Source organism: Heterocephalus glaber, unplaced genomic scaffold, assembly GCF_053883595.1.
Source record: "Heterocephalus glaber isolate CG9 unplaced genomic scaffold, H.glaber_assembly_v1.0 deba00001481, whole genome shotgun sequence".
Taxonomy (NCBI): Eukaryota; Metazoa; Chordata; class Mammalia; order Rodentia; family Bathyergidae; genus Heterocephalus; species Heterocephalus glaber.
This window is the reverse complement of record NW_028258317.1, coordinates 17,818,787-17,890,636: the sequence shown is the minus strand read 5'-3', so window position 1 is coordinate 17,890,636 and position 71,850 is coordinate 17,818,787. Positions and strand designations below refer to the sequence as shown.

At 41.4% G+C, this 71,850-nt stretch overlaps 2 protein-coding genes and 1 long non-coding RNA gene across 3 annotated transcripts; all 3 read right to left on the bottom strand.

Annotated features, from left to right (window-relative positions):
• Window positions 1–13,371: 13,371 nt before the first annotated feature.
• On the bottom strand, window positions 13,372–14,506 carry Ccl21 (C-C motif chemokine ligand 21). Its single transcript, XM_004838445.4, has 4 exons — window positions 14,352–14,506; window positions 14,131–14,251; window positions 13,866–14,033; window positions 13,372–13,787 (listed from the first exon to the last, which is right to left on the bottom strand). The coding sequence occupies exons 1-4, from the start codon at window positions 14,416–14,418 to the stop codon at window positions 13,754–13,756; spliced, it is 390 nt and encodes a 129-aa protein (XP_004838502.2). The 5' UTR covers window positions 14,419–14,506; the 3' UTR covers window positions 13,372–13,753.
• Window positions 14,507–19,494: 4,988 nt separating this feature from the next.
• Window positions 19,495–31,579, bottom strand: LOC147825845 (uncharacterized). The gene is made up of 4 exons (XR_015440018.1): window positions 31,439–31,579; window positions 23,188–23,317; window positions 20,602–20,671; window positions 19,495–19,632 (listed from the first exon to the last, which is right to left on the bottom strand). It is a non-coding gene; the product is annotated as an uncharacterized LOC147825845 (long non-coding RNA).
• Window positions 31,580–32,783: 1,204 nt separating this feature from the next.
• Window positions 32,784–38,990, bottom strand: Spata31f1 (SPATA31 subfamily F member 1). Its single transcript, XM_021253007.2, is given in 6 exon segments — window positions 32,784–33,097; window positions 33,100–35,962; window positions 35,964–36,600; window positions 37,396–37,456; window positions 38,084–38,129; window positions 38,773–38,990. Coding segments are annotated over 6 exon segments (4,002 nt in total). The 5' UTR covers window positions 38,917–38,990; the 3' UTR covers window positions 32,784–32,846.
• Window positions 38,991–71,850: the final 32,860 nt, after the last annotated feature.

Genomic DNA, 71,850 nt, shown 5'->3' with positions numbered 1-71,850 from the left:
TTACCCTGCTGATAGAGTCCTCTCTGGGACTTCTCCCCTGCTCTTTTGCAGTGTATCATAAACTTTTTGTTTGTTCGTTTGTTTGAGACAGGATCTTGCTATGTAGTTCAGGCTGGCCTTGAACTCACTGTATATCCCAGACTGGCCTTGAACTAGTGATCCTCCTTCCTCAGCCTCCTGAGAGCTGGGATTCCAGGCATGTGCCACCATGCCCAGCCCCCCCCTCCTTCTTTCTTTTTTTTTTGAGTCAGGGTCTCACTTTGTGTTCAGGCTGGCCCTGAACTCACTTTGTAGCCCAGGCTGGCCTCGATCTCCTGGTGATCCTCCTGCCTCTGCCCCCTGAGTGCTGGGATTACAGGCGTGCGCCACCACGCCTGGCCCTGTTCCCCCTTTTTTTTCTTATCTACATTCCTTGGCTATTGGTAAATTTTTTTTTTTTGGTACCAGGGATCAAGCTTGGGTCCTAGTGCTTGCACAGCAGGTGGCGAAACCACTGAGCTAAATCCCCAGCCCCTATTGGTAAATTATTTTACCACTCACAGCCCTGGCCTCTCACACACTGTGCATCACATGACATTCATTTTTATCTTTTGTAATATCCTTTATAATAAATAGTAAATATGAATGTTTCTGTGAGTCCTGGGAGCTGCTCTAGCAAATTAATCATACCCAAGAAGCAGATCATGGGAAATCCTGTGTGTTGTTTATTGGTCAGAAATACAGGCCACAATCTGTGCTTGTGCCTGGCATCTGAAGTAGAGGGCAGTCTTGTGGGACTGAGCCCTCAACCTGTGGGATCTGACTCTGTCTCCAGGTAGGTAGTGTCAGCACTGAATTGAGTTAGAAGCTACTGTCTGATGTCTGATGAAGAGCCATCCATCAAATAATTGCTGCATAGGAGAAGGCCCACATACTTCTTGGTGACTAGAGGTCATTGAAGTATTGAGTAATGAGTAGACAGCAAGAAAGTGTTTGGCTATTTTTTTTAAGGGTAGGAAGAATTTATTGAGGGAAAGCTAATTTCTGTCTAAGAGAGACAGAATGAGTCCCGGAAAGTGGGTTGGCCATTGGCATTTCTTATATACTCACAACATGCCATTTGTTTCCTGCTATCTTTAGTGAATGGTACCAGGAGAGATCTTAGGTAACAGATTTTCAAAATGAAACCCTATGCTTGGCTTGCTCATATTATTTGATGGATAATCTCCATGTGTCCATTGCTTGGTCACAAGCAATCTGTGGGAGAGTAGAATCATCAAAATTATTTAGAATATGACAAACGAGACATAGGATGGGATGTTGGAAGCCAGGATATCAGGAGATAAAGTACCTAGATACTTAGTTGCTATGGCCACAAATGATGACTGCAAATGGTGATTACATATATTGTTGGGTGAGTTACCTGTTTCTTTTTTGTTTTGGTTTTCTTTCTTTCTTTCTTTTTTTTTTGTACTGGGTATTGAACTCAGGACCTTGTACTTGTGAGGCAGGTATGGTGCCACTGAGCTAAATCCCTGGCCCAAGTTAACAATTTCTGATTGTTCTAGCAAGATTACATTAAGAAAGATTGGGATTTAGCTCAGTGGTTTCGCTGCCTGCTGCACAAGCACAAGGACCAGAGTTCGATCCCTGGTACCAAAAAAAAAAAAAAAATCAAAATGGATCAAAGATCTAAATATTTGGTAATACATTAAAAAAGATAAAATTAAGACCATCAACTTCTAACTCAAGGCTTGAGTAGAGATCCAGATTACTTCTATTAAAAACATTTTTTTGTGTGTTTTGAGACAGGGTCTCATTTTGTAATTCAGCCTGGCCTTGAACTGACTATGTAGCTCAGGTTGCTCTCAAACTTGCTTCAATCCTTCTGCCTCAGCCTCCCAAGTGTACATCTGTGAAAATCTTAAGGAATCATTATTTTATGTGGCCACATGGCAGATATGGCTGAGAACCAAACCCGGCACCTGACTGTATAAACTGCAGAGTTGTAACACTAGATACAGGCACAAATCTATTGTATTTCTTATGCTAGAATAAAGGCATTGTTGGGGAGGAGAAGTATTCTGAGACTTGGGATGGGGACTTTGGGGCAGACATGAACAAAGCTGAGAATTTTTGACCTCAAAATCTACTCAAAGTTTCCTTGTTGGCAGAACATTTCCTCTTCTCCTGCAAACTATGAAGGACCCAGCCTTCTCTTCCATTCAAACATATTTTTAATAACTCCTTGGAAAAGGCCATGCCTTTTCTCTTCAGGACCCACTATAGTGTCCAGGCCTATAGTGAGAGTCTGATCCTAACATTACCTGGACAGGGAAATACAAACTGTCTCTAAGGGCAAGAGCATATATATGCCAAGCAGTTGCAGGAATTTACAACTGATGTTGGGAGAATCCTGGGTACCAGTGAGGACAAATTTATTAATTTGATGCATTCACCCAGGATTTGGGCATTATTATTAGCTGACCCCCTGGGAGTGGTATGAGTATTCTATTGGATTGGATTCAACAATGGCCTGTGACCATTATCAGGTTGAGCTGAATGCAGTGACACATGGCTGTAAACCCAGCTACATGGCAGGCTGAGGCAGGAGGGTTACAAGTTCAAACCCAGTGTGGGTAACTAGTGAGACCCTGTCTCAAAATAAAAAAATTAAAAGAGCTAGGATGTAGCCTAGTGGTAGAGCACCCCTGGGTTTGATCCCCAGGATCAAGGAAGAAAGAAAGAAAGAGATAAAGAAAGAAAGACTAGAACCTTGCTTGGGTCACTGTAGAGCATCATTCGTATTCTGATGGTATATTGTAGAACATTCTTCCTCAAACTTTAATGTGTGTATGATTCATTCACCCAGTGGTGGAGTTTTATTAAATTTTAGATTCCGTTCAGAAGGGCTGGAGTGAAACCTAAAGTGTCCCATGTTTAAGAAACTTTTAAGTGATGGCGATGCTGCTGGTCCTTGTATGTAAAAGCTAGAGAGATAGGAATGTTGCAGTGCATGAATTATGAACACCTATGAATGGCCCAGAAAGATACTTTCTTTTTTTTTTTTTTCTTTTTATTTTTTAAATTAAAAATTTTTTTTTATTTTTTTGGTACCAGGGATTGAACTTGGGTCCTTGTGCCTGCTCAGCAGGCGGCAAAACCACTGAGCTAAATCCCCGGCCCCCAACTTTTTATTTTTTTAAGATACTTTCTTCTTCAAGACAATAAGAAAGCACTGATGAAGGGGAGATGAGCTTCTTTGAAAAGCACTGTGTGGCTTCCTTAACAGACTAGAGATGAAAAGAGGACAGGAGATGTTCTTTTGGGATTGAGCAACTTTATTTCAAGGGAAATAATAGAATAATTGAAAGGTAGAGGTGTAGGCACCTAAGTATGAGGATAAGCTGAATGAAGTTACTATGTAGTAATAATCTGCTGGGATCATTAGTAATCAATATGCTTGGCCCATGGAGACATGTGGTAGCAGTGAATTGATTATGGTGTCCTTATTAATGAAATAGATGAACAGCTTACTGATATGCTATTTGACACATATAAGTGGAAAAATTCTAGATCTGATGGGTAGAAACTTTATTCAGGTTACATTGGGAATGGACAGACTTTTATCCAGATATTTAAGTCAGTTTCTCAGACTTGAAACCCTCTGATGGGATGGGAAGTGGGAAGTCTTGGTGTCTTTCATGAGTGGATTCCATTCCATTCCATTCCATTCCATTCCATTCCATTCCATCCCATCCTATCTCATCCCATCAATTCCATTCTTTCTTTTTTCCAATTAGTGTTTCTCAAAGTGTGATGGAATTTCTAGGCTATTGGGAGTGGAGGTGAGCTGACAAACACTGGTCTGAGGCATGTTGCACCCTCACCATGAAGAAAGAGGCACGATGTCAAATGGCAGTTTGGGTTTTAGAAGCAACATATATCATATTCATATTTACTACTGAAAAATATTTACTGGATATTTTGCATAAAGCTGACAGTTTTGAATGAAGTTCAGAGGAAATAAGGGCTCAGCAGCAGGCCCAGGTTCCAGGGAATTTGCCTTGCTGCTTGGGCCTAGTGATTCATAAATCCAGAACTTTAGGTTGTTTGTGGCAGATAAAGATGCTGTAGGAAACCCCGATAGATTTACAGCAAAGACCTTTAGAGTATGGGATTAAGATATATATATGCTCATGCTAGGCAAGTGCTCTACTACTGAGCCACATTCCCAACACTATTTTGTTTATTTATTTATTTATTTTTGGTACCGGGGATCGAACTCGGGACCTTGTGCTTGCGAGGCAGGCGGTGGAACCACTGAGCTAAATCCCCGGCCCTCCAACCCTTTTTTGTATTTGAAAAGCAATTCATGATTTGCCACTGGCTTTTGGTCTAAAACTCAAACTCTATTTGAGTCTTGTCTATAGTACATTATTTAGCTGTATGTGCACAGCAGCATTATTATTTTTTTTTTGAGATAGGTTCTCACTATTAGTCCAGGCTGGCCTTAAACTCACTATATAACCCAGGTTGGCCTCAGACTTGCAATCCTGCCTCAACCTCCAAAGTACTGGAATTATAGGCATGTGTCAATATATCTAGTTCTCGCAGCATTTGTTTTTTGGGGGGAGGGGTTGAGACACAATTTTTTTTTTTTTTGAGACAGGGTCTTACTGTGTAGTTCAGGCTGGTCTTGAACTCACTATGTAGCCCCGGCTGATCTTGAACCAGCGGGGTTCCTCCTGTATCAGCCTCCTGAGTGCTGAGATTACAGGTGTGCACCACCGTGCCTGGCTTGCAGCATTAATTTTTAAATGGACCTTATATATAGGATAGGACCTTAGAATTTTCAGAAGATGGGAGTAAAAGCATGAGAAGGTGTCTTAGACTCCTACTCATGTTATTTTCTGCTTCCTCCTCTGATCACACTTATGGATTCAGAGAGATTTCTTTAAAGTTAACAGAGAGAGAAAAATGGTTTTGGTTTTTAGATAGATCTGTAAGGTATGCTGGTACCAGTGAGAAATAGACAGCCCCATCCAGGGGGAGCCCTGAAAGACAATAGTGAAGGGAAGTCCTCTCGGTGGGCAGAATTTCAGGTGGTACATTTAGCATACACTTTGTGTAGAAGAGATGGCCTGAGGTTTGGAGCCTTACTAATTCATATGCCAGTGGCTGCCTACAACTCTGCCCCTGACCTCAGTAAATGGCCCTCCACCAAATTCTTTTCCATTAAGGCTTTCTGAGTAGATATGTGTTTTCTGCCAAGATCCTAAATGGCACAATAGTACAGTGCAAAGCTGGAATGGAGGTTTCAATTAAATTGCAATACCATCTGCCTGGAGTGCCTGTTGGGAAAGATCCTGAGAATTCGCAGAAAAGAATGAAATAATGTAACATTAATAAACAAGGCATTCATATCACATTCACTCAGTGAATATGTATTGAGGGCGTCCTGTGTGCCAGGCACTGTTCTTGGCACTTGGATAGCAGTAAACAAGACAGATATACACTCCTGCTCTTGCAGAACTTTTATTTTCATGAAAGAGACAGACAATAAGCAAACAAGAAAAATCTATAGTATGTCAGATAGCAGTAAGTGCTGTGAAGAAAACTAGGGAGTATAGGGGAGGGTGTTATTTAAAATAAGGCAGTTAGGGAAGCCTTTAGTGGATAACATATAAATAGAACTTACCTGAAGAAAGTGAGATCTGGGGGAGATGCTCTAGGTGGAGAACACAGCTGATGAAAAGGTCATAAGGCAAGTATGTACTTGAGAAAGAGTCAGGAGGCCAGAAGTGGTAGGGCTAGACAGATGATAATAGGGGACAGTTAATGTAGACCTTTGTCAGCCATTGTCAGGTCTATATTTTACTGAGATGGAATGACAGCATTTGAAGAATTGGGCAGATGTGTGACCTGATTTTTAAAACTCCTTTAGCTGCTGGATGTAGAATAGAGCTAAGTAGCAGAAGAATGGAAGCTGGGAGGCAGAGTGGGAGTTGGGAATAGGGGGTGACAGCAATAATTCAGGGGGCAGATGATGGTGCTTGGAGTTAATGAGAATGTTTCCAGTTCTGGAAACAAGGCAGAGCCAATGGACTTTGCTGAGGGGCCCAGCATAGGCTAAGAGAGAAAGAAGAGGCAAGAATATTGCAAAGGTTTTTTTTTTTTGGCTTGAACAATTTAATGCATGGAATTTTATTTACCAAGATCTGGAAGATTGCAGGCAGGTGGATCTGTGGGGAGATGAGGAGCTTGGTTTTGACTTGTCAAGTCGAAGCAAGTTGCATGTTGGACATATAAATGGAAATGTTAAGTAGGTGTTGGCATGAGTCTGGAGTTCAGGGGAAAAATTCTAGCTGAAGATCAAATTTGAGGACATATGGGTGTTATTTAAAACGATAAGCCAATGAGATCACCAAGACTGTAGACAGAAAAGGCCCACAGTCCAAGTTCTGAGGACTGTCAGCGTTACAGTTTAGGGAGGGGAAGAGAAGTCAGGGTGGAAAGGGCAATTGGAGTGTTACAAAGGTACTAAACTCACTTTCATGGCACAAAAGGAAAGGACGCAGAACCCATGGGTGGAATGTTTAAGACACAACTCCCAGAAAGTACTTTACCACTCAGCCACATCCCCAGCCCCGTTTTGCACTTGAAAACAATTTTTCATTTGCCACTGGGCTGTGTTTTAAAACTCAAACTATAGTTCACTCTTAAGGGTGTTATTTAGACATCACCTAAGGGTCATGTTTTAGACCATCCATTGTGGGTGGGGGTGAATGGGGCCCCGGAGGTTAGGAAGTAGGTATGAAACAGTTTCTGACCACGTGCACAGAACCCATGGCGCCACAAGCTTCGCTTGGTTCATCCTCAACCCAGCCAAGTTGCTTTCGTGGACTCCTGGTTAAGTGTGAACCCTGGGAAAGTCTTTTCAAGCCCAGGGCTGCTCAGCCCGAGGCAGCTCAGCCTAGCGTCCTCCCAAGAGCCAGCAGCACAGTCGTCGTGCGCCCTAATCTGAGAATTTGGAGGAGGAACTGCCCCGGCCCTGGGAAGTCAAACAAGTTCGAGTTGGATGTAGGAGTGCAGGGAAGTGAATGATTGTAGGGAGAGGATCCCAAACTAGATGCTTAGTGTTTGTTGTGTGGATGAATGTAGGTATTCCGAGCTGTATCCGTGGGGCTGTGGGCGACAGGTGCGTGTGTGCGCGCACTTGTGTGTGCGCGCGCGGCGTGTAGGTGGTTGTGTGTCTATTTGTGTGACTACCCTGCCTCCGCTCGCAGGCCTGCAGGGGGCGCCCCGAGCCTGAGAAAGGGGGCTCTTGGAGCTGGGCTCGGCTCACAAGGGGTGGGCGGGAGTAGGCGACACCGAGTGTTCTTCAGCTAGGCTGGGAGGGGAGCTGGCGTCCAAAGTGCCCCGGCCTCTAACTGCCTCTCCTCTCCCTGCCTCCTTTCTTCTCTGGCCTCGGGGCCTCGGGCCCGCCGGGGGTTCCTGCGTGCTGGCCAGGGCGCATGGTGTGTGTGGGGTGACCGTGGGTGGTGCCCGCACCTCGGGGGATCTGGGCCAGCGTGGGCTCCTGTTCCCGCCGAGGACACCCGCCCTCCTTCCAGATCCCCGCTTCTCAGGTCCTCAAGAACTGCGGGCGCCCAGCAGGATCGGCGCGAAGGCCAAGTCTGTGGGAGAACAGGACGCGTTTGTGTCCGCTGTCCGCAGCCAAACAGCCAAGCGGACCCGAATTCAAGGCGCCAAATTTTGAAGACATGAATTAGTGTTTGGCTTAAAGGCTGAAGGAAATTCACATCACCTTTGTAGCATAAATAACCCGCACCTGACTGATTCCTAAACCATTTAATTACTGTGCCAACTCTAAACAAAGATTTCTCATTTCCCGCAGATTTATTGAGAGCCTACACTGTGTCCGTTCCGTGCCTGAGGATGAAGGGCTTGAATCTGGTAAGCGGAAAAGGAGTTGTCATGCTCACAAATGACAGGAAAACGCCAGATCTCTGGCCTAGCATGAGATATCTGAGACTGGGGGAAAAAAGTCCCAGGAGGATGAAGGAAAGGAGAACAGAAAATTCAACCCATTGCCCGCTGTTTGCCCTGAAGAGGACGGAGGACCACGGACCGCGGTGATGGTGCCCCCTGGTGGCAGAGAGGGCAATGAGGCTCTTGCAGCCCTTAGCCTTCCACCTGGTGCAGGAGGTGTTCACAACAGAAACAGGAGCAGGCAGCTGAGGTGTTCATAAGTGGTGTCCAGTTATCTTTTTAATGTTGGATTGAAATTTATTATTACCACATCCGTGGCTGTAAATCAAAAGTCTAAAATAACATGTCAAGTTGCTCTGAGGTGTTGTAGTTTGCCACCAATAGAGAAACCAGTGTCTTGACGGAAACATAGTTTTGTTTTTGTGTGTTTTTTTTGGTACTGGGGATCGAACTCAGGCCCTTGCACTTGCGCAGCAGGCGGCGAAACCACTGAGCTAAATCCCCGGCCCTGGAAACATAGTTTTCAGCTAATAATCTCTTGGAGAATTGTAGACACCACTAGAAGCATTACAGATACATGCGTTAGAAAGAGTGGCTTCACAATTTCAGCATTCATTAAAATAGCAATGCATTGGTCAAGACTCATGGTAAAGAATAGAAGCACTGATGATTTTAAGAAAAGAGCACCATTTTGTCACAAAATACAAGAAGTAACAGCAGCTGGATGTAGAAATGAAAGAACTTCACAAACAAGGTTACACTGGAGACATGTTTCACAGGTAAATGATTAAAGCTAGGAAACAAGTTATTTTGACCTTTTATAGATAATAAAATAGACTTCCATCCTCCTGCCCCTCATTGGGGCAAGGTGGAAGCTGCTATGTGTGTCATGTATGTTGTGCTGGGAGCCCCGTACTGCCCCATTTTTAATTTTTAAATGATATCAAAGGAAAGAACATGTCTTTGGTGATCATATTCCTCTGAAGGGTTGGATTGATGAGTACAGAAATTGTGGTTAGCCAAAGCTTGATCCACATATCATGGGGAAAGGGATCGTTAAAACCTGTTTTTCTTAACCTCGGAATTTGGTTTCAGGTTCATATGACTGAGATTGTAAAGTTATTTCTATTAGTTCTAAACAATGAGGCCCTGAAAAAATTGACAGGGAAGGAATGAACAAGGGGAAGCAGAAAGCTTCAGATTCTGTGACAACACCGACAAGGAGCCAGCTGCATAATTTCATTAATTGGTGCACATGTGTGATATCATTTCATGGGAGAGATAGTGGTGAGATAATTTAGATGCATGGTGTTGTTATTTAAATAACTGAGGATAACAGTGTTAGAAGGTAGTAATACCTCAGTTTTAAAGCAATGAAATGCTTTAGTGCTTCAGGGTTAAAGGATAATTTAAGATTCCAGGGCTCACAATATTTTCATGTTCAGACGATGATGATTTTGTAAATTTTGGAGGTAATTTTTTAATTTTTACATTTCTAGTAGAAGCCATTAGCTGTTTTCTGGTTGACTACTGGCATACTAATATTCAGTAAAATATGTATTTTTAATGTGTACAGCAACAAGACATTGGAAATCCTTCAAATTTAAAATTTTGGTCTATGCTTTGTACACATTTTTACTGAAATACTTGTCTATCTTGCAGTCTTTTGGAGAGTTATTTTCATCTCCTTTTCTATTTGGGTCCTATGTATTTATGCCTTACACACACAAACATGCAGGTACACACACACGCACGCATGTACACACACCCCAAAATCATAACCTTATTATAGTTTCAGTAGGGGCTCAGGAATGAGTGAAAATAAAGGCATATGCTTAGCTCCCATTTGTTTTTGAATTTCATGGTATTGATCTTTCCCATTATGATTTGATTTTATGTCTTATTTAAAAAGTTATTTTCAAAAAAAAAGTTATTTTCTACATCATGGTTATAAACACATTAATCTAGTTTTTCTTATATTACATGTATTAAAATATTAGGTCTTTTATTTACCTCATATGATGAAGCATTTGAAGGTGACAATAATGTCAAGATGGATATATTTTTTATTTTCTGGTACTGGGGATTGAACTCAGGACCTTGCGCTTTTGAGGCAGGCGGTGGAACCACTGAGCTAAATCCCTGGCCCAAGATGAGTATTTTTTTTTTACAGGGAAGAGCCATTAGAATCTGTAAGAAAAGCAAAAAGCTGGGTAACAAAGGAGAAGTGAGCATAGTAATTACTTGGTTCTGCAGTGGACAGTATTTATGTAGTCAAAATAATGTAAACTGATCATGGTTTAAATTTAGTGCTCATGGTAGTTGTGTTTAGAGGATGGAGTGACAGGAGAGAGCAGTTAGTAAAACAGCTGAATCTTCACTCTGTGTGTATTTGTGACAGGGTCTCACTGTTTAGCTCAGGCTTCCCCCAAACTCACAATCCTCTTGCTTCAGCCTCCTGAGTGCTGGAATTGCAGGTGTGGGCTACCACTCCCAGCTAAATCTTTACTTTTTACAGTAAGAAATCAGTTGGTAACATTTAAAAGAAAGACATATGTATGCCTTTGGATGCACTGCACCAACTCTGGAAGAAATAATTTAGGAGTTAAAATTGATAGGAAATGGTGTTCAGAATAAGATTTTGGTACTTTGTGATTTTTAATTTATTTTTTATGTTATTTTATCTTTTATTTTTATTTTTATTTTTTTGGTACTGGGGATTGAACTCAGGTCCTTGTGCTTGCACAGCAGGAGGTGAAACCACTGAGCTAAATCCCTGGCCCCTTTTGTGATTTTTTTAAAGCCATGAGTATGTATATTTGACCTTTTTGCATTATGTATTGTACAGAAAGAAGTAAAAACAGGACATTGTCAAAGATGAAGGCAGACAAGAAACATGACCACCATTCTTTGGCTAAAAAATAATATATTGTGTGCCTACTCAGATCAGGGCTTGAGGCAAACACCAGGCATACAAGTGTGGTGGGATAATTTAGTGAAGTATGAAGCTTTGTTTGTTTTGCCTGTTTTTCCTCTTGTTTTAGAGCAGGCAAAGGTTTTGGCAGGGCTGAGAGTACAAGCATCCAGATGGCAAAGGTCCTTCTGCCTTTTGTAAAGTCTCAGTAAACCTAGGAAGAGATTATGTCCTGAAGGGGCTGGGAAGAGGGAGAGAATTCTTCAAGACTTCGCAGGTTGCTTCCCTGACCAACTTCCAGATGGAGTGGGCACTAGACTCTAAAGGCTAGCAGTGATGGAACAAGTAACAGGACTCTGAGTAGATGGTTTTGAGGGGTATGGTGGAGAGGCCAGGTCCAAGCCCAGCGGTACTCAAACCTGAATTCCCAAGTCTCCAATTTTCACAGGTCCAAAGAGACATACCCACGGGACCGCACTCCCTGGTGATGTCCAATGATGGCATGATATCGGGGGGGGGGGGCTGGTTCTTGGTGCTTCCATGACCTTTACATATCTATTATGGTTTGTGTTTAGATGTCCCCCCAAAGCCTCATGTGGATGAGGTGGGACTTTCTTTTTCAGAGGTAGTTGAATCTGGAATGTGTGATGCTGGGGTTAAGGGCGTGTGATTACTAAACCACTACATGTGAGTGATTAGTTTGGCACTGCCCTAATCCCCATGGTCTGAATAACAGTAGAAAGATGCTGTTAAACTCCTCTTGTTGCCTTTGGTACCTTCTGCGTGCCATGTTATTCCTCCTCTGCAATGTCTGTTTGCCATCCCTGCCTTGGAGCCAGCCGACTATGGACTGAAACCTCTATAAACTGTAAGCCAAATAATCTCCTTCCCCTCTAACTTTGGATGTCAGGTATTCTCTCAGCAACAAGAGAAAGGTAACTAACACAATATCCTTTGGAAGATGGGATTTCCTGAGAGTGCCAAATATCAAAATTTTCACCACCCCTCCAGTGCAGGGGCTTGGAGTAAGAATTAAGTTCACTTAAAGAACATTTTAAAATTCTGTATGTAGGGGCCAGGAATTTAGCTCATTGGTTCCACTACCTGCCGCACAAGATCCTGAGTTCAATCCCTGGTACAAAAAAGAAAAAAAAAGCTGTATAAACCGGGAGTAGTGGCGCATACCTGCAATCCCAGCACTCTGGAGGCTGAGGCAGGAGGGCTACTGCAAGTTTAAAGCCAACCTGGGCTACATAGTGAGTTCAAGGCCAGCCTTGAACTCATAGCAAGACCCTGTCTCACCACCGCCTAAATGTTGTATTTCTTGCACATCTGAGTTTTTAGGCTAAGAGCACATCTTATGCACAAGGATAGGTATGGAGGTGCCCCCTTTTCACAAGTCCCAAGAGAGACTTGTGTAACAATTTTGCTTAAGTAGTAAATGCTGTGGTGTGCTTAGGGCTCTTGATGGGGGCAGCCACCTCTAAGCTCTTAGGCCCCTGACTCCTTGCCTTTCTCCATCTGTCCCCACTCTCCCACATTGCCTGGTCCCATCCAGTGGCTTTTTGTCTCCTTGCTTGGGGTTGAGGGAAGGAAAGGAGGATCTCTGTTGAGGAAAAAGAAGTGGAGGAGAACCCAGCTGGGGTCTTCTTGAAGAGGAGACTAATTTATGTCTGAATTCTGGGCTTCACAAAGACTTGCCCCTGGGAGACTTGTTCCTTGGCTTCAAGAGGTTAAAGACACTCAAGTACCTTGGGTCTCAGCCAGGGGAGAAAGGAGAAAGAAAGGGAAGGGGTTTCCCAACTGAAAGGAAGCTGAAGAACTCAAGGAGCCCAAATAGGAAGAGCAAGAGATCACAAGAGCTCCACTAAATAATGGGACAGGTGAGGGGGCTAAGCTGCCTTGAACAGGGCAGAAGGGAGTCCTCTCATGTTTGTTGGAGGGGATGAGAGCTTCCACTACCAGGGCTGGAACTGTGCCTTAGGTAGCTCTCAGTGGAACTTGTGTTTGCCTGTGCTGCCAATGAACCCAGACCACAGTATCACTCCTGGGGACTCTTCTGGGGGAACTGGGAAGTTATAGTTCAGTAGGTCCCAAGGAAAGGGGAGGCAGACTCTGGATCTGGGAAAAGACATGGACGTCACTCATGGAGTAAAAGAACACTGAGAAGAATCAGGGAAGAGAAACCTGAAGAGCCATGGTGTGTGTGTGCGTGCGTGTGTGTGTGCGTGCGTGCGTGCGTGCACACATGTGTCCTTTCCAGGCCCACCAGCAAAGATTCCTCAGAGACCACGGCCCACCCTACCCATCAACCTCCCTTCAACTTTCCAGAGATCTGGACTCCTGGGAGGGAGGAAAACTGATGGGGTAGAGGGGAACATAGTAATTGCCATCTAGAGTTCTTAGCTTGGACCTTAGAGTGTGTGACCCCACCCTGCAGTGACACTGGCTTCCCTGTAGACACAAACACACAGGACCAGGTATTTGGGTGGGAAGCTGGAACAGCTTTTTATTCAGTTAGGTATGAATCACATTTATAAGGAAGAGGTGGGTGCAGTGAGGAGTAGGGTCAAGACTTGGGTCCTGGGTGATGGACCAGAGGGGACAGTCCTGCTGTCTCCTCACACACCCTGGGAGACTCTTTCCTCTGCCTCTCAGGGCCTGGCTCTGTGTGGGCAGCTCAGGCATGCAAGGTAGGGAAGGGAATGAATGTGGGATGGTGGCAGCAGAAGAAGGGGTATGACAAGGCCAACATAGGGTGGCTGCTCTGGGGCCCCTGAACCTTTCCTCTCTTCTGACCTTCTTCTTGCCCCTTGGGTTGAGGCTCCACGCTCTGGCGGGCTGGGCTCCAGGTTGGTCACTGAGCTATGGCCCTTGTCGGGTCTGTGTTTGCTCAGTCCTGGGACAGCAGAATAGGTGTGTGAGAGGATGATTGAGGTTCCCTTTTATCCACCTCCCCTTCCTTCAGCTTCCTCACCTCTTGCACCCTTTGGAGCCCTTTCTCTTCTTTCCAGACTTGGGGTTCCCTCTCTCCTTCCCACAGCTCTTGACTGGTGGATTGTCCAGACGCTTCATTAGCTGCTGCACCCAGGCTTCCTTAGGGTCTGCACATAGCTCTGCCTGAGAGCGCTTCCGTGGCAAGAACCTGGGGGTTGGAAGTTAATAAGCTAATCAGTTAGTAAGCCTTCTTAGTTTTGCCCACTCAGCCACCAGCCTGTACCCAGCTCCTCATGCCCACTCACAGGATAGCCGGGATGGGGCAGCCTAAGCTTGGTTCCTGCTCCCGGTAGCTGCGGACAAGTTTGTAGGGAATCTTCCTTTGGCTGTACTTGAGGCAGCAGTCCTGGCCCCCACCATCGCTACCTGTAGGGTGAAGTTTGCAGGGAGCCAGGGGCTGCTGATAAGCTCTTACCCAGGTCTCTCCAGCCCCTTTCCCCAGCTAAGGCTCCTCCCTCCTTCCTACCTTGTATCTGGGTGATGCAGAGGGCCAGGACCAGGATAAGGAGCCTCAGAGCGAGCATCTGAGTCATGGCTGTGATTGAGGATGAGGATGAGCCTAGAGCTGTGGTTGAAATGGACAGCTGCAAGTTGGGGGTCTGTGTGTGGGCTGGGACTGGGCTGCTGCCTATTTATGTAGTTGGACACTTTCACTTCCCTCACTCCCCCCTCCCCTTTTCCTTCCTGAGAGCTGGGCCCTGTCCTGGCGTTCAGCCTCATGAGAACTGAAAACACAAAATCAATCAATTCCCAAGCTGCCCGATTCTATCTCCTCAGTATCAGTTGAATCTGTGAGTCCTTTCCTATTTTCAGCCAGTCTTGGTATAAGCCTTGCTGTTTGTCTCCAGGAACACTATGACTGCTTCCTCATCCTGCTCCAGGTTCTAAGCACTCCCTCTCCTTCCAGAAAGTCTGATTTTTGTTGTTTTTTTTGAGACAGGGTCTTGCTATGCAGTTCAGGCTGGCCTTGAACTCACAGTGATCCTCTTGCCTCAGCCTCCAGAATGCTGAGATTACAGGCGTCCACCACCACACCTGGGGAGAAGTCTGATTGTTGAATTGTAAAAGTTCTTTATACATCCTCAATAAAAGATCCTTTCTAGTTATATGATTTATCAATATTTCCTCCCATTTTATAGTTGTTTTTTTGGCCTGTTGGTAGTGTCCTTTGATGCACAAAATTTTAAAATTTTGATGAAGTCTAGTTTACCCCATTACTTGTACTGTTTTTTTCTCCATTACCTGTACTGTTGGTGTCATATTTAAGAAATCATTGCCAAAACCAAGTCCACGAAAGTTTCCCCTGTGTTTATTTCGAGGGTTTAATAGCTTTAGCTCTTACATTTAGGCCTTTGATGCATATCAAGATAAGGGTCCAATTTCTTTTGCATGAAGATGTCTAGTTTTCCCAGCACCATTTGTGGAAAAGCCATTAAATGGCTTTGGTGCCATGTTTGAAAATAACTGACCATCTGCATGAGGGTTTATTCCTGGGTTCTCTATCCTATTGCACTGGTCTACTTTTCTGTTCTTATGCCAGCACTAGACTTTTGATTATTGTAGTTTTAGTAGGCTTTGGTATTCTTCTTTCTAAGATTATTTTGGCTATTTGTGGTTCCTTGAATTTTCATTTGAATTTTACGATGGGTTTTACTGGTTCAGAAAAAAAAATACTATTGGGATTTCAATAGACATTGTACCGAATTTGTGGGCCACTTTGAATAGTATTATCATCATATTAGGTCTTCCAATCCATGAGGAGAGGATATCTTTCCATTTATTTAGGTCTTCTTTAATTTCTACCAGCAATGTTTCGTCATTTTCAGTATACAAATCTTATACCTATTTGGTTAAATTTATTCTTTTTGATGCTATCATAAATGGAATTGTTTTCTTAATTTCCTTTTAGGATTGTTCATTGCTAGTATATAAGTATTCAACCGATTTCTGTGTTTTGTTTTGTTTTTTTCTGGTACCAGGGATCAAACTCAGGACCTTGTTCTTTTGAGGCAGGTGGTGGAAACACTGAGCTAAATCCCTGGCCCTCTGAGTTGGTTTGTATGCTGAAAATTGTTGAATTCATTTATTAGTTCTTTTTTTTCTTTTTCTTTTTTGAGACAGGATCTCACTATCTAGTTCAGGCTGGCCTTGAACTCACTATGTAGCCCAGGCTGGCCTTGAACTTGCAGTGATCCTCTTGTCTCAGCCTCCCAAATGCTGGGATTACTTGTGTGCTGTCACACCTGGGTCTCATTTATTAATTCTAACAGGTGTGTGTGTGTGTGTGTGTGTGTGTGTGTGTGCCTGTGTGTGGTTTGTTTAGTGTTTTCTACATAGAAGATCATGTCATATATGAATAGAGACAAATTTACTTCTTTCCAATTTGGATGCCTTTGTTTATTATTATTATTTTTCCCCCTAATTCCTCTGGCAAGAACTGCAGTACTATACTGAAGAGAAAGAAGTGGTGAAAGTTGACATCTTTGTCTTTTTCCTGATCTTAAGGGGAAAGCTTTCAGTCTTCAGTCTTTCCCCACTGAGTATAATGTTAGCTATGGGTTTTTCTTATATGGCCTTCTATTCCTGGTTTGTTAACTCTTTTTTATTTTTTAAATTTTTATTTATTTATTTATTTTGGTACCAGGGATTGAACTCGGGTCCTTGTGCTTGCGCAGCAGGCGGCGAAACCACTAAGCTAAATTCCCGGCCCAACTCTTTTTTAAAGTCATGAAATGTTGTTGGATTTTGTCACATGCTTTTTCTGTGTCAAGTGAGATGATCATAATTTCCCCCTTTATTCTATTAATAAGGTGTGTTAAACTGATTGATATTTGTATGCTGAACCATTCTTACATTCTGGGAATAAATTCTATTTGGTCATAGTGTTCGATCAATTTAATATGCTGCTGAATTTGGCTTCCTAATATTTGTTGAAGATTTTTGTAGCTATATTTGTAAGGGATATTGGTCTGTACTTTTCTTGTGGTGTCTGTCTAGTTTTATTAGGTAATGCTGTCCTCATAGGATGAGTTAGGAAATGTTAGGTCCTTTTTCATTTTTTGGAAGAGTTTGAGATTGATGTTAATTCTTCTTTAAATGTTTTATAGAATTTACCAGTGAAGCATTTGGTCCTGAACTTTTCTTTTTTGGGATTTTTAACTACTGATTCAATCTCTTGTTATAGATGTATTCAGACTTTCTGTTTCTTTAGACAGTGTTTCTCTTTTCCTTTTGGAACCTGGGATTGAACTTGGGACCTTGCGCTTGCAAGGCAAGCAGCGGCACCACTGAGCTAAATCCCTGGCACTCTTTAGTCCGTTTTGATATTTTGTGTGTTTTGGAATTTGTCCATCTCATCTAGGTTATTTAATTTGTTTTAATACAGTTGCTCATAGTATTCTCCTATACTCCTTTTTATTTTTGTCAAGTTTGATAGTGATGTCCCCACTTTCATTTCTGGTTTTTTGGATGTTTTCTTTTTTTAATTTGTTAATCTAGCTAAAGGTTGGTCAGTTTTGTTGATATTTTCTAAGATTCAACTTTGACCTTATTGATTTTTCTCTCATTTTTTATTCTTTATTGCATTTATCTCTAATGTGTACTATTTCCTTCTTTCTGCTATCTTTGGGCTTAGTTTGCTCTACTTCTAGTTCTTTAAAATGTGCAATAAGGTTATTGATTTGAGATCTTTCTTTAATAAAGGCACTTGCATTAATAAATTTCCTGTTTTCACTATATAGTATAAGTCTTGGTATATTACATTTTTGTTCTCATTTGTCTCTAGTTATCTTCTAACTTCCTTGTGATGTCTTCTTTGACTCTGGTTGTTTAAAAGCATGTTGTTTAATTTCCATATATTTGTGAATTTCCTATTTCATCTGTACTGAATTTGGGTTTTGTTCCATTGTGACCAGAAGAGATACTTTGTATGATTTTAGTCTTAAAATTTATTTTTTATTTTTGGTACCAGGGATCAAACTCGGGACCTTGCACTTGCAAGGCAGGTGCCAGAACCACTGAGCTAAATCCCTGGCCCTTTTTGTCCTTTAATTCTTCCACTGTCTTTTTTTTGTATCTAGTTCATTTTTGGGAGGTAGTTTACCATTATGATTCCCTTCTGCTTTCCTTTTTGTACATTTTGTAGTAATTTTCTTAGTGGTTACCTTGGTGATTACAATTAATATCTTAAACTTATAACAATGTAATTTAGTTTTAATAACAACAATGTAGTTTCAGTAGTGTATAAACACTGTTCCTATACACCTTAGTCCCTTCTCTTTCATATTGGTGTCACAGACTACATCTTTATACACTGTGTACTCACTAACATAGATTTATAATTATTGTTTTGGGCCTAGGGATGTAGCTCAGTGGCACCATGCCTGCATGGCAAGCACAAGGTCCTGAGTTCAATCTCCGGTTCCAAAAAAAACCAAAACAACTTTCCTATAATTATTGTTTTATGCATTTGCCTTTTAAATTATATAGGGGAAAAAAAGAGGAGTTGGAAACCAAAAAACACAATAATACTAGTTTTTATATTTACTTATGTATTTCCTTTTACCAGAGATCTTTATTTCTGGGTATGGCTGTGAATTACCACTTACTGTCCTTTTGTTTCAGTGTGAAGAACTCTTTAACATTTTTTATAGGCAAGTCTACCAGTAATGAATTCTTCAAAAAAATTTTTATGTGGAAATGTCTTATTTGTCTTTAATTCTTTTTTTTTTGTCTTTAATTCTTGACAGATAGTTTTGCTGGAAATAGGATGTTTGTTAGACAGTATTTTTGTTTTCCCCCTTTCAGGACTAAACATATCATCCCATTGCCTCTTGGCTTTTGTGGTTTCTGAAATCAGCTGTTAACCTTATCAAAAAATCCCTTGTAGATAATGAGTTACTTCTTTCTTGTTTTCATATTTCTCCTTTGTCTTAGGATTTGTAAGAATCTTTGAGTTTCTGCTGCTTGGGGTTCATGAGCTTCTTGGATATGTATATTCATTGCTTTTCATCAGATTTGGGATGCTTTTAGACATTATTTCTTCAAAAAATCTTTCTGCCCTTTCTCTTCCCCTTCTGGTCTTCTGATGACGAGGTACATTTGGTGTTGTCCCCAAGGCTCTGTTAATTTTTCTTTATCTTTTCTTTTCCTACTTCTCAGGCTTGATCATTGCAATTGTCTTATCTTCAGGTATGCTGATCCCTTCTTTTGCCTGTTCAAGTCTGCTGTTGAATGCCCCTAGTGAAATTTTCATTTCAGTTAAAGTATTTTCACTTTTAGAATTTCAGTTTGGGTCCTTCTTTTAATAGTTTCTATCTCTTTATTGATAGTCTCAGTTTTTCATTCCCTATTTTTCAATTTCCCTTGCCCAAGATTTTCCTATTTCCAAGATTTCCTCTTTGCCCAACATTTCTTTTAGTTATTTGAGCATATTTAAGAAAGCTAATTTATTTACTTATTTATTTATTTTTCGGTACCAGGGATCCAACTCAGTACCTTGTGCTTGCCAGGCAGGCTCCAAGAAAGCTAATTTAAAGCCTTCATTTATTATGCCTAATGTCGGGATTCATCAGGGATGGTTCCTGTAAGAAAAATTTTTGCCCCGTTAATGGGTTATACTGTACCTTCCTGTTTTTTTGTGTGCTTTGTAATTTTTGTTGACTACTGGATATTCTGAATATTGTAATGTAGGATCTTTGGAAATTCAATTAATCTGCTCCTTAAGAGGTTGCTGATTCTGTATTTCCCTGAAAGTAAGACCAGTTCTTATTAATTTTTTGCTCCAAAAGATGCAATAGGGCTTATTTTCAGGGGATGTCTTATTTTTTTATGTACAATAATCTACATTTATTTATGTACAAAAATCTATATTTATTCAAATACAGTCACATCATCTTCTTCTGGGACATTGTCATAACTCTCCAACCCTTGCATTCCAGTCTGAACTTCTTTTTTGGGGTAGGGCTTACATTACAAGCATCCTGAAAAATCATGCTAGAGCTTATTTTCTGGTTAGGTCTTATTTTGGGGAAAATGGTATTTACTTGCTGATGACTATATTATTCATTTGTAACTTCTCCAAAACTAATTTTGCAAAGTGTGTATTCTTTGTTGGGTGGGGCCACTGAAGTTTCTGTTCTGTATTTCTTAGTTCAGCCTACTGACCTGAGAAGGGTCCCTCTCACCTCACCCAAAATTTCTATCCCTTTAAATCTTCTGATACATGCTGTTGGGGAAGGTGCCATATAATCCAGGAGGGGCTGAGAACAAGGCAAGCCTGTCCCATGCCAACGAAAATGTACAATCCCAAGTTTGGGGGAGACAGGTTCCCACTGCCTACTCTGCCATAATAGGGATATTACTTCGGAAGATGGGATGCTGAAGAGTTGGAGATGGAATTTTGTTGGAATAGGAATGAAGAGCTAGTATTTTTTTTTTTGTACTAGCGATCAAACTTGGGACCTTGCGTTTTTGAGGCAGGCGCCAGAACCTCTGAGCTAAATCCCCAGCCCAAGAGATAGTATTTTATCCCTACGTCTACAGAGGAGAGGGGCTGGAATTTGAGTGGCCTAGAGGATAGATAATTGAGCCCGTGGCTCTGAAGTTTTCCAGCCAGTTGAGATTTTAACCAGGGCAGGGAGTGACTCTGCTGCAAGAAGGCATTCCAAGAACAGGAATGGGCAAAAACTAGGAGATAAGATTTCAGAGTATTTTACCTGGTCTGAAGGCAGATGTTGGCACCAGAAAGATTTTTAATTTCCAGCTCCCCCGACTCCCTACCTGCTTCTGTGGAAGTGGTGCAGAAAGTAAAGATTAGGATTAATCTATCTCAGAGGTTTTCTAAGAAGGCAGGGTAACATGGGTCTGGGGGAATGGGTAGATGACAACAGTCTTATTGAATTAAAACGTTTTCAATCTCTAGTACAGTTTAGAATCACCTGGGGACTTTGATATAAAAATGTAGAATGTAGAGAACTCAAAAAAATTGGGCCCCCCAAAATAAAAGAGTCAAGGAGCCATACATGGTGGCACGTGCCTGTAACCCCAGTAGTTTGGGGGCTAAGACAGTAGGATCACCATGAGTTCAAGGTGAGCCTGAACTACATAGTGAGACCCTGTCTCAAAAAAACAAAACAAGAGTTGAAAGATGTGTAACTGAAATGAATAGACACTTTCACTTCCAGAAGAAAAATTACAAATGGCCAATAAATACATGAAAAAATGTTCAACATCACTGGCTATCAGAGAGATTCAAATTAAAACAGCACTGAGATTCCATCTCATGTCAGAAAGAATGACCATCATTAAGAAATCAAACAATAACAAGTGCCAGTGAAGGAAAAAGGAACCCTTTCATATTGTCCATGGGAATATAAACTGGTGCAATCCCTATGGAAATCAGTATGGAGAGTCCTCAAAAAACTAAAGCTATACATTCCATTTGACCCGGCTATTTCTCTACTAGATATCTCCCCAAAAGAGTTAAAGACATCATATTACAGTGATACATGCATACCTCTGTTTATAGCTACACAACTCATAATAGCTAAGTCTTGGAAGCAGCTTATATGTGCATCAACAGATGAATGGATAAAGAAAATGTGGTATAGGGGCCAGGGATTTAGCTCAGTGGTTTCGCCGCCTGCCTCAAGAGCAAAAGGTCCCAAGTTCGATCCCTGATACCAAAAAAAACCATAGTTCACAAAGAAAATGTGGTATTTGAGGGCCGGGGATTTAGCTCAGTGGTTTTGCCTCCTGCTGCACAAGCACAAGGGCCCGGGTTTGATCCCCGGTACCAAAAAAAAACCAAACCCCCCCAAAAAAGGGAAAATGTGGTATTTGTACCCAATGGAGTACTACTTGGCCACAAAGAATGATAAACTTCATTTGTTTGCAGGAAAATGGATGCTAAGTGAAATGTTAAGGGAAATAGGACACATAAGCTTAAATATTGCATGGTTTCTCTTATATGAAAAACCTAAAATATAAATAAAGAGCAAAATAAAAGATACATAGTAGGAAGTAGGGAGATAAATTTTGTCCAAATGGAGAGGGGATCAAGAAATGGAAGGAGGGAGAGAAAGAAAAGGAAAAGGGGATAAAAAAGGAATTAAGATGCGTTATGTGTATGTACCAACTCCCACAAGGAATGTAATCATTATGTAATGCAAACATGTACTAATAAAAAAGGAAAACTGTCTTAGGGATGAGACAAAAATACAGAATTAGGGTCACTACCCCAGACCATCTTAAATAGAATCCCAGAATAGAGCCAAAAAATCTGTATTTGTACCTGGGTGTCCAGGTGATTCCAAACTTTTGGTAGGGCCGGGGTGAGAGAGTCACCTGGGCAGATTCTGCTGCCCATCCCACACTCCAGATGGGCACAGAGCCAGTAGAAGGGAACAAGGGTGGTCCGGGGATTAGGAAGATGAAGTGACATCCCCCCTACCTTTCCTGAGGGGGAGATCTTCTGGCCTGGCACAATGTGTAGAAGGAGGTGAGATATGTAAAGGACACAGGGGCTGTGCTGCTTCCTCTCCCAAAATCCCAGGCGCCCTCTCGCACCCTAAAACTCCCACCACCCCTTGTCCTTATTTATGCCATTATGGCGGTGGGGATCAGATGGTGCCCACACCTCCTTCAGGCCTCATCCTTGGCTGTCTTTCCTAGATCCAGGAAGCGTTTCCAAGCACAGACCTGTAATCCCCACCTCTGCATTTGAGTGTGCAGAGGTAGAGCAGCCTCAGAGAGATGTTCCATCCTGGAGATACTCGGGCCTCCTACTTGCTCTTGGGGCCTAGAACCTAAATTAGGTTTACCGAGAGAAAGAAGGCAAACAGTGGGGGCTAGGCTGGAGGTGGAAAACTGGCAGGACAAAAGCCAGGAAGGAACTAGCTGCCTTGAGAGCAATGAAAATGGCAAGCCCTTTCTCTCCCTGTTTTCTGTGGGTGGACCTGGAGCATGAGTGAGAGGCACCAAGGCAGCCTGGAAGGCAGTGAGCCTAGATAAAGACAGTGCCAGGAGAGGGGCTGAGATAACAAGAGGAGCTGTGACCCTTCTTTGAGACCCCAAGGCTGCAGACCCTGTCATTCTGCCCTAAGCTGCTAGCCTGGCCTCATTCCACCTCACAGTTCCACTTGAACCCTACCTTGGGTGTAGGAGTCTGGAGCCTGCAGCCCAGAGTCCAGGCCTCTGTTGGTCCTCAGGCCAGGCTGTGTGTAGATGATGGAAAAGGGACACAAAGACTTGGATGTCTGCACATCTGAGATGTGAGCATTCACCTGAGTTTCTTTCCTTACCGTGAAGGTTTTGGCTTGGTGAGCTCTGAGAGTACTGTTTACAATCTCTGGGGAGGTCCAGGTGCAGAGGGGTGCTCCATTGGTGGCTGGGGGTGAAGGGTGGCTGATGTCAGTGCTATCCCGATGATGGCTGAAGGGGTAACACATCCTATTAGAGACTGAGACACTGGAAACAGGGGAGAGGAGCTGTATTTACTGACACCTTCCTCGGCCCCACCATCTGCAGATCAATTACCTGTTTAAGACCAGCACCTGGGCCAGTTCCGGGGTAGACTTCCCAGGTGTGGGTGTTGCAAGAGTCTGGAAATCCCCATATTGGAAAAGGGCACATTCCCTTGAGCCCAGGCCTGCCTGCTCCTGCCTGCTGGAGGGTTTCAGGGCAGCAGATGCTCCCAGCTTGGCAGGCAAGAGCTGGGAGGGGTATGGCATGAATTTTAGCTAAGGGGCTGGGCTAGTCCTGTAACATGATTTGGAGTGGGCCAGGTTCCCTGGGTCTGTACATCCAACAACTGTCAAAGGGCCTAGGCATTTTGGTGCTTCTGGGTTCCCAGCAGAGCTCTGAGCCCTCCAGGAATAAAATGCCTTATGGACTGCACAGTTTTTCCTAAAGGAGCCACTGAATCCCTGAGGGTGCAAGTGACACAACCCTTCATATCAGTGTGAGCACATACATTCCTGTGCCCAGTGTAAAGGCATACATTATACATTAGCTAATGTGTAGCTACTTAGGACTAGGGTTAGAGTTAGACTTAAGCTTAGAACAGCATGGACGTTGTGGTTACAGATTGGAGTTGGACAGTGGTAAGCACTGGGCTGGATTTTGGTGATGTTAAAGTTGGATGTTAAAGTTTGGATGGAGTTTGTAATTTCTGTTGATAAGAGCTAGTGTATCTTGGATTCAGATTATGTTAGAGTTGGAGTAGGGCACTGCTTATATATTTTATTTATTTATTTATTTATTGGTACTGGGGATCGAACTCGGGGCCTTGTGCTTGCCGAGTCAGGTAGCAGAACCACTAAGCTAAATCCCTGGCCCTGGCACTGCTTATATTTAGGATTAGGATGAAGATTGGCCAAGGAGTTAAATTTTGCGTTGGAGGTTAGTTTTAAACTTCTAAGATAGTCATCTGGAGAGGGACTTAAGCTTATGTATAATATGGGATATTGATCTGGTATATAGGTGAGAGGTTGTTGGCTATTTTCTGAACCTTCCACACTTGAAGGGTATGAGTGTCTCCATAGTTATCCAGTGAGGGTAGATAAATACCCAACTTTCTGGAAGTAGAAACAGAGAGTTTTTCTATATAAATCTTATTTGGCCATGTAAACATGCTTGGGTAACATTAGGCAGCATTACCTCTCTTGTTCTAAGGGTCCCCCTAGAAGCTATCTTTGGAAATGGAATTGGAGCTATGTGACAGATAATTTTGCTTTTCAACTTGACTGGATTTAGAGGTGCCTAGAGGTGCTTTGATTGTAACCTCTCTGATGGATTAACTCACTGATAACTTCATAGCTGAATGGATTATCAGGAGTTGGGGCCTAGGTGGAGGAAGTAGGTTACTAGGGGCATGTATTTCTAGGGCCTTTTCCCTCTCTCTGCTTCATGGATGCCATTGGATGAGCAGCTATCCTCTGTCATGCTGTGCTGGCATGATGTTTCTGCCTGGGAGCCAGCAACCATGGCCTGACATCTCTACTACTTTTTTTTGTACTAGGGATTGAACTCAGGACCTTGTGCTTGTGAGGCAGGTGGCGGAACCACTGAGCTAAATCCCCAGCCCTCATGGCCTGACATTTCTAAAACCATGAGCCATTGTATATATCAGGTATTTTGTCCCAGCAATGGAAAAGTGATGAATAGAAGTTGTTTTAGGGGTTTTGTAGGAGTGGAGTTGTGGTTAGAATGACTTAACATTTGGGCTAGAGCTACACACAAGTGGTCATGCCCTCTGTCAGGGGCTCCTTTGTGGGCACCTGGAACCTGGTACCTGGTTCTGGGTACCCTGGGGGTAACCTGGACTGGATATGTCCTTCTGGTTTCTTCTTCCCTTGTGTTTGCTGTGTCAAAAGGTCTGGGGATCCTGAGTTCGATCCCTGGTACCCCCCCCCCCAAAATCTGGGGATCGGAACTCTGCATACATGGAGCCAGTAGTAAACTGGATGTCCTCATCATAATGAGAGTACCTGGGTACCTGGGACACATCCATGCTTCTTCCCATCTGGGCGTCTGTAGCCGGGTAGAAGTGAACACATTGTGTAGGTGAAGGATCCTGCTGTTGAAGAGGGAGTGGACTCACTCCTGACCTTGACATTCTTTAAGAGTACACGGCCAAATTGTTGAGACCAGGGATATGAATATGAATCCAAGGCTACCCTATAATTATTATTTTTGGGTTTTACTTTTTGGTACAAGGGATCAAACTCAGGACCTTGCACTTGTAAGGCAGGTGTGGCGCCACTGAGCTAAATCCCCAACCCTTATTTATCGTATTTTTGAGACAAGGTCTCCCTATGTAGTTCAGGCTGTGTAGTTCAAACTCACCCCGATCCTCCTACCTCAGCCTCCCAAGTGCTGTGATAACAGGTATGTGCCACCACATCCAGCAAGACTACACTATTTAAGGACAAACAATAGGAGAGAAATTACAAACCAGAGCTCAGAGAAGGGAGCCAGGCATGGTCAGAGGTGACCTAGAGGTTAATAGAGGGGAGGTTTGAAGGGTGGATTTGGACTGCATTTGTGTCTGTGGTTCTGTGCAGTGGGCTGTCTTTGTGTAATCTTATCTTTATGTCTGCAAGATCGTGCCTGTGTCTGCTTGAGCACGAGTGCTCAGAGTGTTAGTGAATCTCTGTAGGTGTGTTTCCTAGACACATTTGTGTGTTCTGAATTAGGTCCTGAGTGGCATGGTTGACTTTCTTTTTATTCTCTAGGCTCCTGTGTGGCTGGATGTCTGTGTCCATGTGTCTCTGACTCGTGTGTGTGTGTGTGTGTGTGTGTGTGTGTGTGTGTGTGATTTTTCTCTGGCCTCTGGCTTTGCCTTTCCCCTTTCCCCTGACACACCCCAGCTGCCAGCTCTATTTACCGCAAGAGTGGTTTCCCTTCCCACTGTCTGTATTCCCATGGCTCAGGCTGCCTGCCCAGGGCCCTGGTCCTGTGGCCTCAGTAGCAAGTCTGACCTTGGGAGTGTTACACTCTGGAAATCCCCCACTGCACTCCTTGCCTGGCCCTGGACTGAGGGATATTACACTTGAGGAAAGGGATAAGGCAGGAAAGGGGGGCAGTTGGCAGAACCTACCCCTCCTCCTGGAAACAAGTTCTCTCTGGCCCCTTCCCAGGCCCTCTTCTCCTCATGCTGTCATCGAGGCTGAGCTTCCAGGGTCCTGGCCTCACTATCTCTGGGCATGGGAATGGATAGTCCTCTGCAAGCTCAGTCAGACCTGGTCAGCGTCTGGTCCTCTGTGTCCCCAGCACCATACATGCTTGCATTGTGCTTGTTTCTCATAGCTCCAGTGGACTCGAGTTATTCTCCCTTTACTCCCCTCCTTGGAGTGGACATAGAAACAATTCTTGTCTTCCTTTCTATGAGGGGCCTGGCCTAGACCATGGGCTCCAGAGTTCAGGGGGAGCATTGGTTGGCTGATAAAGCAGCAGAGGCTCAACCTCCTCCTTCACGGTACAGGAAGCAGCATCTCCATGTGGTTTATTCCCATGCACATCCTGCTTTCATTGCCCTTCCTGCTTGGGCTGCAGTGAGTAGGTACAAGTGAAGCTGCCACGGTCCCTATCCTGTAAAATCCAGTATTTAATAGAAGTGGTATTGTGGAGAGGCCCCTCTCCTCCTCTTCGGGTGGTCACTTGCCTGGAATTCTTTCTAGACAGTTCTAAAGTGTTCTTCTCATGGGGGTGAGGAAAGTACTGTAGATATCAGGGCCATTCACCCTGACTTGATGTGTAGGAGGTGAACCCCAATGTTCCCCCAAAGCACTGATATATTTTTAGCATATACCCCTCATTGTGCAATAGTAAATCTTTCAACATGCACCCTCATAAGGCTTTTGCTTCTTCTGAGTTTTCTGTCTAATGCATAGGGGAAGGTGAAATGTGGGTTTATATTAAAGTTATGATTTAGAGTAAGAGGACCTCATCCTCCATCAGCATCCTGCATGAATCATACATTCTCATCCTGTCTTCTTTCAGTTCTTGACTTTGCTGAGAACTCAGAATCCTGCACATCTCTACTCCCGCTCTTCTCTCTGCTCCCAACTTTTTGTCACAGGACTTTTGTCAGTGGCATGGATCCATGCTGGGGTATGACAGGTAAACCCTTTGGGGAACCATGGGAAGGACCTGCTCCACCCTAACCCAGGATGTGTGCACACTGACCCAGTTTCCCACCTGATGCCACTGTGACTCTTCTGAGTAAATTCCTTTTGTTCTGGGTCTCCCTGTGTTCTACCTCTGTGGCTGTCTGCCAACTCCCAGCAGGCAGAGAGGATACGCCTGTCACAAGACCTCCTTTGATCTTTGGGAACACTTCAGGAAAACACCTAGTGAGTGTTGGTTTAGCAGGCCTGGGCTTTGTGTCTCTCTGCCCTGGGGGCCAGCTAGGGGCTGGCATTTATCTCTTAAGCACAGAGTCACCATTCAGAGGGACACATCGAAGCTTCTTCCCATCTGGGCTTCTGTAGCCTGGTAGAAGTGAACACATTGTGCTAAACAGTGGGGTTCTATCAGAGGAAACAAATCTGGCCACCACTTCCTTCTTGTTGATGGATGCTGATGGATCCTGAATTTCCTTAGGAATCAAGAGCATCCCTCTCTCTTATACCACATCATAAGCAAGCTCAGTACTTCCTGCCCTCCTTCCAGCTCATGGCTCCTTTGTATTATGTTGGCATGAGGGTGCAGAGGTGTCACCTTCTGAGGGTTATTAAGGGGCTAAACAGAGAGGTCCATTCCATTTGCTTGGGGCAACCTTATTGTCTTCTTGCTTCCCAATTTGCTTCTTCCACAGCAGTCTCCCTTGTCCCATGATGAACACTAGGATGTGTTCAGCTCTGTTTCTCCACGGCTGGCACCATGCTCTTGCTCAGGCTTCACACCTTTAGAGCTTTCTTTGGGATCTTTCCTGCAACTCTAATGTTCCAAAATCACTTGCTTCACAAACATGATTGGCACTTCAGGCCCCATGAGATCTCACACTGCCACTAATTCCATAGGCCCTAAAAGAAACTTTCCAGAATCCCTGCCCACCTATAATTTTTTTTGGCTTTGACTTTTCATATTGCCCTCTCCCCTCTACAGCCTAGGTCCCTTCTCCTTCTGTCACTCTTCTGGGTCTTTCCCCATGCTCTGATTGTGGGAGAAAACTTTCTTCTTTGGATCCACAAAGTGCTGTCTTATTAACACTACATTTCTCTACTTATATGAATAGGGTGTCTGTGCTTTAGCCCAAGCTGGTCCCTCGACTTGGGGACTTGCTCCTATCCCTTACCTTTTTCCGCTCCACAAGGCTTTTTCAGTAGTTCTTCTCTTGCTTTCCTGCATCATTAATTTATCCCTCTCAACTAGATCTTTTCTATAAACATTTATCCTCTTTGTATCCAGACTTTTGAAGACACCCTCTTCATACTGTTGCCCCATATTTTTGCACCTTTATTTGAAAAAAACTCCTGGAGGGAATTGATGACACTTGCTTTCAAGACAGTTAGGAATCACTACTATAGGGGAAAGGCTGGCACCACACAGTAGACGCCTGGGTGCATAAACTGATGCCCTTTGTAGCATGGCATGTTGCTCATGTGCCCCTTTCAACAGACTCATCGTGAAACTCTGGTAAACCACAGAAGCAGAATGCTTACACAAAATGAAGCAATTGTTACTGAAGTGGGAGGAACCCAAATAAACCTTCTAGCTTCACTTGCCTGGTACCAGGGAGTGAACTCAGGACCTTGCACTTGTGAGGCAGGTGTGGCACCACTGAGCTAAATCCCCAGCCCTTTTACTTGTTCTTAGTAGACTTAAAAATTACTAATTTTGGAGGTCACACATTTGGGCAATATACCATTAGTTTCCCACTGGTATGCTGCAAATAATAACTCCTGAAGTGTGGGTTATGCTAATAGTTGCCTAGGTTACTTTGTAGAAACTTGAAGACCACTTTTGCTGAAAACACTGACTCTTCACTCAAGCCTACAGATATATGATGGTGACTAAAATGGAATAAAAGTTTGGCATCTCTGTCTTCATTGTCGTGTCTGTCCTTGTGCCAGGTGATCTTATTAATGTGAGTGGATTAAGAGACTCCTGGAGAGGTGATCAGATCATGGAGTGCTATACTCAGTGGACCAATCCACTGATGTTCATTTCTGAATGTGCTCTTAGGGGGGGCAGTTGGAGGTGGGTCGCTGGGGGTGTGCCTTCAGAGGGTATATTTCTTCATGGTACCATTCCCCTGCTGTACTTCCTGGTCACTGCTATGTCCTCCCACCATGAAGCTCCTGCCTGAAGCCAGCTGACCCTAGACTGAAACCCCTGAATATGAGCCAAATTAAATCTCTCTTCTTTTAAATTTTAGGTGTCAGGTATTTGGTCCCAGCAGTAGGAAATATAGTTTCCTTCGCTGTCTTAATCCTTGACTCAGCTCTGGACATAGACATGTTGATGATTTAAAAATGTTTAGTCCAAGATATAATACAGGGTTAACTTGGCTTATTGCCTGTTGGAACTGGTATTTTCTTTTACCTTCTCTCTCCCTTCTTTTTTCCCCCCTAACCCTGTGCTTTTCCAGCAGCTAAAACAGCCCATGTATCTAAAGCCTGGAGCAAATCATGAGGCTGGAGTGTTTACATAGGCTGACAGCTCCAGTTACAAGAGTAACTCGGCAATTCTTAGGATAAGATGACCATGGCTACCTGGTGGTCTAAATCTTCCAAGAAGGAGACATCTTTAGGAAACATGTCCCTGGCTAGTGGAAATTTACTGGATTTTTAGCCTACCCCAGTAAATCCATAAAAACTCACACTTTCTTTGTCCCGGGAGCACCCTGATCCCCCCTTTTCTCAGTCTGTGCTGACTTGCTTCAGCTGAAGTCTCCACCTTCCCTCCCTCCCATTAAATATTGCCTGTGTATGTTGTTGAAATACTTGGTTTAGTCTCATTTCTACAATCTCTGAATCAAGAATCCCATTTGGTGTTGTTATCACTAATTACTTTCCTTCCATTCTCTTTTGAATCCACTCCACTTATGCCTTCATCTGAATCACACACCTGAGACTGTTCTTCTCAAAGTCATAATTTTTTTGCAGCTAAATCTGATGGTCCTCATCTTACTTGGCTAGTTGACAACTTCTCATGCAGTTAATCACTTTGTCCTTAAAAAAACTTTCTGTTTTTGTTTGCCATTACACCACACTCTTGGTTTTCTTGCTACCTCATAGGCTATTCGTTTTAAGTCTCCACTACTTAGTTTTCCTCCTGTATTTTCCAATTTCTTAAAGTACCCTAGGGCCCAATCCTTAGATTTCTTTTTCATTTTCACACTTAGTCCCTTGGTGATCTTAGCTGGTAGGCCGTATTTTATATATGTTTTATGTACATGTCTTTATCTCTCTGTGTCTACCTATGTCTGTTATATGTAGTCAGGACTCTCCCTGAGGATATCATGTTTCTGTATCAAGCACAGACCATTGGGAGTATGATCTCAGGATGAAACACAGAGTTATGATGCTACTACTGCAGTCATGATAGCTGTGAAGGGTGTGAGCAGTGGTCATAGTTTGGGTGAAGTTTTGAAGGCAGAGACAACAGATTTGCTAATGGATATAGACTATTAGGGGGGAAAGGTCAAATTCAGGTCTGCATTTTTGGATAGTTTGAGATGAATGTTGGCTTCTAAGTGTACATATTGATTAGACAGTTTGGGCATATGAGAACATCTACTTCATGAAATTAGCTGCTCCATTGTGGCTGGGCCTGTGTCTTGTTCATTGTTATGTTTTGCATAGTATTGGCATATAGTAACTACTCAAATATTTAATTGTTCAGTGCAAGATGCTTCCCAAGTTCATTTCATTGTGACCCATATCTGGGGACCACCCCATCAGCTGACTATTCTTCTCCTTTGTCAGGGTCCCACACTTCATAGCACTCACGATACTGATGCAATGCATTATTTAGACTGCTTGCAATTAAACACCATTAAACCAAAATTCTAGAGGTCAAGGAATCCCTGAATTAAGATCTTACCTGATTGATAGTGGTTTATCAAGTCATTACACATACTAGCCAGAAAAAGAAAGAACAAGTTCCTGGGACACATTTTCATAACTTCTAGCAGGAGGGCTGATGACAGTTGGAAAATGGCCGCTGGAACACAACTTAAGTGCACTGTTCTGTAAACATTGAGAAAGAAAATACTCCAATGTAACTGGCTGAGAGAGGTGGGATAATGTGAAGCAGGCAGTGTTTTGGGATAAGAGGGTAGTCTATAAGGAGAAGTACTTGTTTCTTCTAGACTGATTGGGGCTAAAAAGTTCCCAAACTTTGTATGTAAACAGGGCATGGTGATGATGGGATTTAAATCAAGATTCAACATTAACAGTCATTTTGTTGATTTAGTCTGTAGCTGATAACATTTATTTTCCTTATCTCTTCTTTACTCCAACCTCAGTTTTTGTAATTAGGACATCTTAGAATTTTTCTTTTATGACCACTATTCTTGGCCCTGGAGATATGAGACATGCAAAAGAATTTTGTGGCAGTGGGTGGTATTGATAAAGAAATAATGCACAACGGGGCAGGCCTTTGTTGCCAAGCCTGTTTTGCCATAGGATGTTCTGTTCAACTAATGTGACAATTTGTGCTGCAAAGCAGTGTAATTGTTTGTGACCCTCTATGTTTGTACCTAAGGTTTTAAGAATGTTCTGTTAACTCCGCCCATCTGCCTCAATGAGCATACTTGCCCTGTAGGTTAGCTCACTCCCCTACTGCAAGATCTCTATGTAAGGCTGTTCGCATTGCTATTCGGGGCTCAGACTTCGGAGTATGAACTCCTCTGTGTCCACCAGCATAATAAAGAATCCCTCCATCTTTCTGAGTGCCACTTGACTTCTTAGCTGCCAGAGACCATAACACTTGGCTGTAATATAGTATAGAGCTGTAACACTTGGCTGTAATGCTCAGCTGTTGTACTTTGCTGTAACAGTATATGTTTAGAATTCAATTCCTATCTTTACACAAAGGAACTTCCTTATCATATTCCTTTATCTACAACCCAGTGTGAGCTGTGAGCTGTGAAATGCTGACCTATGTGAATGACTCGATTAAAACTTCTTCTATGGGGGCCAGGGATTTAGCTCAGTGGTTCTGGCGCCTGCCTCGCAAGCGTAAGGTCCCGAGTTCGATCCCCGGTACCTCCCCCCCCCAAAAAAAAACCCAAACAAAAACTTCTTCTATGGGCAGAGCTGACTTTTTAGCCTCATCCAGCCCTCCTTTTAACAAAGTACAATGGGGATAAGGAGGACGCAGATAGCTCTTTGTTTAGAGATAAAGAGTATATTTCAGGTGGCAGCGTGTCCCACCTGTTTATTAATGGAAATTACAATAGTAGAGTTCTTCAAAGGATGCAGAAATTGGGAAGCCTAGAAACTCTTAGTCAAACCCCTGGGTGTTCTCCTTGGGTAAGAAAATGTTTCTGAGCTGAGGGACGGGAGCGAGGGTAGGTTCCCTGATTGGGTGGTACAGCCACTCCAGGACAATGTCTAGGACAGTGGCAGGGGTGGCCTGAGATGGAGACAGATCCATGTAGTTGGGAGCATAGCTGCAGCTTATTGTGTGGGGAATGGAAAGCATCTAATGAGTCCAGGCTCACTGGCCTCTCTGTAGGAAGTGACTGGGTCTTGGTGTGCCAATTTTAGCTTTCTCCATGAGGCTTTTGGCTGGAGCCAGGCTCTTTTCAACATTTTCTTTTACAGTTTTGGCCACATTCCCAGGTGTAGAGAAGATGGGGTCCACATGCCCTTTGGCTTTTGTCATGGCACTGATATAGTGCGGAAAGGATTTCATCTTATTTATGAAGCCAGAATCTGGAAGGCTGGGCCTCTGGTGAGAATGGGCTGGCATCTTCTGCCCCTGAAAAACCTGGCCTTGCAAAATTTGGCCCTTCCAATGCTTATGCTGAGTTGCTTGGCCCAGGAAAGTCTGGCCCTGTGACGGTTGGGCCATTGCAGGATGAAAACTCTCAGGGATCTTTGCAGGTTTGAGAAGGACATTTAACCTTCTTTGACAGCCTTTCATGTCATGCTCAGATTCTTTTCCCCCAGGAACCTCTGGATATGGCTCTGGAAGCTTAAACTGGGGGTGATACCAGGAACTATGTTGCTGGAGATCCACAAGATGACAGCTGTGGGTCCATCGCCAGGAGCCCTGGGGTTTTCTGTTCTGAAGCATCTCTTCTGGCTTCTGATCTTTATCAGGGTGTCTTTCTGCACTGCTTACAGAGAGCCCAAGCCCTGCATCCCCTTCTCCGAGGTCCCCTGCTGCTTTGGGTCTCCCTAGGTTCTCTCTCTCTTCTGCCAGTGTGGGGATTTGGGCTGAGTCCTTGTCCTTGCCTGGGCTTTGAGGCTCACGGCTCCAGGGTTCCTCTGGGCTGGGGTTGTTTACACTGGCCTCCACCTGAACACAAAGCACCTCGGCCTCAGTCATTCCCATGCTGGGTTGTGAGATCTTAGATGGCCAGTGAGTAGAAGCAGGGGGCACTGCTTTGGAACTAGTTGGCTTTTGGTTGTGCTGCACCACCTTCAGCTGAGAGGCCAGGTGTTCTTTAAGGTGGACCCAGTCTGAATCTGGGGCAGGAGAGGAGTCTGGTGGGATGGGCAGTTTCTGGAGCACTGTGCTTCCTTGGTTGCTTAGACTATTAAGAGACACCTGTGAGGACTTGTCCTCTGGGCCAGCTGCAGTTAGTTTCCGGGACTCCCTTGACCTTATGGGAACTCCCAATTTTATCTCTAGGACCTTTTTTCTCAGGTGGAAGTTTATCTTGGACAAGATATGTGCCTTGGATGAGTAGGGGACAGCAGGATGTGTCTGGCTCTCCAGAGGCACCGACTCTCTTGTTCCTTCCACCTGCACCTCAGGTTGAAAATCTGCATTGTCTGCCCAAGTCTCGTTGTCATTTTGAAAGCATGGCCCAAGCCTCCTACTTGGCTCTTTTAGTGAGATATTCTGAGCTAGAGGCTCCTTTGGGGTTTCCATAGGCCCTGGCACCGTCTCTGTGGTTACAGATTGGCTAGGGATTGCTGGAGCCGTAGCCATAGAAAGAGCTACAGAGTAAAGAGCAGGCAGTCCTGACAGGAAGGCGAGATACTTGTGCTGTAAAGTCATCTCCAGTTTCTCCATGGTTCCTTGAGACAGGGCTCAGTGTAGCTTAGGGTGTTCAATGACAGTGACTGCTGAGACCTGTTTTTGCTGATCAATGGCCGTTGGCATCCAGGGCATAACTTTGTTATATAGGTGAGGGTCAGTTGCTGCCTGCAGCTCCAGGGGCTGGCCTTGTGGAATGCAGGGGAAGGGAGCCACTGCCAGGCCCCTAGGAACTGTGCCTTCCCAGGAGCTATAGACACAGCAAGGGACCTTGCCCTGGTGGATCTGTTGACATTTGGAATCAATGTGGCTCTGCAATATTGCCTTGGTCTGGGTGAACAAGTGTGGCATGGGGATTGACATCTGGGCCAGTATGGGTGAGAATGGGTCACCATTCCCCTTGTCCTTTAGAGCCATAGGCTGGGGGTTACTCACATTGGGTAGGGTTGTGCTGCTGCAGGACAGGGTCTGCTGATCAGCAGAGGGAAGGAGCAACTGGAAGGACTGCTGGATCTTCTCGGGCAGGCCCCAGCGTAGGTGAATCAATTGCTTCTGGAAGTGAAATTCCAGCAGCCTGCGAGCATGCCCTGGGAAGAAGTGTAGTTTCCTGGAGACTGGCTTCCCTGGCCAGGACATTTTCCCAGTCTCAGAAGCCTTGGCTTTGTCCCATGGCTCAAACTGCAAGGGGTCGTGGGCATGGCGAGCTCTCTGGATGACAGCTGGCAGACCCCACTGAAGCTGGCACCATTTCTGCAGCAGGTGCCATTCCAAGATTTTACATTCAGCTAGAATCAGAAATGGGACATTAATAAGAGCTTGTTGCTGTTCAGCTGGAAACACACAATTTGGAGAAGGTGGAGAAGAGGGCAAGTTTATCTCAGGTGGTGTTTTTGGTAGCAAGGGGTGGAAAGAGAGGCCCTTGAATGGAGGAGAATCCTTCAGTGGGGGCTTGGATACATTCTTGTTCTTGGAGAGGCTTTCAGAGCTCAAGAAAGTGGCAGCCAGGGAGTCACTGTGCAGAGAGGGGAGGCCACAGAATAGCTGCCTGTATTTATGGTGCAGATTGTTCCCTGAGTCCTTAGCCTGTCCTTCAGATGTTAGATAGAGGCCTCTTAAGACTTCAACAGGTGGAGAGGACAAGGCTAGTGACTCATAGTTCTCGACTTGCTGGTAGTGTTGTCTTTGTTCTGGTTTTATAAGAGACCATTCAGAAACCCAGATAGACTGAATGGGCTCTCTGGTTGTGTGTGGACCCCAGGTGTATTGGGCATTGGTCCCAATTTTGTCACAAGTGACCTTAGAAGTACTATTCAGAATGGAGGAAAATTGTAGGTTTTTTCCAATTTTGCCAAACAATATTGGGTCTGGCATAAGCTGCTTCAGAGAATCTTCCACATGTCTGGGGAGACCCCCACCTCTGGAAATGCATCCATTTTTTCACATGTCCTTCAAGAAGCCTCAAAACTTTAGGTCTGAAGAGTGGCAGATGGGCAGGGAGGACTGAGTCCACATGAAAGGTCATAGGATGTGTCAGGTTAGTGAACTCTGAATTCAGTGACTTCAAGTGATAGTGGCCTTGGTTCCCCTCGATAAGGTTGGGTTTATTCTGCATCATCTCCTGATCATTTATTGAAACCATAGGTTCCTCAAGCTTTGAAGAAGCCCTACTTAGTTGAAATTCCTGCTCTAGCTGGAGATGATCAGCAAAGTATTCTTGGATACTGATGGCACTAGTTGTCTGGGCAACTGTCTGGGTTAAGTACTTTTGTTCTGTTTGTTGTGATAGCGTTGGGATTGCAGGTGTCAGTAAAAGGTCTCTGGAGAACTGAGGATGATGTTCCAGATTCTGCTCGGAAGACACCGTTGACAGGGACATCATCTGTAGGCAAGAAGAGCCTTGTGATGGCCCTGATAAAGTTGGGGACATCTGGTGGTTCTTATCCTCCAGCAGCTGCTGAATCTCTAGAGCCACGGCATTGCAGGTTTGGCAGGAAGGATCTGCACACAGGAGCTGCCGTACACTTTCCTTCTGGGGAAGCCAGTGCTGGCTGGGAAGGGAAATGTGGCAACTGTTAATGATTAGGAATATTTGCCTCCTGGAAGTGTGTGGTATGGGGATTGCTACTGCCCACCCTAAGTCCTGTAAGTCCTGAATCTACATTGTAGAAAATGAGGTCTTCATGAGAATTTTGCACTGTGAGAACTATGGGATGTTTTTGCTGCTATAATAGAATCTGTTGGAATTATGTCTTGTTCTCCAGAAACTTTAAGGAGAAGATGATAGGTTCCTGTAGGACAGTTTTCCCAGAAATGGGTCAGGAAAGGTAATGTGAGCAGGGCCCAGCTGGACCTGGGAGTCTGCCCTTGAAAGAGTATAGATTAAAGAGAATATGACAGTGAGGACTTTATGTAACGTCCATTCTCTTCACTAGATAACCTGTCTCATGGCTGAGTGAAAATCCAGTAGCATTTTCTAGGACTTGTGCATTAATCAAATCTTGAATTGCAGAGCTACTATGACCCTATCTAGCAAATCATAGAATTGGGTGACTTTTGCCTTCTGAGATGTCTGAACCCCCCTTGGCCCTGGCACCTTTCTTTTTCTTTTTTTTTTTTAGGTACCGGGGATCGAACTTGGGTCCTTGCGCTTGCGCAGCAGGTGGCGAAACCACTGAGCTAAATCCTTGGCCCCCTGGCACCTTTCTTAATCAGCGAATCAACCTCTTCAGTGTATGTCTCCCTCCCAGCCATTACCTCCTCTTTTTTGCCCAAGGCCGGGCCAGGCCAAAAAATCATCACAGTCCAGCCTGGGAATAGGGAGACTGCAAAGAGCAAGAGATCGCCTTTTCATGACTGAGAGCAGATCCCACGGCTTCTCTGCTTCTTTCTGGGAACATCTCCTAGCTGAGGAATCAGGACAGTGTGTAACATAGTATAGGAGTGTTTTCCAGGTATTCTGTAGGAAGCTAAATAGTAAAACCCTTTCCTAATAAGGCTGAAAACACAGAGTCAATGCTCTAAGGCATGTTTTTGTATATTAACATATGATGCCTTCACTATTTTCACTTGATCTTCATAACTACAAGTAAGTGAGGGAAGATTGTCAATGTTATGGCTATTTTATGAATAAAACTGAAAGATGAAGTGATTTCCACAGGGTCATAAAACTAGCAAATGACACAGTTAAGGACGTCTGCCTTACTCCCTCAATTCTTTTTTTTGGTACCGGGGATTGAACTCTGGTCCTTGCACTTGGGCAGCAGGTGGCGAAACCAGAGCTAAATCCCTGGCCTGACTCCCTCAATTCTTTAACCTCAGGGAAATAAGGTAGAGGATTTTGGAATGTTTCCGCCTTCTGATTTTCTATCTACCCAAGTCCTCCATGAAAGTCATCCATTTGGAGAACTGGAACTTTCACCAGTTACAGTACCTGGCTCCTGGTTCTCCTGGGACTAAGGGCCATACAGGGACATGAACAATGGGAAGCTCAACTACAGTGGAAGGGAGTAAGAGGAAAGATTGGGACTTTACCTGTTGATGCTGCATCTTTTCCCTTTTGCCTGACTTTTAGGTGACACTTAAAGAAAAAACAGAATGTGAAGCTGGGGTGCCATTTTTTCCATATCCAAAATGAAACAAGTTAACACATATTTCCCATTCCCATTCTATGTATTTGTCTGCATTTTATATACTCTCCCACATTTCTTTTACCTATATCCCACTTTTCATCCCAGAGTTTCCCTTCTATGCCTATTTCTCATTCACTTTGAGGCTCTCCATTCTTCTTATCCCCATCCTTATCACAAGTTCTGCAGGGAGCTTAGAAAGGTGAAAAAGTAGAAGAGATTAAAGAATGAGTGTTTCTGTCAACACAAGGACTTAAGTTTACAAAGTTCACCAACTAGAAAAATCCCCTATATTGTAAGGTCTTCTGAGATCTCTAAGGTATACTTTATATCATCTTGTTTTCAACCCAAACCAAATATAGCAGTTCTTGGTTTCTACAAAGGTAAATGAAGGTGTAGTATATAAAAAGAGGGTGAGTGAGTAATATGGAGAAACACAGAATTTAAAATCTTATCTGAGGGCCAGGGATTTAGCTCAGTGGTTTTGCTGCCTGCTGCGCAAGCTCAAGGACCTGAGTTCGATCCCTGGTACCAAAAAAAAAAAGCTTATCTGAGGCTTAAACTAATTCAGTTGTGGTCATGGTGTTTCCCTACCCAAGAGCAGCTCCTTTTAGGTTCAGATCTCAATCCATGGTAACTCCATTTCACTTGCCAGATAAGTAGGATAATGATGAAGATGGAGCCACAGGTATATAAGGAGTATACATTATTCCATAGAACAAATGTAGGGCTCAACATGGTCTAAACCTCATTAGCCTGAGGAGCCCAACCATCCCTACATGTAGGCATTCAAGGTTCTAGTGACTAATGACTCCAAGTGCTAGGCCTTGTCATGTCCACCTCACAGAGGACAGAACCAGAATACCAGACTGCATCACAATGCCCTTCTGTTCCCTAAGAGAAGCTCATGTGGTGATGCAGTCTCTAGATGAGAGTGTCTGGTCATCTGTAAAAGTTACATAACCTAGGTCTAAAGGTGCTCCACTCACAAACAGAATCTGTTTCCCACTTTCTCTTCACTGCCTACACCGGCCTGTTGGCTCAGTTATATCCTTCACAATTATCTGGTCACCAATCCTCAGAAACTGAATGCTTTGGCACCTGGGGAGAATTTTGACCCCTTGTGAAAATGAGTGGATGGGACAGAGGAACCTCTACCAACTCCCTTACTTGTCTTGGAAATATATTTGTGAAGCCCAGAGGAGTTAGGGAGGTTGGAGTGTGGTCATGCTTTAAAAAGGAGAGCTTGGATGTTTCAGGCAATGAGTTATAAAAAATTAGAAGTACAAGAAGGGGAGGGAAGATCTAGTGGCTATATCTTTCTTTAAACAACATTGTTGCAGCCTGCCTCACAAGCACAAGGTCCAGAGTTCAATCCCTGGTACCAAAAAATAAAAAACAAACAAAATTTATCTTCAATCTTACACTTGTGGATATTAAATTGTTTATACGTACCAAATAATACTGATGAGAACCTTGTTGTATAAGTCCTTGCCCACAGGTTTAAGTATATATGTAGGAGAAGTTCCTAAAAGTTAAATTGACAGATCAAAGGAATATATTATAAATGTTATTATTGCTAATTGCCTACCAATTGTACAAATTTCCATTTTCAACAGAACCATGTAATGATGTCTCTTGCCAGGCATAGTGGTGCATGCCTGTAACCCCAGCTACTCAGGTAGGATCACAAATTCACTTAGTGAGACCCTGTCTTAAAATAAAAAGGGCTGGGGATGTAGCGCAGTGGTTGTCTAGCATGTGCAAGGCCCTGGGCTCAATCTCCAGTACTGGAAAAAAAAGGCCTCTCACTGTGTAGTTCAGGCTGGGCTTGAACTCACTATGAGCCCACGCTAGCCTTTAACTCAGATCCTCCTGCCTCAGCCTCCCAAATGCTGGGATTATAGAACCTGCCACCACAACTGGATAAAACCTCTTTTCATACTTGCTGACTCAAAATTATCACATTTAAAATTTTTGTCAATCCAAGAGGTGAAAAATAGAATTTTATACATTCATAAATTTGGCTAATTACCTACAAAGATACCTTGGTATGTTTATGTCCTTTTATGTGAAATATCTCTTCCTATCCTTTGCCTGCAGTAAAGGCAAAACATTTATTGGACAAACATCACTTAGCTGATTTATAAGCACCTTTCAATATTAAGAAAATTAGCTATTTGCTTATGTATTTCAGATATTTTCCTCAGTTTGTCATTTGGTATTTATCAATGATGAGTTTTTGTCACACAGAAATGTTTGCACTTTATGTAGTTACATTTATTAGTCCTTTAATTTATGGCTTCTGTGTTTTAAATCACACTTACAAAGGCTCCCCACATCTTGAAGTTATAAAAAAAGGTCCTCTATAATTCTTCAGGTATATATGGTTTCATTTTTTTTTTATAATTTTGCCCATTTAGACTTTATTTTTTTTTAATTGTCTTTTATTTATTTATTTATTTTTTAGACAGGGTCTTGATTGGCAGTTCATATCGGCCTTGAACTCACTATGTAGCCCAGGCTGGACTCAAACTCATGATGATTCTTCTGCCTCAGCCTCCTGAGTGCTGGGATTACAGGAGTGTCCCACCATGCCCACCTAGACTTTATTTTGAGCAATGAATGAAGTTTGTATTAGTTAAGAATTGCATTTAAGTACATGAAACAGAAATTCAACTAGAAAATAGTTTCTTAGAAGCTCCGGGATTCCACTTAGGACAAAAAGAAAGCTGTAAATAACTTTGGTTTTACTCTTCTAACAATGAACAATCACAAGACTCTGCAAATGTACACATTTTCCTGAATTCTTCAGGGAGCTGAGGTTCTAGGGGAACTCAGTTAACTCTAATTTAAGGAAAGACAGCTGCCTCCAAGGAGGTGTACACTTGCTTATTTGGGGGTGGCTCTCTTCCCATCTGCATCAAGCTAACAAGAGTCTTTAAAAAAAATTTTTTTGGTACCAGGATTGAACTTGGGACCTTGCGCTTGTGAGGCAGGTGGCAAAACCACTGATAAAATTTTGATTTGTACATATTTATGGGGTAAAGTGTGATATTTTAATATATATGATATGTGCTAATCAGATCAGGGTAATTAATGTCTGCATCTCCTTATCATTACTTCATGTTGGAGCCCCTGAGCTCCTTTCTTGTAGCTGTTGATAAAATAGCTAAAAGTTTTAATGAATTGCTAAAGGTCAAATGTCGTAGGCCAGTATGAGAGCACAGAAGCTCTGGTACCCACAAATACAAGGGGAATTCACTTTCACTTGCAGGCTCTTCTCCATAGGCCTTACTGTGTGTTCATAAGAAGCACCAAGAACAGTGGGGAAATCCTGAGAAAATCTCCCTTGTGAAATTGGCCAGGGGGACAGGAAGAACAGCTGCTTCAGGGAAAGGCACTAAGCCCTTCCCAGATCCTTCCCCTATCTTCTCTATGGGAACAAAAACCTTCAGCTGCTGGATGAAAGGCAGTAAATCCTGTCACTGGGGAGTAAATCATGATTGGTGAAGATTCATTACATCCCAAAAACAAAACAGAAAAACCCTCCGCCCATCTAGCCCTAGACAGTTAGAAGTCTCTGGCTGAGGGTGAGGCAGGATCATGGGGAAGATTCTATCCCTGAGACCCAGGGGTATGGTTTTCTGATGATGAGTCACCTCTCACCTGGCAATGCTACCACTGCCAACAACCAGGCTAATAAGTATTGAATGACAAGTAACAGCAGTCTACTTCTAGAGCATGGAGAAAGATCCTTTCAATAGCACAAGGAGAACATGTAAACCAAGGGTGGAACAGACATTAAGAAAACTTTTGGCAAGCCCACTTGAATCATAAATGTAAAGTAACAGAGAAACTTGGAGTCTGCAGTTCCCTGACAGGAATATAGCAAGAACAAAACCCAAACAGAGCTCCTTACTAGATCGAATCAGTCTCAAACACTAAAGGCCCAGGAGAAGGAGAGGGTTGCCCATCTTCAAGCATACAAGCCACTTAAATCAGTCTCTAATGCCTAACAATAGATGCTCATCTTTTGACAAAATATTATTTTGAGGCAGCCCTTCTGATCAGATGGATAATTTTGACAGAGAGAGGGAAACCCAAAGAAAGAATCACATGCAAATTCTAGAAATAGAAAACATGGTAATAGATATACAAGTTGCTTTTTTTCAGGTTCATCAGTATCTTGACACAGTAGAAGAAAGAATCAGTGAAACTGAAGCTAGTTCAATAGAAATTATTCATACGGAAACACAAATATGAAATTGAAAAAAATAGAAACAAAAGCAAACCAGAACAGAGCATTTAAGAGCCATGACATAACACCAAACAGTCTGACATATATGCAATTGGCACCTTCAAGGCAGAAGAGAGAGGCCATGAAACAAAAGAAATATTAGAAGAAATAACTGCTGAGAATTTAAAAAAATTAATGACAAATACTGAACCAAAAATCTAAAAAGCACACAACTTTGGTGATTTGCTACTAAATAACATCATGTTAAAATTTTCATATGTTTTCTCTGATGAAAAACAAGGACAATTTAACTTTAGAATATGCCCTTTTTATTCACTTTCATTCAACAGATGTTTTGCTGTATGAGGGAGGGAGAACTCAATTAGAGCATATAAGCTGGAAATAAACCAAATACACTGCACCCAAATACACTGAGTTTTTGAATAGCAGTTGTCATATATATCAGGACAGGAGAAAGGTTGAGAGCTGCTGCTCTAAAGAACAAATTTTGCCAAAATCAGGTAATCTTTGGTGCAGGGAATTCTCAGTAGATGGACTTGGCAAGATTTGTTTTTACCCAGGTCCATGATGTACTCATTAATCACCTGCACCACCAGCCAGACAGGAGTTGAATGGGAAACCAGGGGTTACTTATAGCTTGATAGGAATTCATTAGCAGAGGCAAGAAGAGACAAGGTCACCTCCTAAATGACAGGCTTGAGCAGAAGCTGGTAGTGTTGCTGGTATGGATGTTAATGGAGCTTGGTGGGTATAGTGAGCACAGAGAAGTAGAGGAGGGATTACAGCAAGGAGCAGCCAGCTGTCAGACTATCCTCCACAATCCAAAGCAGAGGTGAAGTCAGGAAGGAGTTGTAGCTGAATATCAGGTCTCCTCAGCCGGGTTATTGTTAATACTGATCAGACCTCCCCCTCCTATGCCCCTATACCTGATCTCTTGGATTTATAGCTCCACTAGCCAAGAGGACCACCAGGGAGGACTACTCTGTTCTCCACCCATCAGTCAGCTTCACTTTATGGGTCAGCTGGTTCACAAGAATGTAAGAAGTAGGTCTTTTCTTGGGAGAACAAAAAACAAACAACAGCAACAACAACAACAAAGCAGAGAAAGGAAAAAAGAAAATAATTTTTTTGGGAGGAAGATATATTTATAATAAGAAATCACTGAGTTAAAATACTGATTAGAATAAGGTTATGGGAAAAATCAACATGTGAAATTATTTGAGAACCACAAGTATAGCCATATAAAAAGGTACCCCTAAGAAAAAGATCAGGGAGTAATGTTGTGAGTATATTTTTTCCATTTTTCTGAATATGATACTGAACATCTGTAGTTTTAAAAGAGCATTTCAAAAGTAACAAGGGATCTTCCAATGCAGTGACAGGGTAAATTTATTCAGATCACTCTTTCTGCTCAGAACTACTAGAAAAGATTGACAAAATATATTTTTAAAAAAATCTGTTGGAATGCATTATATAACTACCAAACCATTGAGCAAGTATGGGGTTAAGGCTTAGGTGAGAAGGGAAGTTTACTGAGATGAACCTGACATTTGGGGCTATATGTCTCCTTAAATCTATTGTTAGTAACAAGAACTAAGAGGCTGAGGAGAAGAAAAACTGACAGATTTATAAGATGGGGGAATAAAAATTGAAATTCAGAGCCTTATAAGGAAGAAGGACTCTGGTAAACATGACAGACTTTTGGTTGACCCTGAAGGGCTGTGCTATTACAGCAAATATGAACTGGAGCTAGACAAATGCCCACAGAGAGTGAATCCACTCTGAGTCCTTTCAGTCCCCGATTGAACTGTGATAATCTGGATCATCAGTGCCCCTATTTTAGGTACCAGCCATACAGTACCAAAGCCTGAAAACGATAGTGTAAGAAAGGGAAATTACAGGATAAGTTCATTTGTGAACATAGACATTATAGGCTTAAATAAAATATTCCCAAATCAAATCCAAAATACATAAAAATAACATATTATAACTGAATTGCACTTATTTCAGAAGTACAAAACTGGTTTAAGATTGAAAAAAATGCAATTCACATGAAAAGAGAAGAAAAATCATATGATCATATTGATAATTGTAGAAAAATAACCTGATAACATTAAGCATCATTCATTACAAAAACTTCCTCAAGCAAGGAATACAAGAAATCTGATAAGGCAGATCAACTAAATGAAGATTATATAGTTGGCATTCCTCATCTGCAGCTTCCACATCCTTATACTTACTAGGTATCGATAAAAAACATTTGAAAAAATTTATGTCTGTGTTGAATGTATAGGCTGTTTTTAATCGTTCTCTAAACAATACAGTATATTTAGATAGGATTTATATTGTATCAATATTATAAGTAACCCAGAGATTATTTAAAGTATACAGGAGTACGTATGTAGGTTATATGCAAATACTATACCATTTTTTATAAGGGACATGAGCATCATCAGACTTTGGTATTTTGTTTTTGTTTTTTTTTTTTGGTACCAGGGATTGATCTTAGGTCCTTGTCAGACTTTGGTATTTGTGTGTGTGTGTGTGTGGGGTCCTGAAACCAATATCCCCATGGTTACCAAGGGATGATTCTATTTAAATATTGAAAGCTTTTACCTACCTCTGAGATAAGAATAAGACAATTATGCTTTCTATCTCTTTTACATCCAAGGAATGAATCAATACATTAGTGGATTCATGAATTATTGACTGAGTGACTTTGTTATAAAAATGAGCTCCTTCTGGCTAGCCTGCTCTGTCCTGCCATGTAATGCCCTCTGCCATGTCATGGCCCAGCAGGAAGGCCCTCACCAGATGCCAAGTAGGTACTGGTGCCATACTTTGGACTTTCAGAACCATGAGCTAAATATATCAATTTTCTTTATAAATTATTCAGTCTGTGGTATCATGTTCTAGCAACAGAGAATGGACTAAGACCCAGCCTGTTGCTCTAGGGTTATCACAAGTCATAAAGCTTCTAAACCAGTGATGGTGAGTCTTTTAGAGCTTTCAATGATATAAACAGCCCACCGAGGTACACTTGCTGTAGGTTCGCCACCACCATTCTAGACTGTAGCACAGAGGAATATCTTCATTAGGATATTCTTGAGGATAGGGAAAATTTCCTTTAAAAACATAAGAAGCACTAATCATAAAGGGAGATTTTATACATAGGATTGCATTAAAGTCAAGATCTTTCAACAAAACCATCAAGAGGAGGTAATGGCAAGCCACAGAAAGGGAAAAATATACAAAATTCTTAGCTAATAAACAGGTTGTATCGAAATTATATAAATAAGTTTTGCAAATCGATAAGAAAAAGACAGCCAGAAAGACAAATGGGCAAGAGACCTAAAAAAGATGCCTCACAGAAAAATATAATAACTAAGCGGATACAGCAGATGAAAGAATTCTCAGGCTAATTAGAAACCACAGAATTAAAACCACAAGAGATATTACCACAGGCATACCAGAAAAGATAAAATAAAAACTACTGACAATGCTGAGATGATAAGAATCTTTGGCAACTTGCCCAGCCCCTTGCTCCTGTCTTAGAGCTGAGTAGTTAGAGACACATGCAGAACCAGCAAAGGTCTGACACTCATTTGCAGAGCAGTCTTTGTATAGGGTTATTTACTGATCTGATCCTCATTGACTGAGGATGCCCATGTGGATGGGACACTGGGTTCAAAGTCTTCCTAAACAAAGTGCACGTGGTAAACGCAGGTGGGTCTGTTATTTTTAATGATGTAGGCACTGATCATCACACTGTCCTTCCTGCCTCATGGCTTGAGTAGCAAATAATGAAACACATAAAAAGCTTCAGATTCTGCAGGGCTATTCAGGTGTAAAATATTTTTATTCATTTGTTTCTGGGAAACTTGCTTAAGGTAGAACCCAACTGCATTATACTGCTGCAGGGCCACAATTATTGTCATTGAATTTCTTCATGAAACTGTTTATGCTGATGTTTGTTGATTCATAAGTGCTATGGGTCATATAGCCTTGCAATGAAGACTTCTGACAGATACCACTGCTGTGAGTCTTGTCCCTCCACACCAGTCTTTCAAAAGAGTTTCATTGTGTCTCATATTCAGAAAATACTACAGAGCAGCTAAGAGGTACCAATGTGCTGTGGATAAAAACGCAACACTTTTATACGTGAACATCTTTGTTAATGCCCAAGGGCTAAATTTTCCAGGGAGTTGGACAGGAAACTGCAGAATAGTGTCAGGCACAGGGTCCTGTGTCAAAGCTTCCGGTGCACCAGTGTAGTGTGCATTGCTAGACAGCAGCCAGAGGCACTAGAGGGCAGCACCTACCCACCCGATACTTCCAGGCATTCAAGTGACAGAAACTGTCATCTGCCCCAATGGCTCTTAAGCCTAGCTTTAAATCAAAATCACTAGGAGGCTTGTTTAAAAATAAGATTGGCTACATTACTTTTAGGGCCAACCACAAAATGAAAATGTAGGCCCCTTGTTCAAAAAGTAGGAAAAGAATGCTGTTAAATATACTAAAATTTACCCCTCCATTTGTCCTGGTATCTTTTTTATTTGCTATTTAATGTTATAAAGAAAAATTAAAACTTTAAATAATCTCCATGAATTTTATTGGTCATTTTTATACTGTGAAATGCAAATATCAGAACATTTTTATGGAGAATCACCAACATTACACAATTCATATTTTGTGGCTCATTTATGCATTCATACCTTATTCTTACTACAACAGTGAAAACACCACATAAAGCTAAGTCAATGACTTTTACTTCTTGATTCTTGCACATCTACCAACACCACATTTAAGCCTATGTCTTCTAGAACATGTCTATCTTATACTCACTTTGAGCCCTGCTGAACTTCTACACCTCATGAATTCACCAAAATTCTGTGTTCATGGGCACTGCAGATGCTACATGTGAATGAAGGACACACATATTGCATGAATCGCCTCTGTTTGTGCACATATTCCATTATCCCACTGAACATTAATTACAAATGACAAATTCAAAGGTAAAATTATGTTCCACACACAAAAGTATATTATATTTAAGAGGTTATGGGCAATGGGAAACATTCAGAGATAGGGAGCCCTTGTAACCTGTTACAGAAATTTAAATCTGGATCTTGCCAAGCCACAGACTGCATTCAAAGATGGGGTCCTGGAGCTGGAGAGTTGGGTGTAGCTCAATAGCCAGCACCTGTTTAGTATGCACGGGGCCCTGAGTTTGAGCCCCAGTACCACCGAAAGAAAAAAAGAGAGAGAGACTCAGATCCTTAGAAAGGTCAAAGTTCTTGATATTCTGAGAGGCCACAATGAAGGCTGCCTTATGCAACCCTCAGTTGCACCCTAATACCATGGTAGTCAAGACTGATTTCCCTTGGAAGTAGATATTGAATTGAATTGAATCTTTTTTTATAAGTACAAATATGGGAGCATAATATTGTTCCAATGGCAACTCACACCTGCCAAGGATTAAAGTCTATTTTAGATGACTCATAAAAATGCTATTATTATTTTCTTCAAATCTTTTTGTTAGTGCATGTTTGTTATACAGATTAATGGATTTCAAATTGGCAGATTCATACATGTACACAATATATTTTAATCCTTTTTACTTTCCCATCACCCCTATGCCCTATCTTCCCCTAGTCCCACATTTTTTGGGGAAGAGGAGGGTTCACTATGTTTTATATACTTTGATCATATCCATCCCTCCATTATCCACTCCTCAATTACCCATAATAGTCTCCCTTCTACTTACCACTTTTTTTTTTAGATCTAACATATTAGGGAGACTATGTGATATTTGTCTTTCTGAGTCTGACTTATTTTGCTCAACATAATGATCTCCAGATCCATTCATTTCTCTGCAAATGACAAAATTTTGTTCTTTTTTTATGGCTGAATAATACCACATGCTGCACTGTGTATATATCACATTATCTTTATCCAATCATCTATTGACAGGCACCTAGGCTGGTTTCATATCTTGGCTATTGTGATTTGTGCCACAATAAATATGGGTATGAAAGTGTCCCTATAGTATGGTGAGTTTAATTGCTTTGGGTATAGCAGTGGTATAGAAGTGGTATAGCTGGATCAAATGGTAGTTCTATCTTTAGTGTTTTGAGAAGCCTCCATACTGATTTCTGTAGTAGCTGTACTAATTTATATTCCTATCAGCAGAGTAGAAGGGTTCCTTTCTCTTTGCACCTTTAGCAGTATTTATCATATTTTGTACTCTTGGCAGTAGCCATTCTGACTGGGGTGAGATGAAACCTCAATGTAGGTTTGATTTGGATTGTTGAATATTTTAAATATACTTATTGAAAATTTGTACTTCTTTTGAGAAGTTTCTGTTCATTTGCGTATCTATTGAATAGGCTATTTTATTTATTTCTTTTTTTTGTGGTACTGGGGCTCGAACTCAGGACCTTGCACTTGCAAGGCAGGGAGCGGAACCACTGAGCTAAATCTGCAGCCCTTTGATTTCTTGATGATAAGTGTTTTTGAGTTCTTTATATATTCTAGGTGTTAATTCTCTGTCAGAGGACTAGCTGGCAAAGATTTTTCCCATTCTGTATTCCTCAGACAGAGGAATAATAACTAGACTATACAAAGAACTAAAAATAATTAAACCACTTAAAATTAAAGGCCCAGTCAAGAAATGAGCAAGAGAAATGAATAGACACTTCACAGAGGAAGACATACAAATGGTCAACAAATACATGAAAAAACATCTCTGGCCATTAGAGAAATGCAAATTAAAGCAATGCTAAGATTCCGTCTTACTCTGGAAAGAATAGCAATCATTAAAAAACAAACAGTAGGTCCTGAGTCACGCGGAAGACGCCGAATCAGCCCGCTGCAGACGCCAAATCAGCCCGCTGCAGACAGGCAGGTCTGTGCACGCCCAACCGAAGTCCTGAGTCACGCAGAAGACACCGAATCACCCCACTGCAGACAGGCAGCCACCTGATTCCACATTACCAAGGCGCAGAGGACACCAGACCACCAGACCAAGGCACTGAGTCCCACTGTTCCTGGCCCAGAGGTAGGGCCTTCTGAGCCATCGTCCCACTGCTCCTGGTCCAGAGGAAGGGGCTTCCCGGTCACCATCCCTCCCGCTGCTCCCAGCCCAGAGGAAAGGGCTTTTGGGTCACCTTCTGTCCCGCTGCTCCTGGCCCAGAGGAAGGGGTTTCCAGGCCACCATCCCTCCGGCTGCTCCCAGCCCACAGGAAAGGGCTTTTGGGTCACCATCCCTACCGCTGCTCCCGGCCCCTGTCCCACCTCACCCAGCTCAGAGGAGGTAATCCGGGCAGGCACTAACAGCCCCCCGCCCCAATCGAAATGAGAAAACACATAAATAAGTCTCAAAACCAGACTTCCAGATCAACTACAGCAACCCCAAAGGGAAATGACATGGAACACTCTAATACTCAACCACCTGGACCCACTGAACTGGCAACAAAAGGGGATCTGGAAAAAATGAAATCAGAAATAATTTCTCAGATAACAGCAGAAATTGTGCCCTTAGTGCAAGACATGATTAATAAATCTAGAGAGGAGCTGAGGAACATGATGGAATCCCAACATAAGAAACAAATGGAATCCATAAAACAGATGCAAATAGATTTCCAGGACATGAAAAACTCCATTGAAAGTCTACACAGCAGAATGAGCCAATGTGAGGACAGAATTTCAGATATAGAAGATAAGATTGCAATTAGTGACCAGGAAAAGAAAAATTGCTTCAAAATTATAAGGGAACATGAGAAATCAATCCAGCAGCTGCTAGATGATGCAAAGAAGAATAACATAAGACTGATTGGGCTCAATGAAGAAACAGGAGAGAGTGGAGATGACATAAAAAATCTCTTCACAGAAATAATGGCAGAAAACTTCCCAAGCAGGGGAAAAGAGCTTGACATACAGATAAGTGAGGCATATAGGACTCCAAATAGCCTTGATCAAAAAAATCTACACATAGGCATATAATTGTTAAGATTCCAGAAACTCAACAGAAGAACAAAGTTCTCCAAGCAGTCAGAGAAAAGAAACAAATCACATACAAAGGAAAGCCCATCAGAATGACAGCAGACTTCTCAACACAAACCATCAAGGCAAGAAGAGCTTGGAGTGACATATTCCAAGCCCTAAAAGAAAACAGCCTCCAACCCAGATTGATGTACCCTGCAAAACTATCTTTCAAAATGGATGGAGAAATAAGATACTTTCATGACAAAGAGCACCTTAGGAACTTCGTGAATACCAAACCAGCACTCCAAAGAATTTGACACAATAGCCTAGGAACAGACGTTGAGGATCACAACCCCAGGAAGCAAAGCAGAATGAACCCATCTGGCATGACAAGAAATTAAATGTAAAGGGGGAGAACCCAACAAAAAGAAAAAGTCATGGCAATGACAAGTCAATATGTTTCAGTTATAACCATCAACGTTAATGGTCTCAATTCACCAATCAAAAGAAATAGACTGGCAGAATGGGTCAAGAAGCAAAATCCAACAATATGCTGCATACAAGAAACACACTTAATTCAAAAGGAAACTCATAGACTGAAAATTAAAGGGTGGAAAACAATACTACGTGCGACAGGAACCCGATAAAAAGCAGGAGTAGCTATCCTCTTGGCAGATCAAGTAGATTTCAAACCAACACTAATTAAGAGAGATGAAGAAGGACACTACTTCCTTGTAAAGGGAAGAATCCAAGAGGAAGAGAAGACAATCATAAATACCTATGCACCAAACACTAGTGCATCCAACTATATAAAACAAATACTAACAGACATGAAAAGTCATATATGCCCTAAGACAATTGTAGTGGGGGACCTCAACACCCCACTGTCACAAATAGATAGATCAACTAGACTAAAAATAAGTAATGAAATACTAGAACTCAATCGAACTCTTAAACAAATGAACTTAACAGATGTTTCCAGAGTGTTCCACCCCACAAAATCAGAATACACATTCTTCTCAGCTGCACATGGGTCATTCTCCAAAATAGACCACATACTCACACATAGAACATGTTTAAGTAAGTGCAAAGGAATTGAAGTTATCCCCTGTATATTATCAGACCATAGTGCGATGAAATTGGAGATCCATAGCAAAAGAAACTCAAAAAATTTCATAAGCACGTGGAAATTGAACAACACACTTCTGAATAACCAATGGATCACAGAGGAAATTAAAGAAGAAATCAGTTCCTTCAATTAAATGACAATGACAATACAACATATCGGAATCTATGGGACACAATGAAAGCAGTCTTATGACGGAAATTCATAGCAGTGAATATGAATATTAGGAAAACAGAACGAGCCCAATTAAACAACCTGATGCTGAACCTCAAGCTTCTAGAAAAAGAAGAGCAAGACAACCCCAAAGCTCATACAAGGGAAGAAACTATAAAGATCAGAGGAGAAATCAATGCAATGGAGACTAAGAGAATGATACAAAAACTCAATGAAGCCAAGAGTTGGTTCTTTGAAAGAATCAACAAAATTGACAAACCTTTAGTCAACCTTGTCAGAAAAAGGAAAGAAAAGGCCCAAATCCATGCAATTAGGAATGAAAAGGGTGAAACTACAACAGGCCCAGCAGAAATCCAGAGGATCATCAATACCTACTTCCAGAACCTATATGCCAATAAGATGGACAACACAGAAGAAATGGATAGATTCCTAGATACATATGAATTACCAAAGTTGAATGAAGAAGACCTAAAAATTCTGAACAACCCAATATCAACCAATGAAATTGAAAACGTAATTAAAAACTTAACAACTAAGAAAAGCCCGGGCCCTGATGGCTTCACTGCTGAATTCTACAAGACATTTAGAGAGGAACTGCTGCTGCTACTGTTTAAACTCTTCAATGAAATTGAAAGGGAAGCAATACTCCCAAATTCATTCCTGGAAGCAAGCATCACCTTGATCCCCAAAGCAGAGAAAGACCCAACTGAAAAAGAGAACTATAGGCCAATCTCACTAATGAACACAGATGCAAAAATCCTTAATAAGATACTGGCAAACAGAATGCAGAAGATCATCAAGAAGATCACACACCCTGATCAAGTGGGATTCATACCACGGATGCAGGGATGGTTCAATATACGAAAATCAACTAATGTAATACACTATGTCAATAGAGCCAAGGACAAAAACCATATGATTATCTCTATAGATGCAGAAAAAGCATTTGACAAAATCCAACATGCATTTATGATAAAAACCCTACAAAAATTTGGAATAGATGGTCTCTACCTCAAACTGATAGAAGCCATCTATGAAAAACCAACAGCCAATATCATACTAAATGGTCAAAAACTGAAATCCTTCACACTAAAATCAGGAACAAGACAAGGATGTCCACTATCACCACTCTTGTTCAATATAGTTCTGGAAACATTAGCCACGGCAATTAGACAAGAGAAAGAAATAAAGGAATAAAGATAGGAAATGAAGAAGTCAAATTGTCATTATTTGCAGATGACATGATACTCTATATAGAAGACCCCAAGAACTCCACCAAAAGTCTTCTAGACTTAATAACCAAATTCAGTCAAGTAGCTGGTTACAAGGTCAACACACAAAAATCAATAGCTTTCCTCTACACCAATGGCAGACTCACTGAGAGAGAAATAGGGCAAACAATTCCTTTCACAATAGCATCCAAAAAACTGAAATACGTAGGAATCATCCTAATGAAAGAAATCAAAGACCTCTTCTCTGAAAACTATGGCACTCTGAAAAGAGAGATTGAAGATGCTATCAGAAAATGGACAGACATCCCCTGCTCCTGGGTAGGAAGGATTAATAGAGTGAAAATGGCCATACTTCCAAAACTGCTATATAGATTTAATGCAATTCCAATTGAGATCCCAGCAGCATACTTCACAGACCTCGAGAAAACAATCCAAAAATTAATTTGGAATAAGAAGAGACCCAGAATAGCAAAAGCAATTCTAGGTAACAGAGACATGGCAGGGGGTATCACAATCCCCAACCTGCAACTCTACTACAAAGCTACTGTGATAAAAACAGCATGGTACTGGCAAAGAAACAGACTTGAGGACCAGTGGAACAGATTAGAAGATGCAGAAACAATGCCAGACACACTCAGCCATCTCATCTTCAATAAAGGAGCCAAACACCCTCACTGGAGGAAAGATAGCCTCTTTAATAAATGGTGCTGGAAAAATTGGGCTTCAACTTGCCAAAGATTAAAACTAGACCTATATCTCTCACCATGCACTAAACTAAAATCAAAATGGATTAAAGATCTAAATATTAAAATAGAAACTCTGAACCAGTTGGAACAGAGGTTAGGTAGAACCCTTGAAGACATCGGTGTAGGAAAAGATTTTATGAACAAAACCTCAGTTGCCCATGAACTAGCACAAACAATCAACAAATGGGATCTCTTCTTATTAAAAAGCTTCTGCACGGCAAGAGAAACCACCAGCAGTGTGAAGAGACAACCCACAATGTGGGAAAAAATCTTCACCTGCTCTTCCTCAGACAAAGGTCTACTATCTCAAATCTATAAAGAACTTAAAAAGATCAGATCTCCCAAATTTAAAGACCCAATCCAAAAATGGGCATCTGAAATGAACAGACATTTCTCAGACAAAGAAGTAGAAATAGCAAATAAATACATGAAAAAATGTTCAACATCACTGGTCATTCGAGAGATGCAAATGAAAACAACGCTGAGATTCCACCTCACTCCAGAAAGAATGGCTGCTATCATGAAATCAACCAATAACAAATGCTGGCGGGGCTGTGGGGAAAGAGGAACCCTGCTCCACTGCTGGTGGGAGTGTAGAGTGGTGCAAGCACTGTGGAAATCAGTATGGAGATACCTCAAAGAACTAGGACTGGAAGTCCCATTTGACCCCACTATTCCACTGCTGGGGATCTTCCCAAAAGAATTAAAAGAATCATATCACAGTGATATGTGTGCACCCATGTTCATAGCAGCGCAGTTTGTGATAGCTAAAACTTGGCAACAGCCCAAATGCCCATCAACTGGAGACTGGATAAAGAAAATGGGTTTTTTTAATAAAATGGAATACTACTCAGCCATACAAAATGAGAAATTAGAGACATTTATAGCTAAGTGGATGCATATTGAGGCAATACTCTTAAGTGAAATAAATAGGACACACATGTATAAATACCAAATAGTTTCTCTAGTGTGAGAAACTGAAAGTGTAAATAAAGACTAAAAGGTATAATAGGTCATGTGAAATAGGAAGAAAAGAGGCAAAGGGGAAGGAAGTGGGAGGGCTAAGGGAAAGTATAGAAGGGAATGGGATTAATGTGAGAAAATGGAAAAATAGGAACAAAATCTTTGTAAATAGGGTGGGCTGGAGGGGTTGAAGGGAGGGCTGGGCAAAGGTGAAAACAAGAACCAAGAGAGACTATGTAAAGGTGCAAATTTCCAATGATGAATGTCATTATATCGTATACCTAAAATGTACCAGTGATTAGAATGAATAATCGATAATGTAAAATAGGAAGAAAAGGTCCAAAGGGGTAGGGGTAGTGGGAGGCACAGGGGAAAGGAAAGAAGGGAAAGGAAAACATGATGAGAAATGGAAAAAATGGAAATAAAGTCTTTGTAAATAGGGAAGGGTGGGGGGCGTGAAGGGAGGGCTAGGAATGGGGAAAAAATAAGAACCAAGATGCATTATGTAAAGGTACAATTCCCAGTGAGAAATGTAATTGTGTTGTATACCTACAATGTACCAATAAAAGAATTTAATACAAAAAACAAAACAAAACAAAACAATAACAAATTCTGGTGTAGCTGTGCTGAAAAAAGAACCCTCCTTCATTGTTGGTGGGAATGTAAACTAGTACAACCATTATGGAAATCAGTATGGAGATTTCTCAAAAGAACTGAAATTAGAAATTCCATATGACCCAGCTATCCCCCTTCTAATTATCTTCCCCAAAGAGCTTAAGACATCATACTACAGTGATAGATGCATACCAATGTTTATAGCAGCACAATTCATAATAGCTAAGTCCTAGAAGCAGCCTGTATACATATCAACAGACAACTGGATAAAGAAAATGTGGCATCTATATATAATGGAAGACTACTCAGCTGTAAAGAATGACAAATTTGAGACATTTGTAGGAAAATATAATTTAAAATTTTTTTTATTGGTACTGGGTATTGAACTCAGGACCTTGCGCTTACAAGGCAGGTGGTGGCACCACTGAGCTAAATCCCCAGCCCTGGAAAATATGATTTTTTTTTTTTGGTACCAGAGATCGAACTCGGGACCTTGCACTTTTGAGGCAGGCTGAGCTAAATCCCCGGCCCTGTAAAATATAATGTTAGTGAAAGACACCGACACAGAAACTTAAATACTGTAGGGTATCTCTCATTTGAGTGAGGCAAGGTACAAACAAAGAGAATAATAAAGGATGGGTAGGAAGGGACAAGGGGATGGATCTCTCTCTTTTTTTTTTCAGGCACAATTTTTTTATTGGTACATTGTAGGTATACAACACAATTACATTTCTCATTAGGAACTTGTACCTTTACATGATGCATCTTGGTTCTTACTTTTTCCCCATTCCTAGCCCTCCCTTCACCCCCTCCACCCTTCCCTATTTACAAAGACTTTATTTCCATTTTTTCCATTTCTCATCATTTTTCCTTTCCCTTCTTTCCTTTACCCTGCCCCTCCCACTACCCCTACCCCTTTGGACCTTTTCTTCCTATTTTATGTTATCAATTATTCATTCTAATAATTGGTACATTTTAGGTATACAATATAATGACATTCATCGTTGGAAATTTGCACCTTTTCATAATCTCTCTTGGTTCTTATTTTTCACCCTTGTCCAGCCCTCCCTTCAACCCCTCCATTCCTCCCTATTTACAAAGATTTTGTTCCTATTTTTCCATTTTCTCATATTAACCCCATTCCCTTCTATCCTTTCCCCTAGCCCTCCCACTTCCTTCCCCTTTGCCCCTTTTCTTCCTATTTCACATGACCTATTATACCTTTTAGTCTTTATTTACACTTTCAGTTTCTCACACTAGAGAAACTATTTGGTATTTATACATGTGTGTCCTATTTATTTCACTTAAGAGTATTGCCTCAATGTGCATCCATTTAGGTATAAATGTCTCTAATTTCTCATTTTTTATGGCTGAGTAGTACTCCATTTTATAAAAAAAACCCCATTTTCTTTATCCAGTCCCCAGTTGATGGACATTTGGGCTGTTTCCAAGTTTTAGCTATCACAAACTGTGCTGCTATGAACATGGGTGCACATATGTCACTGTGGTATGATTCTTTTAATTCTTTTGGGAAGATCCCCAGCAGTGGAATAGTGGGGTCAAATGGGACTTCCAGTCCTAGTTCTTTGAGGTATCTCCATACTGATTTCCACAGTGCTTGCACCACTCTACACTCCCACCAGCAGTGGAGCAGGGTTCCTCTTTCCCCACAGCCCCGCCAGCATTTGTTATTGGTTGATTTCATGATAGCAGCCATTCTTTCTGGAGTGAGGTGGAATCTCAGCGTTGTTTTCATTTGCATCTCTCGAATGGCCAGTGATGTTGAACATTTTTTCATGTATTTATTTGCTTTTTCTACTTCTTTGTCTGAGAAATGTCTGTTCATTTCAGATGCCCATTTTTGGATTGGGTCTTTAAATTTGGGAGGTCTGATCTCTTTAGGTTCTTTATAGATTTGAGATAGTAGACCTTTGTCTGAGGAAGAGCAGGTGAAGATTTTTTCCCACATTGTGGGTTGTCTCTTCACACTGCTGGTGGTTTCTCTTGCCGTGCAGAAGCCTTTTAATAAGAAGAGATCCCACTTGTTGATTGTTTGTGCTAGTTCATGGGCAACTGAGGTTTTGTTCATAAAATCTTTTCCTACACCGATGTCTTCAAGAGTTCTACCTAACCTCTGTTCCAACTGGTTCAGAGTTTCTATTTTAATATTTAGATCTTTAATCCATTTTGATTTTAGTTTAGTGCATGGTGAGAGATATAGGTCTAGTTTTAATCTTTGGCAAGTTGAAGCCCAATTTTTCCAGCACCATTTATTAAAGAGGCTATCTTTCCTCCAGTGAGGGTGTTTGGCTCCTTTATTGAAGATGAGATGGCTGAGTGTGTCTGGCATTGTTTCTGCATCTTCTAATCTGTTCCACTGGTCCTCAAGTCTGTTTCTTTGCCAGTACCATGCTGTTTTTATCACAGTAGCTTTGTAGTAGAGTTGCAGGTTGGGGATTGTGATACCCCCTGCCATGTCTCTGTTACCTAGAATTGCTTTTGCTATTCTGGGTCTCTTCTTATTCCAAATTAATTTTTGGATTGTTTTCTCGAGGTCTGTGAAGTATGCTGCTGGGATCTCAATTGGAATTGCATTAAATCTATATAGCAGTTTTGGAAGTATGGCCATTTTCACTCTATTAATCCTTCCTACCCAGGAGCAGGAGATGTCTGTCCATTTTCTGATAGCATCTTCAATCTCTCTTTTCAGAGTGCCATAGTTTTCAGAGAAGAGGTCTTTGATTTCTTTCATTAGGATGATTCCTACGTATTTCAGTTTTTTGGATGCTATTGTGAAAGGAATTGTTTGCCCTATTTCTCTCTCAGTGAGTCTGCCATTGGTGTAGAGGAAAGCTATTGATTTTTGTGTGTTGACCTTGTAACCAGCTACTTGACTGAATTTGGTTATTAAGTCTAGAAGACTTTTGGTGGAGTTCTTGGGGTCTTCTATATAGAGTATCATGTCATCTGCAAATAATGACAATTTGACTTCTTCATTTCCTATCTTTATTCCTTTATTTCTTTCTCTTGTCTAATTGCCGTGGCTAATGTTTCCAGAACTATATTGAACAAGAGTGGTGATAGTGGACATCCTTGTCTTGTTCCTGATTTTAGTGTGAAGGATTTCAGTTTTTGACCATTTAGTATGATATTGGCTGTTGGTTTTTCATAGATGGCTTCTATCAGTTTGAGGTAGAGACCATCTATTCCAAATTTTTGTAGGGTTTTTATCATAAATGAATGTTGGATTTTGTCAAATGCTTTTTCTGCATCTATGGAGATAATCATATGGTTTTTGTCCTTGGCTCTATTGATATATTACATTGATTGATTTGTGTATGTTAAACCATCCCTGCATCCGTGGTATGAATCCCACTTGATCAGGGTGTATGATCTTCTTTTTTTTTTTAGTTTTAATTTTTAGTTCTTTTATTGGTACATTTTAGGTATACAATTCATTTACATTTATCATTGAGTGTTTGTACCTGTACATAATATATCTTGGTTCTTATTTTTTTTCCCCCATTACCTGTGTGCCCTTCACCCATTCTGCCCGTACCTATTTACATAGATTTAATTTCCATTTTTCTTTTCTTTTCTCATAGTTTTTCCTTTCCCTCTTTCCTTTCCCCTTCCCCTCCCTTCACTCCTTCATCTTTGGACCTTTTTTCCTATTTTAAATTATCAGTTATTCATTTTAATCATTTTAACCCTTGTTTACACTATCTGTTTCTCACACTAGAAAAACCATTTGGTATTTACACGTGTGTCCTATTTATTTCACTTAAGAGCATGGCCTCGATATGCATCCATTTAGCAATAAATGACTCTAATAGTTTTTCGTCCTTTATGGCTGAGTAGTACTCCATTTTATAAAAAAAACACATTTTCTTTATCCAGGTTCCAGTTGATGGGCACTTGGGCTGCTTCCAAGCTTTAGCTATTACAAACTGCGCTTCTATGAACATGGGTGCGCATATATCGCTGTGGTATGATTCTTTTAATTCTTTGAGGAAGATACCCAGCAGGGGAAAGCCTGGGTCAAATGGGACCTCTAGTCCTAATTCTTTGAGGTATCTCCATACTGACTTCCACAGTGGTTGCAGCAGTCTGCACTCCCACCAATAATGGAGAAGGGTTCCTTTCTCCCCACAACCCCACCAGCATTTGTTATTCATTGATTTCTTGATAACAGCCATTCTTTCTGGGGTGAGGTAGAATCTCAGGGTTGTTTTCATCTGCATCTCTCGAATGATGAGTGATGTTGAACACTTTTTCATATATTTGTTTGCTGCTTTTACTTCTTTGTCTGAGAAATGTCTGTTCATTTCAGATGCCCATTTTTGAACTGGGTCTTTGAACTTGGGGGGGCTCTGATTTTTTTCAATTCTTTATATATTCTAGATAGTAGTCCTTTGTCTGAGGTACAGCTGCTAAAAGATTTTTCCTATATTGTAGGTTGTCTGTTAGCTCTGTTGGTGGTTTCTTTTGCAGTGCAGAAGCTTTTTAATAAGATGAGATCTTGGGGCCTAAATTCTGATGCAATTACTTGTGTGAAGTTAGGTATAGCAAGGAATCTATTGTTGAATTCTATGGTGAACAATCTTCTCAGGATCGGTACTACCAACTGTCAAATCAAATTGATCCTCTTTTCTTCTTCCTCTAGCTCCTCATAGTTTGGCTGGGACTTAGAAGAATTTGTGGCTTCTTGTGGAGGCAGAGAAATGAATGTTTTGGCTGGGACCTTCTGATTATTTTGTGTACTGTCCAGGGATAGCTCCACTGTGGCATCTGCAAAGAGATCTTGTGGCTCTTGGTCTTGTTCCTCATGAATGCCATTTTCTTTGGAGCCATTGTTGATGGGAAGTAAGGATGCAGTTCTCTTTGGAGACTGGGGCTTACTGGCCGCCGCTGCGCCGATGAAAATGTCCTCCCCTTCAGTGTCGCTGTCCCCAGCCTCGGGTTCTGAGCCCCCAGCCCCCGCGGACTCCGGATCCAGGCTGGGAAAAGGCGGAGGGAATCTCTCCACAGCGCTACAGCCACCACCTCCCGACGCCATCTTCTTCCAGCCGCGCGGAAGCCGCAACAACAACTTTATAGAGAGATAGCGCCGCGAGCAAAGCGTTCCAGCGCAGGGTGTATGATCTTCTTGATGATCTTCTGCACTCTGTTTGCCAGTATCTTATTAAGGATTTTTGCATCTGTGTTCATTAGTGAGATTGGCCTATAGTTCTCTTTTTCAGTTGGGTCTTTCTCTGCTTTGGGGATCAAGGTGATGCTTGCTTCCAGAAATGAATTTGGGAGTATTGCTTCCCTTTCAATTTCATTGAAGAGTTTAAACAGTAGCGGCAGCAGTTCCTCTCTAAATGTCTTGTAGAATTCAGCAGTGAAGCCATCAGGGCCCGGGCTTTTCTTAGTTGTTAAGTTTTTAATTATGTTTTCAATTTCATTGGTTTATATTGGGTTGTTTAGAATTTTTAGGTCTTCTTCATTCAACTTTGATAATTCATATGTATCTAGGAATCTATCCATTTCTTCTGTGTTGTCCATCTTATTGGCATATAGGTTCTGGAAGTAGGTATTGATGATCCTCTGGATTTCTGCTGAGTCTGTTTTAATTTCACCCTTTTCATTCCTAATTGCATGGATTTGGGCATTTTCTTTCCTTTTTCTGATAAGGTTGGCTAAGGGTTTGTCAATTTTGTTGATTCTTTCAAAGAACCAACTCTTGGCTTCATTGATTTTTTTGTATCATTCTCTTAGTCTCCATTGCATTGATTTCTCCTCTGATCTTTATAATTTCTTCCCTTGTATGAGCTTTGGGTTTGTCTTGCTCTTCTTTTTCTAGAAGCTTGAGGTTCAGCATCAGGTTGTTTAATTGGGCTCGTTCTGTTTTCCTAATATGTGTATTCACTGCTATGAATTTCCCTTGTAAGACTGTTTTCATTGTGTCCCATAGATTCCAATATGTTTTATTGTCATTGTCATTTAATTGAAGGAACTGTCTGATTTCTTCTTTAATTTCCTCTGTGATCCATTGGTTATTCAGAAGTGTGTTGTTCAATTTCCATGTGTTTATGAAATTTTTCATTTCTTTTGCTATGGATCTCCAATTTCATCGCACTATAGTCTGATAATATACAGGGGATAACTTCAATTCCTTTGCACTTACTTAAACATGTTCTATGTGTGAGTATGTGGTCTATTTTGGAGAATGACCCATGTGCAGCTGAGAAGAATGTGTATTCTGATTTTGTGGGGTGGAACACTCTGTAAAGTTCATTTGTTCAAGAGTTTGATTGAGTTGTAGCATTTCATTACTTATTTTTTGTCTAGTTGATCTATCTATTTGTGACAGTGGGGTGTTGAGGTCCCCCACTACAATTGTATTAGTGCGTATATGACTTTTCATGTCTGTTAGTATTTGTTTTATATAGTTGGGCGCACTAGTGTTTGGTGCATAAGTATTTATGATTGTCATCTCTTCCTCTTTGATTCTTCCCTTTACAAGGATGCAGTGTCCTTTTTCATCTCTCTTAATTAGTGTTGGTTTGAAATCTACTTGATCTGCCAAGAGGATAGCTACTCCTGCTTTTTTTGGGGTTCCTGTCGCACGTAGTATTGTTTTCCACCCTTTAACTTTCAGTCTATGAGTTTCCTTTTGAATTAAGTGTGTTTCTTGTATGCAGCATATTGTTGGATTTTGCTTCTTGACCCATTCTGCCAGTCTATTTCTTTTGATTGGTGAATTGAGACCATTAACGTTGATGGCTATAACTGAAACATATTGACTTGTCATTGCCATGACTTTTTCTTTTTGTTGGGTTCTCCCCCTTTACATTTAATTTCTTGTCATGCCAGATGGGTTCATTCTGCTTTGCTTCCTGGGGTTGTGATCCTCAACGTCTGTTCCTAGGCTATTGTGTCAAATTCTTTGGAGTGCTGGTTTGGTATTCACGAAGTTCCTAAGGTGCTCTTTGTCATGAAAGTATCTTATTTCTCCATCCATTTTGAAAGATAGTTTTGCAGGGTACATCAATCTGGGTTGGAGGCTGTTTTCTTTTAGGGCTTGGAATATGTCACTCCAAGCTCTTCTTGCCTTGATGGTTTGTGTTGAGAAGTCTGCTGTCATTCTGATGGGCTTTCCTTTGTATGTGATTTGTTTCTTTTCTCTGACTGCTTGGAGAACTTTGTTCTTCTGTTGAGTTTCTGGAATCTTAACAATTATATGCCTATGTGTAGATTTTTTTTTGATCAAGGCTATTTGGAGTCCTATATGCCTCACTTATCTGTATGTCAAGTTCTTTTCCCCTGCTTGAGAAGTTTTCTGCCATTACTTCTGTGAATAGTTTTTTATGTCATCTGTACTCTCTCCTGTTTCTTCATTGAGCCCAATCAATCTTATGTTATTCTTCTTTGCATCATCTAGGAGCTGCTGGATTGATTTCTCATGTTCCCTTATAATTTTGAAGCAATTTTTCTTTTCCTGGTCACTAATTGCAATCTTATCTTCTATATCTGAAATTCTGTCCTCACATTGGCTCATTCTGCTGTGTAGACTTTCAATGGAGTTTTTCATGTCCTGGAAATCTATTTGCATCTGTTTTATGGATTCCATTTGTTTCTTATGTTGGGATTCCATCATGTTCCTCAGCTCCTCTCTAGATTTATTAATCATGTCTTGCACTAGGAGCACAATTTCTCCTGTTATCTGAGAAATTATTTCTGATTTCATTTTTTCCAGATCCCCTTTTGTTGCCAGTTCAGTGGGTCCAGGTGGTTGAGTATCAGAGTGTTCCATCTCATTTCCCTTTGGGGTTGGTGTAGGTGATCTGGAAGTCTGGTTTTGAGACTTATTTATGTGTTTTCTCATTTCGACTGTGAGGGCAGGGGGCATGCTGTTGGTGTCCGCGTGGCTCACCTCTCTGAGCTAGGAGAGGTGGGCCAGGGGCTGGGAGTGGCAGTAGGGATGGTGGCCTGAAAACCCCTTCCTCTGGGCCAGGAGTGGTGGGATGTTGGTGTCCCAGAAGCCCCTTCCTCTGGGTCAGGAGCAGTGGGATGGTGGCTCAGAAGCCCCTACCTCTGGGCAGGAATTCTTTAAATGCTGAGAACTTGATTAGCTGCAGTACAGTGGTCTGGTGGTCTGGTGTCCTGTGCGTCTTTGTAGTGTGGAACCAGGTGGCTGTACAGAGAAGAGGCCAAAGGAGCGGGGTGTGTGTGTGTGTGTGTGTGTGTGTTCCAATGGATTGCTGCCAGGGTGAGGGCTGATTTGGTGTTTTCTGAGCAACTGGTGACCTTGAGACCAAGTCACAGACCTGCCTGTCTGGAGTAGGCTGATTCTGTGTTTTCAGCACAACTCGGGGATAGATCTCTCACAATAGGGAAGTGGTCCAAGAGAAGAAGGACGTGGGGTGAGGAGGAGGGGAAGGGGAAATAAGTAGAATAAAGATATGTCATTCACAGGAACCTAATAACCTCAATGAATGTAAACATTATATGCCATCACATAAGCTAAGGTTAATAATATCAACAAAAATTAAAATCAGGATGTCCTTAGGAGAAGGCAGGGAGGGGGAAGGAAGGGGAAGGGATTTAAAAAAAAAGGAAACAAGCTGTAGTATCTACATGTACCCATATCCTAAGATGACTGTAAACTGTATGTGTTGCAAACACATACTAATAAAATAAAATAAAAAGTTTTAAAATGTTTTAAAAAAGGCTGGGTGTGGTGGTCATGCCTGTAATCCCAGCACCTGGGAGGCTGAGGCAGGATGACCCCTGGGAGTTAGAGACCAGCCTGGGCTACATAGTGAGACCCTGTCTCTAAAAAGAAAAAAAAGTTAGAAGAAGAACACCAAAAATGAAATTATATTCCCACAAGTTCAAGAAAGCACAGATGAAAAAAATCTACCAAACTGTCCAGGACATGATGGAAACTCAGAAACAAAGAACAGATGAAAACGATGGAAACAAATGATAAATAAAAAATATTTTCCCCATTCTGTAGGTTGTCTCTTCATTCTGTTAGTTGTTTCCCTTGCTGTGCAGAAACTTTAATTTGATGTAGTCCCACTTCTTGATTCTTGCTATTATTTCCTGTATTACTGGAGTCTTGCCCAGGAAGTCTTTGCCTGTGTTTACAGCTTCAAGTGTTTACTCTCTGTTTTTTTTTTTTTTCTTTAGCAGTCTCAAAATTTCAGGTCGTATACCTCTGTCTTTGAGTCATTTTGAATAGATTTTTTATAAAGTGAAAGGTAAGGATCTAGTTTCAGTCTTCTACAAGTGAATATCCTGTTTTTCAAGCACCATTTGTTAAAGATTTGACTATAATGTACCATGGGAGAGGTTCTTTCTGATTGTGGCTATTTGGAGTTCCATGTGCCTAATTTACATGTTAAAAATTTCCCCATATTTAGAAAGTTTTCTTTAAACAGGGTTTTAATGCCATTTGTGCTGTCTTCTGATTTTTCACTGATTCCAATTAATCCTTGATTAGTCTTTGTTGTATCATCCAGCAGCTATTGGATCCAATTTTTCATGTTCTCTTGTTGTTTTTAAGGTACCTCTTAGTATATGGTCATCTGAATCAGCCCTATCTTCTAATTCTGGCACTCTGTCCCTACATTGGTCACTTTGGCTACCCATACATACTTTTAATAAATATTGGCATAGCATAAGAATCAATAAAAGCTACCAGTGTATCAGCTTAACAATGAAGAAGAGGTCTGTAGTTATAATATAAACACAAGGACAAACCAAACATTGACATACAGTAAATATTTATTAAATGCACCAACTATATCACCATTAACAATAGAAAAGAGCTCAACAATAATAGAATCAACTAAATATCTAAAGATTGATAAAGCTTAATATAGTAATACTAGGGAAGATAGAGGGGTGGGAGAGAGGAAAATGAAAGAAGTAAAAATTGAATAATAAAAAGAAGATAAGAAGAAGGAGATAAATGTGAGATAAAAGATCCCAGTAAGGAGTAAAAGAAACTTAATAGAATTAGATAAAAGTAGCAGAAATGGATGAACAAGAAAAAGAAGTGCTAGGTGTGGTAGTGATGCTGGTAATTCCAGCACTTGGGAGGCTGAGGCAGGCAGGAGGATTGCTGTGAGTTTGAGGCCAGCCTAGGTTACACAGTGAGTTCAAGGTGAGTCTGGACTATATAGCAAGACCCTGTCTCAAAAAAAAAAAAAAAAAAAAAAAAGAAGAAGAAGAAAGAGGAGGAGGAAGAGGAAAGGAAGGAAGGAAAAAGAAATAAAACCCCAAACTCTCCCAAAACCAATGAAGAAAAAGAGAAATGATTATAAGAAAATTTCCCTGTGTTTTTAAATAAGTGTTTTTTTCCCTTGGGCCTACAATATTGGAATCCACCAGATATGGGTGAGGGATAATTAGTCACTACTAAAATTTATTTTGTTTTCACACCCACATGTTTTAGTCCTGCACCACTTTTCTTGTGGGGTATAATCAATGATATCTGCCCTAAAGCTGTATTCACTCCAGCTGCTCCCAGTTTCCAAGTCCCTCTGTGCACCTCAAGCCATGGGTTTCTTCACCTAGCCTTAGGGCCTGTTGGTTTGTGAGGCATACCCCTCCCCTGCTGTAGAGACCTCTCTATCTGTACACCCCAGGCTGTGGCAACTATCCAAGCCAAGGTGTGCCCCTGATGACTTTGGAAATGGGGAAAGCAAGTGAACCACTGGGGTTTGTCTCTCCTGGACTTAATGCCAACATTTTAAGACCTAGACCCCTTTGAAAGCTGAACACAACTGGCCTAGCTTCTCAACTCAGAGGGTGGGATCTTTATTCATTTCCCAGACTGAGCTTAAACTTCTCAAGGGGTCTATGTCTAGGCCATACCCTCTCTGTAACTGTTTCTTGTGGTTATTTCCCACTCAGTCACTGTGGTAGAGTGACCCTGGAAACCCTGAAGTGTAGTTGTTCTGCATCTCAGTCTTAAAACAAATTAACCCCTTCCCCAAATGGCTCCTGATTAAGCACTCTCAAATTTGGTAGGTACTGAACTGGAAATCTTCTCTAACTCTAGCCTGCTGTGTGGAAGGAGTCACTTTTGGAGTAAAACTTTATGCTATTTTTGCATGTCTGAAATTATGAATTATGTAAAGCTGTTAGAAAGAAGCATGGTAGGGTATAGTTGGGAAATCTATTACTTCAATTTCACCATTTTCAGAAAATCAGAAACGAGCCATTCGTAGAGAATTTTGCTCTTTCTGTCAAGTTGATAAATATAACAGTTGTCTGCAAACTATGTTTTAAACCCACACTTCTGTATTTCCCAAACACAGGAAGAACACAATAGAAGAAATTGCATAGAATGTTCCAAGTAAAAAGAAGAAACATGGGTTCTGGGCAAAATGTCTGAATCTCTACATTATAAGGGGACATGAAGTGGAAGTATAGTAGGGATACAACTCTCAACAATTCATTACTTCACCTACAACTTCATTATTCTCTAGCAATTTTGCCCCACTAATTCCACAGGTCCCTTATGAAAAGCTGAGGATTCTTTCTTGGACTAACTCAATGTCATAGAGCTATCTGAATATCAAATGTGTACAAATTCAGATCTGTCTGAATTTCTATACCCTGTCTTCCATTCCATTGACCTGTCCTTCAAGGAGCTAGGGAGCCAGAGCATGAAGTAGAAGAAATACTACATCTTCCAACAGTGAGCTGGACTACTCCAATCCCTGAGGCAGGAGTAAGTGTCTGAGAGAAGTATTTATGAATTCATGAGGAGTAACTCCTCTTCCATGTTTGAAAGTTCCCCAAACGTGCTATGCATTGTACAAAACAGACATTAGAAAGCCCCAGACCCAACCTACTGTTTGATAGGGAGTGGCCTAAATAGTGATGGTATTTGAGGGATGGGTGAGATTAGGGATAGCTCTCTGATTTGAACCTACACCTTTAAGCTAGTGTGATTTATCCAAGAATTAGGCATCTGAAAGCCATGAAGTAAAGTCTCAAATACTTGAACTCAAATCCTAGCAAACATCTAGTTTTTTCCTTTTGATGATGCCTGAAGGTTACAAATTGACCAGAATGAGAACGGCAATAATATACATCAACTAAGAAGTTAAACTGTGCCTGTGGTGCACACACCTGTAATTCCAGAACTCAGAAGACTGAATCAAGAGGATCACTGCAAGTTTGAAGACAGCCAGGGCTACATAGTAAGTTCCAGGCCAGCCTGAACTATACATAGTGAGACCTTGTCTCAAAAAACCAAAAAGAAAAAAGAATAAGGAGAAGGAGAAGGAGAGGGAGAAGGAGAAGGACAAAGAAGAGGAAGAAGAAGAAGAAAGAGGAGGAGGAGGAGAAGGAGGAGAAGGAGAGAAGGTGTTAAACTGGGGTTGAGGTTGTATTTAGGAAATTGCTATTTAATTTATTTGGTATTCCTTATAAGTGAACCTAGAGATCATCAAGTTTAACAAACTCCCCTCCCCATACCATACTTATTTTCTGGAGTCAGGTTGCACTTTGCTTTGGTCTTATTTAAGAATTTCTTTTTCTTATTTCTAGCTTTGCTTCTGTTTCCAGAATTGCCAACTGATCTTTATTTTTCAGCTTGACTGTCAGCTTTAAGAAATTTGTTTAAAACTTGAATCTTCCTGTTTTTTGTTGGCCTCTCTCAGTTCAGTTCCTGGAATTTAAATCCTATCAATGATACACTTAGCTGGTGTTTCAACTAGGACTACTAGGAAATCAAGCAAGCTACATTGTTTCATTTTATCCATCAAGCCTAATAGCTTGATGAAACCCATCTTCCCTTCTTTGGGCTCATTACACTGATAACTGAAACCATCTATCCCTACACAGCTTATTGTCTACATTAACACAATTTTAATATTTGTCTTCACAGCTGCATAACTTTATTATTCCAGGAGATTCTTGCCCAAGAAAAATTAACTTTATTGTTCACTACAGGAAATAACTTTATCCTTCTTTTGGGAACTTTATGAAAGATCCATGAACTCTTCAATACAAAACATCAATAGTTCACACATCCCAAAACTTTTGAGTTTCTAGTCTCAAAAACTATCCCTTTTCTCTTTCTACCAATCCTAATATTCCATCAGAATCTTACCTAATCCTAATTAAGCATTCCCTATTTCCCCCACCCCTGCACTAATAGACCTGCCGTAAACAAGATGTCAAAATCTGAACAAGTTGAATCTTGTCCTTTCTTCTTCAAGTAACTATAAGATTCTGTTGAGGTAGGGCTTTCCCTTACAACTGTAAGCAACAAAGTCACCTTTGTCTTACCAACTAGCTGTTCTGGTGAAAACAAGGGACTTGATATTTGATAAAATTTTTAACCAATTTCCTAATGTTTTTTCTTACTGACCAGAAAATCAAGTATGGCAAGGGGATGGGTATTGGACTTGATGATCGCTAGGTTCACTTATAGAGAATACCAAATAAAATAAATAGTAATTTTCTAGATACAAGCTAAACTCCAATTTAACTTTTTGTTTGTTCGTTTTTTGAGACAGAGTCTCACTATGTAATTCAGGCTGACTTTGAACTATGTAGCCCAGGCCATCCTTGAATATACCCAACACCCACAACTTAAGGAGAGGAGGTTTAATTTGGCTCACAGTTTTGGTGATCCAGTCCATGGTTAGCTGGCTCCAAGACAGAAATACCATGGCAGACAGACTAATAGATAAAGACTTATAGCATAGATGCTTAGTTCATGGAGGTTGGGGAGCAAAACAAGGAGAGTGCAGAGAGGAAGGAGCCAGGGGCCAGATATAGCACTCAAGGTCTTACGTCCATGACTCATCCAGACACACCCAGAAGTGAATTTTACTAATCTCCTTAGTGGTTTCCAAGCTAATCAAATTGACACAATCAAGTTTAACCACCACACTGGCCATCCACTCCCTGAATTTTTAGTTGATTTTTTTTTTTTTTTTTAGCACAACCTTTGAGATAGTGCCAGAGCAGCTTCCGTGGGTTATTTCCTTGCATGGCTGGCAGTCTCATTTTGATATAAAATATTCTCTAAGGAAGAGTGTCCATAAATAGACTTGCTGCTACAGCTGGTGGAAGCATCTTGCCTTGTAATTAGGTTTTCTTATGCAAGGAGTTACATGATTTTATACATGAACAAGTGAAAGTGTGTATGACATGGGTAGGCAAGTGTACCCAACTTGTCAGTTATGTTCTCAACCAGGAGTTCATGCTTTAGAGAGAAGGAAATGGCTGCTTATTCTACCAGCTCAGAATTTAGAGTATATTGGGGGGATTTAAAAAAGCATTATGATCTTTTGGTCTTGTTAGGAGTTACAGGACTGGAGGGAATCCTATTAAGTTTGAACAATGTTCAACCTCTACCAGTACCATAAAATGGTATGGTAGGTGCAGGGAGATACCAGGGTTAGCACATGGTTCAAATTTATATATATATATTTTTGGTTTTGTTTTTGGTACTGAGGATTGAACTTGGGACCTTGAGCTTGCAAGGCAGGTGGCAGAACCACTGAGCTAAATCCTGGCCCCATCAAATTTATATTTTGAAAGTTTACATTTTCTGACTTTTAACTTTGTTTGTGCAGGGCAATGGCAGACACAGCTATTCCTGCTTGATGACTTCCCACTGCTGCCTTTGTACTCTAGATTTTAAACTGGCAGCAAAGAAGGCAAGAGCCCTTCTTTACAAAGAAGACAATGAGATCAAATGAGACTTATTCAATTTTCAGTGATTATTAAGGAAATACAGCTTCCATTTTCTTAGCATGTAAAAACTTGAAGATAAAGGCAGAATTTTTTAAGAATTTAAAACTTTTATTAGTACTTTTGCAATGCATAATGATTATATTCATCCTGGGGAGTTGGTATACATAACACATCTTAATTCTTTTTACTTCTCTCCTTGTCCTCCATCTCTTAGTTCTCTTCCCCCAATATTTATCTCCCTGTTTCCTTTTGTTCCTTTTTCTTTTTTTTGGTACTGGGGATCGAACTCGGGACCTTGCGCTTGCGAGGCAGGTGCCAGAACCACTGAGCTAAATCCCTGGCCCTTCCTGTTTCCTCTTAATAAAAGGATTAAAATAAATGTTGTAGACATATAGAATATTACAAATTAAATTACCTTGAGAACTATTTATATTGAAAAGCCCTTCACATGGTATTCTGCAAAATTCAACAAAAATGTTTTAGGTGCTTCACGAATATTTGGTTTTAATCATTCTTTCTTTTCTTTTTCTTTTGTCCTTCTTTTTTTTTGTACTAGGGATTGAACCTAGGGCCTTGTACGTAATAGGCAATTGATTTACTTGCTACTGAGCTACATCCCCAGCCCTAAATTTTTATTAATATGTTTGTAGTACATGATGTTTATATTCATCTTAGGGAGTACAGTAGGTATGTGTACTTAGCATACCTTAATTCTTTTTATTCCTTTTCCACTCCCCATTCTCCTTCCTCCCTCCATATCTACATCTCTCCCCATTATATTTCTTTTTTTTTGTTAGTTCACGTTTGTGACATGTAATGATTACATTCACTGGGGATAATTGGTACATATGCATGACACATCCCAAATCCTTTTACTTTCTTTTCCCCTCCTCCACTCCCTCCTTGGACATTTGGTCCTCTTTTCATTTGCAAAAGGTCAATCTCCATGTTTCCTTCAATCAATCCTTTATTTTGCCCTTTATTGTATTTGGCTTTCTCATATGAGAGAAACCATTCGATATTTAAGATTTTGTGTCTGATTTATTTCACTTAACATTATGTTTTCAAGGTGCATCCATTTTCATATAAAGGTTTCAAATTTATCATTCTGAGTAGTGTCCCATTATGTATAGATACTGCATTTTCTTTATCCATTCATCTTTTGATGAATGTATAGGCTGCTTCCAAGATTTGACTATTATGAATTGTGCTGCTATAAACATGGGTATATATGTATCGCTGTAATATGATGTCTTTAACACTTTTGCGAAGATGCCTAGAAGGGGAATAGCCAGGTCAAGTGGAATTCTATTTTTAGGGTTTTGAGAATTCTTCATACTGATTTTCATAGTGTTGGTACTAGTTTACATTTCCATCAGCAATGTGGGACTGTTTCTTTCTCACTGCACCCTTGCCAGCATTTATTATTTGGTTTCTTGATGACTGCCATTCTTTCTGGAGTGGGATGGAATCTCAGCATTCTTTGAATTTGGATTTCTTTAATGGCCAGAGAGGCTAAACAATTTTTTCATGTATTCATTAGCCATTTGTATTTCTTCTTCTAAAAAGTGTCTATTCATTTCAATGTCTCATTTTCTGATTAGGACTTTTATTTTGGGTGGTCTGATTTTTCTAAGCTTTTACATATATTCTAGATATATGTCTTCTGAGGTGTAGCTGGCAAAATTTTCTTCCCATTCTATAAGGTTTTTTTTTTTTTTGGTACTGGGGATTGAACTCAGGACCTTGCACTTGTGAGGCAGGAGGCGGCACCACTGCGCTAAATCTTGGGCCCCCCATTCTATAAGTTTTATCTTCATTCTGTTAGTTATTGCCTTTGCTGTG

Excerpts from the sequence above, each read along its gene's own strand:
- Ccl21 (XM_004838445.4), bottom strand. The coding sequence starts at position 14,418 with ATGACTCAGATGCTCGCTCTGAGGCTCCTTATCCTGGTCCTGGCCCTC. Across the intron at positions 14,034-14,130 it reads TGCCCCATCCCGGCTATCCT|GTTCTTGCCACGGAAGCGCT; the intron begins GTGAGTGGGCAT and ends TCCAACCCCCAG. Across the intron at positions 13,788-13,865 it reads GGCTCCAAAGGGTGCAAGAG|GACTGAGCAAACACAGACCC; the intron begins GTGAGGAAGCTG and ends CTGCTGTCCCAG.